The 67,446-nt window shown below is 44.3% G+C and overlaps 2 protein-coding genes and 1 long non-coding RNA gene across 3 annotated transcripts; 2 read left to right on the top strand and 1 right to left on the bottom strand.

The window, feature by feature from the left end:
- Positions 1-30,065: 30,065 nt before the first annotated feature.
- On the bottom strand, positions 30,066-37,720 carry PCK1 (phosphoenolpyruvate carboxykinase 1). Its single transcript, XM_019548176.1, has 10 exons — positions 37,596-37,720; positions 37,095-37,371; positions 35,465-35,646; positions 34,624-34,827; positions 34,258-34,445; positions 33,234-33,396; positions 32,824-33,048; positions 32,600-32,731; positions 31,837-31,932; positions 30,066-31,220 (listed from the first exon to the last, which is right to left on the bottom strand). Exons 2-10 carry the CDS (start codon positions 37,352-37,354, stop codon positions 30,766-30,768), a joined length of 1,905 nt encoding a protein of 634 aa, XP_019403721.1. The 5' UTR covers positions 37,355-37,371; positions 37,596-37,720; the 3' UTR covers positions 30,066-30,765.
- Positions 37,721-37,936: 216 nt separating this feature from the next.
- LOC109318785 lies at positions 37,937-48,687 on the top strand. Its single transcript, XR_002103321.1, has 3 exons — positions 37,937-38,155; positions 40,680-40,752; positions 45,565-48,687. It is a non-coding gene; the product is annotated as an uncharacterized LOC109318785 (long non-coding RNA).
- Positions 48,688-50,602: 1,915 nt separating this feature from the next.
- Positions 50,603-65,931, top strand: CTCFL (CCCTC-binding factor like). Its single transcript, XM_019548175.1, has 10 exons — positions 50,603-50,773; positions 51,350-51,596; positions 53,880-54,047; positions 55,285-55,418; positions 55,760-55,880; positions 56,695-56,844; positions 60,521-60,681; positions 63,106-63,288; positions 64,070-64,190; positions 65,561-65,931. Exons 1-10 carry the CDS (start codon positions 50,684-50,686, stop codon positions 65,716-65,718), a joined length of 1,533 nt encoding a protein of 510 aa, XP_019403720.1. The 5' UTR covers positions 50,603-50,683; the 3' UTR covers positions 65,719-65,931.
- The last annotated feature ends 1,515 nt before the right edge of the window (positions 65,932-67,446 follow it).

Raw genomic sequence — 67,446 nt, 5'->3', positions numbered from 1 at the left:
GTTTGATCCTTATCGAAATGCCACTCAAGCTCCTGAAACTCAACTGGAAAGAGAGACATTGGGATTTCATTCTGTTTAGTATAAGCATGTTCTCGTGTCCCCGGGGTGCGGCAGCCCCGTTTGGCCCTCTGATTGCAAGAACCAGAGAACCGGCTTATAGTTCATGGAGCTCAGCAGGCTGGCTTTTGCCAAGAGCTGGGATGGTCTTGTGTTTAAACTCAGTGATTGAGACTGGGACTCAGAAAACCTAGAGTCAGTCTCTGCCACAACTTTATTCTGTGATATTATTGTCTGTATTATTGTATTACCGTGACAGGGTAAGATAAATACATGAGCTGAGAAAATGAAGGGAATGCTGACCCTGTAATTGGTGCTGGATTACAGCCCCTGTGGGCTCACCCAGGTTAGCCTGGGTATCAATAGCAGTGAAATCAGAAGAGGCTTCACTAAGTGCTGTGGCTGGGCTTGTGCTGTCGCAGTCTGTGCTCTTGTGGCTTCACTGCTATTGGTGTCCGCGCGAGCTAGGTTAGGGATAGCTTGGGTACGTCCATGTGAGCCACTGACTGCAGCGGAGACACGGCCACTGCAACAGGATGGCTCCTATATGAGAAGATGATACTGGTGTGCCAGGCTCTAAATGGTGTCTTACTCTCTTTAGGTTCCCATTGCCAAGGATAGAGTAACACTCTTCCTCCTGCCTGCTAGCTTCTTGTGTCCATTTAAAAGGTAAGCTCTCAGGGCAGTTTTATCCTGACCATGCATTTGCACAGAGCACAGTGAAGCTGTTTTTTGGCTGCCACCTGCACATGCCCCTGGTATCCTGCACCTAATACATGATAATAAAGGACTCTTGGTGGGATCAGGCCCTTCAGGATGGTGAGACAAAGTTAGGGCTGGAGGCATCATTCCTTCAGTGCCTGTTCAGACCTACCCTAGCCCCCATTCCTAATTTAAACCGTGCACAGAAACTGTCCTTACATGGTTGTGGATCCTATTTTTAGTTTGCCAATTAATCCAGCTTGGACTAGAAATCACATATCCCCATAATTATAGGTGTGCAAATTCCAGACTGGCAGCTGGTTTGACATTCTCAGCTGGCAAATTTGCCCTAAACAGTCAGCACCCCAAGCTGATGGAGGATCACAGTCTCATGACTGCCTATGCCCATCTGTTGTGATGGCTTAGTGCCCTGGGACACAGGTGCCAGGCAGTCCTGAGCTGAGATGGGCAGTCCGCAAGGAACCTCTCTTTCGGCAGGGAAATCTCTCCTCTGCGCCCCTGCTCTTTCTTCTCTGCTGCTGGCATCTGCTAAGAGCAGGAGAGGAGTGAATGACAAAAGCTACGTAGAAAGGCTTTCTCCTGAAGCCCAATTGTCTAGCAGATGCCTGCATGGGGCTGTGCATGGACGGTGTTGCGGGCATCGCAGAAAGAGAGTGAAACGAATACAGAAGGGTGGACACAGGCCACCTCACATGTAGGGCTGGTTTTAACAGAGCTCAATATCTTCTGGCCCTGATCCTCATCATAGCTACACTGAAGCTGTAGTGTTTTACTTCGGTGGAGGTCTGGTCCATCTTTTGATCCTGGGCAGAAGCTAAAAGCTCCCTATACTGCCATGGGAGGCAAACTAAGAGGACAATTACTTAACATCCTTTTTCCTGCCTAAGAAACATCTCATCCAGCTGTTCAAAGTATGGGTGATGGGAAGAGCAGGTAAAATGAGTCATACAACATGCCTAAACCCACTCAGCCTGGGAAGCACATTAGAGCAACAGGTATTTCAACCTCTGCCGGCTGATTATTTTATTAATAAGCTCCCCCTCCAACCTGCTATTCTGTCTGTGGCAGCCCCCTTCTCCTACTTCTCATCTCAGTTAGAAGACCCAACACCTGACACACTTGGGGCTCTTGAAGCATTTTCTACCATTTAATGAATTAAGTATCACAACTGCCTTCTGTTTCGTTGTTGCTTCCCCTTTGTTGCCAAAGAGGAGTTCAGCTGGTACGTCCAGGCTGACACAGCAAGGCAGTGGCAGAACCCAGAACGCCTGACACAGCTTAACCACTAGGGCCGCAGACAGAAGTGGCCCATGGAAGTGCTCTGCACCCGTGACCAAACAGAAACTGCAAAGCATTTGAAAAGGGCCTGATCCCACAAAAATCTGAACCATCATTGCCTGAGGGTGCAGAGGAAGACGTTTCAAAACAAAATGTCTTCTGTAACTTCTGTCTGAGCTCCCCCCCACATCCCCCAGGCTCCAATCCACCCATCCCACCCTCCAGCCCTGGCTGGGGAACCCCTAAAACGAGCTCCCTCTGCTCCCTTTCTCCCTCCCATTCTGCAAACGGTGCAGGCAGGCAGGGAGGAGGGGCTGTTGCTAGGGGAAACCAGCTTCCCCCCAGGACCCAACAGTGAACCTCCGTTTGGTCCGGGGGATCGTTGTAACTCAGAACGCTTCCTGCAGAGCATTACGAGTTACAGCAGGGAGCTGCACTTCTGTACACACCCTTGATTTGCTTCTTTTCCCAGTCCGTGTTCTCAATTTGATAGCCAACATTTGCACGTTACCTTTGATTACTTCGTCCTAGCTAACTGGGAAGTTGGAATTACAATGATCACATTAAGGCTGATCATTTTTTTCCCCCCAATAAAAATGATTTTCTGAGGGGATCAAGATGTCCTCTTTGGGGTTGAAAAAACAAAGAAAAAACTGAATGAAAAAAGTGTTGATGTGAGTGTTTTCATCAAAACTTGTAACAACACAAGTGTTTATATTTTCCTGGATACTAGGTTTTCAGTGAAGAAAATATTGATTAAAATGGTGATATGAACACATTGTTAAATGGTTGAGAAAGTAAAAGTGAGTCCTTCTCAAAACTTGTCAAAGGGAAGTTGCTTTGAGAAACAAATGAAAAAATGCAAAAAAGAGATGCATTTGTCTGCAGCTATTGCCTTGGTATTTGCCTGCATTTGGACCTTGTGTAGTCTGACAATCTCTAAGTTCAGCATAACCTGATTCCTGTATGAAAGTCTGTCTGTTTTTCTGAGCAGTGTTCAATTCTCAGATATTTCAAAGTCCACTGCAATGTGTCTTTCAAGATGAACACATAACTGGGTCCATTCCTTTCCTTAGGAGTCTTGACAACAGAATGATAATGGTCACTGCTGATGGCACTTTCACTAAGCCATGGTGAGGCTGTATCTTTAACTTATTGGTGAAGCTTTGTTTTGCTATTACTTTGCGGTTTGGAGAAGGGTAATCGTGTATGCTAGAGTTGTCTTAATCCAGTACAACCTCCTTATAATGAACCCCCAAGGGAGTGGGAGAAAAGATCATTAAAAGAGGGTGTTCATTATAATAGGGTTAGTTCATTTGCTGGGACTAATTTCCATTGAAAAATGTGGTTCCAGCTGTTGGGATGGTTAAAAGCAGGGGTTATAAACAGAACTTGTTATCATGAGGTTATACTGTAAATCCTTTGATAGCTGTAAATGAGTATGACAAGAATCCAGGGCAGGGCATAGAGGGAAGTCCAAGAAAATTCTGCAATGCATTTGGGGCAGATACTTCTGTACCTTATGTGTACCACAGGTTTCATATCCCATGTAAATGAAGTCCTGTATATCTCCTTCGCTAGATATGAACCAAGTAGTCATCTTGTAGCTGCGTTACTGTTAATTATGACTTTTTGCAGGTCCTGTGCAGCTACAGAAAAATATGTATAAATCAGCATCAGAGCCGTGAGTTAATTCAGTTGCTGACAGTTGGTAGAAAAAGAATCATTAACTGGTTTCTGCATCTTTAGTTTGAGAAATCCTGCCAACGGGCTATAGCTAGGTGTCCGAATGGCTTCACTACCATGTGGTGGCAATTTCTTTTTAAGGAACAAGTGCTTTGAAAACAGGTGACTGATACCTGATAAGCAGATACTGAAATATTTTTTTTTGCAGTATGATTTAAAATGTGTGTGTAATGAGCAAAGTGCCTTGTTAATGTTGCTAATGTTAATGAAAGTTCACATCTGACTGTTCTTCTCTTATTTTATTGTCTTTCTCTGGTTTCTGTATGTGGCACTAAAGCCTTTTTTTTCCCTGAGAAGCTCACAACGCTGCCTTTCTTCCTTAATTCTGGGCTTCCTAAATCAGTTCTCCAGGCTACTCAGTGATCAGAAAAAATTACAGCTGAAAACAAGGGTTCATTATTTGAGATAAATCAAAGCTGTACATTAATTGGATGTGGCAAACTTTAAATTACCAATAAACCCATTGGGCCACATATAATTTATTCCTTGCATTCAGGAGGACACCTTTCATTAAAAAGGTGGTTAAAACTGCCAAGAGAGTGTGGTTTGGATTTGGCTTGCATTATTTATAAATAATTAAATACTTGATAAAGGGAACGTGTGCATGATTTGAGCAGGAATGTGTATACAGCACGATAGTAGAACTGAACTATACTATTAAATTCCAAACCTAAAACTTAGCCTGCCTGAGATCTAAGCAGAAGTTTCCAAAGCTGTGGAGAAGGTACAGCCACATGAAAAGGAACACAAGACCCATCTATAGGAGGGTTTTTACCCTATCACCTAAATTGTTGCAGAGCAATGTTCTCACCCCATTTCATTGCCAAGCAAGGAGTGAAGAGAAACAAATCTCCTCACACCCAAATTAAATTGGAGCCCAAACCCTGAACTGTCTACTACTGTGAGGGGATGAGAGAGACTTTCTGGCACAAAATGCTCATGTCAGGCTCAGACAAAAGGGACTGGGCAGGAGGATTGCCCTCCACACACATCCACACATGCTCTGGTTGACAAGTGGCTAGTGTATCCACTTGCTATGGAAAAATTAAACCCGTTTTGCAACCTGGTTGAGTCATTCAAAGTCCTCTTTATTTATATTAGTGTCTGGAATGTTTCATTTCATGGGATAGCGCACTTAGCAGACACAGATGTCTTAAGGAGTTTTCCAGTGGAACTATGGCCATATATATATTTACTTGTCATATTTTCCACTGCCCATTTGAAAAAAAAAAAAGGATTAGTGTCACAATTTCCAGTTCCACCCTTTGGCTGGGGGGGAAAAAGAGGGAGCTATTTAATGCTCGATAACTGCCCGGCAGTTGGATGTTAAGTCTTTTCCGAAGCACTCATTCTATGCAAGTGCCTGCAGGGATCTATTGATTGCTGAATTTTTGGGCTTGATTCTGCTTTTGCTAAATGCATGGCAAAACTCTTGCTGACCTCCCACTAGTGTCCTTAGAGCAGGGCTAATGTTTTAAAGATGCAGTGAGATGTGGCTAGATTGGGACAATAAAGGGAATGAATCTATTTCCTAAGACAGTTCTTTGCTGCCAGAGCACATGGTGACAGCAGTGTTTGGTCCACAGATCATGGGGCAGACTGAACAGTCGAATGGGTCTTCTCCAAGATGTGGCCACCTGCTGCAGTCATGTGCAATCGCAGTGTGGTAGGACTACTGTGGCTTCCAGGTGGGACCAAAGGCTGGGAAAGCTGGTGGGAAAGGTGATGGGGGAAGACCCCTTGAACAGGTTTGGCAAGGTTGTTTGGATAAATAACCAAAACTAACTGAATTAACTCCTATGACTGGAGTAACGCATTGGAAAATCAAGCTACATCATTAAATGGCTCCTTCTGACCTCAGCATTTATGCCTTTTTGGACTATGCCCGTCACAGGGGCTCAATATTTGCTTAGCTCTGCTTCTTCTAAAGTCCAGGGGAATTCTGCCATTGACTTCAATAAAAACAGAATGAAGACAATGCTGAACACTTGTGAAAATACTACCTCTAGGGGTTTCATCTGAGGGCTACAAAAGTAGGTCAGAAAACTCCTGAATGGAAATTGTTGAAAATGTTCTGGTCTCTTCTTCTTCCTGTCAGACTGGCAGCATTGTAACATTAGCCTCTTTGGCAGTGTATCACTCCCAACTAGCATCCAAAACAGCAGCTAAAAATAAAGCTGTGTTATTTTGGAGGACAAAGAGGGAAATGGGCTTTACTTGAGGGTTTTTTTGAACTTCAGAATCAGTTGGATGCAAATTTTGAACAAAGTGGGACTATCTTTGTCTAACCCAATAGTTTATTTCTCATTAGCACGGGCGAAGGGGCTGTATGGGAATGGGAACTGAGGTGTAACTGAGGTTCTGCGGCTGACTTGTAGCTGTTATTTTTAGTTGATGTTACGGTGCGACTGATGTTCAAAATGACAGACAGGAAGGTAGCTACTGGTGGCTGTAGACACTGACGTCGTGTGACTGCTGCAGAAAATCAGTCACCTTCCTGTCCCCCTGTGAGTCACATCTTCATCAGTAACTCCATTTTTTGGCTGGGCAAAGGCACAAGCAAAAATCCAAGCTGCAAAGTAACATATTTAAAAATTATTATCAAAAAGAGTGACTCACAAGGCAGCAATCCTGCCTTGTCATCGCCCAGCTGCTAAGGAAGCAAAGGAATACCACCAAGTGAATTCCAGAAGCTTTATGCATCCCCAAGAACGCCTTAATGGAAGTTATGCACCGGTATAAGACAGAAACCATTGTTCTCACATTGCTGTGTAATATCTGTGTGCACTGGGCATTAAGAGCACACTTAATAGTCATTTGGTTGCTATTCATAATTCACATCTAGTCACAATTTCAAGAATACTTCACTTCTAAGTCATTCTTCACCAAGAGCTCTGTCAGCCACGGCATGTTATGAGCAAAGTAGATGACCAGTTCCAAGGACAGTTTGGAAGAAGACTGCCTCCCGGTCCTTTTCCTCAAGAGCATGTGCAGTTTGTGTCTGGTTTCCATTGCTGCTGTGTGTGTTTGTGCGCCAGGTGCTGCAATTGAGCTCCTGGAAGCTTTGAGAGATGCTTCCCGGAGAATTTCCTTTGTTGGAGGAACCCATACCAATCAATAGGATCAGGTTCTGATATTTCAGTCCTCTTACTTCCTTTATACCCTGCTTTTCCAAAGAGCAACATTAAACTTTCAGTGAAACTGCGTTCCTTTAGAACTGAAAAACACAGCTAACACCCAGAAGAAAAAACTGAGATCTCCAAAAGAAAAGGCAGAGGATGAGGACCTTATTTTGCCAGGCAGGCATAACGCACAAGAAGATGAAACTCCCCACTCCAAAAAAATGGAGAGTCTAAGAAAGAGACAACAACTGAATACTAATAGCATGGGATAATATTTGCCCGGTGAACAGTAGCCTACTCATGCCAGTAGCTTAGCTGTTGAGTTTTGAGTAGATGTCTTGGCAAAAGAGAATTCAGTCTCCTAAGGGAGGGGAATGGGCTAATCATGTGGAAGTTTACATGGTCCTCCCGCGTCTGAGTGACAGCACTGGAGATGGCAAGAAGGTGTTTGTTTAATGCTTAGCCAATAGATGCTGAAGCTGCATTGCCAAGGCATTGGAGATGGGAGTCAATAATTTCTATAGCTACCTGTGGCAAATATTAGGAGAGATGAAAAATATTGGGGGGGTGGTGCTGAAGTGACAGGCGAGACCCTGTCTCATTTTGTTTTAGGACGCAAACTAACTGGAACATAGCGCATCTCTTTGGTGTGACCCATGTGTTGGGGCGAAATTAGCAGGATGGCTACGCGAATGATGGATAACAGGAGCATAAGCGCAAATTGCTGGCTGCGCCTCCGCTCCGAGCTGCCTCAAGCTGTGCCGTGTTGTTCAAAGTGTATCATCTGTGCAGCAGGCTTGGAGGCTGGTTCAGGCTGATTATGAGCTCACTGAACCGGAGCTGCCAACTGCCCGTACAATTACGGCAAGCCTGTCAAATGGAAGACAGAGCGAGAGGAAAAAAATGTTATTTTGAATTGCTGGCAAACTATATACCGTCCGTCCCCGTCCCCCCTCCTTTCTATGCCTGGTTGATCAGCAAACCCTGTTTGGGGCGTCCCTGCATTGGCTCTGGGAAGGACAGCTGTGAAGAGGGACTGCAGAGTTGGACTTTAGAGAATCCATTTCTCTCGTGGGAATTAACGTTCATTTTTGTGGTAGCATTTCCCAGGCCCAGTCACAGACTTGGCTTCCATTGGATGACACGCTGTACAAATCCAGAACAGAAATACCTTGCCTTGGAGCACTTCGGGTTTACCTGCGTGTTAATTATGTTCTCAGATGACACAAAAAACACGCTCTCATTTCATGGGCTGCCCCTGAGGGAGTTTGAGAATATGACTTCCTTTTCTGTCCTTCCAGCCTCCCAGGTAGAGTACAGAGAAGAGCGCCCGCACCACAGACCACAGAGGGCACAGGTGGTGTGGCTCAAGGTCCCAGCTGTCATGGTGGATTGACTCTTTCCATGTGGCAGGTGGGATCAGCTGTGAGAGAGAGGACCCGGGATGGCAGAATCCTCCACATACGTCTTCCTTTCCGGAAAAAAACCATCTCGCCGAGCAGTCCTGCTGCCCCCTTCTCAATACAGCACCGGGTGGGTTTCTGTTCTGTGGACCTAGAGCTGATGGGATCCTAGCCTAGAGACAGAAGAGCTTGGCCTAGACTGCTGTGACATACTCCTTCTTCCTGGGCCCGTTAGTGAAGGGTTCAGAAGGGCATTTAGATTTTGTGGCTCATTCAACCCTTGAGCCCTTGTGCCATGACTGCCAGAAAGGGGCAATGAGTGTCATGTTAATGGCTATAATGGCTCCAGGAATTGCTGGAGACCCAGCTCATTGCATTGGGCCATCAGACGTTGATCGCAATGAGTTTGTGCAGGATTTGACCCCGATGATCTGGAGGTGACTTGGGCTGCAAAGTTCAGAGCTGAGTACAACCAGTTTTCTGGCGCTCCTAATTTTGGAGGAAATTGAAACAAAACAAACTGGTTTCAAATCTCTAACAACAAAAGGGGATTTTCAAGATGCAGGCAGTCCTTGGACTTAGGACACAATTGGTTTGTGAAAACTGCGTTTTAAGTCAAAATGTTGTAACTCAGAACCAATTTTTTCATGAGAAACAGTGTTATAAATGGGGATTGGTTCCTGAATCAAGGCCTAATACCCTATTTTCACCAAAAATACCCCAGAATTTTGTACTCAGTCAATTATAGATGAGTAATATAGCTACATTAACATTTTTATATTGTAAATAGCAATCATATTGATTTGGAAGGACTTCTTTGAGGTGAGTTTGCTGGACTTTTTGAAGGGCTCTTGGCTGGAGTCTTCTCGAGAGTCTTGGCTGCAGGTTTTTCTGGAGTCTCGGCTGCTTTCTTAAAAAAAGTGTCCAAGGAAGTTTGGACAGATGTTCTTCAGGGAGGTGGGCGACACAGCAAACTTGATTACTGGTGTGGAGTCGCATTGGATCAAGCATTGTGAAGTCAAAACTGATGTTATAAAGTTGCAACAGAGTCAATTTATAAATGTTGTAAGTGCAAAACGTTGTAACTCAAACCGTTGTAAGTTGAGGACTGCCTGCATTATAGCTACTCCTCACTTAATGTCTTAGTTATGGTCTTGAAAAATGCGCCTTTAAGCGAAATGATGTTAAGCAAATCTAGTTGCATCACAGTAGTTATCTACTAGCAGGCAGCGGCCAAACAAAGTTATAACTGAACATAGCCTGACTTTAAATGAGTATGTTCTCTAGTAGATCAGTGATGCAATAACCAAGCAACGTTAACCAAGACGCCGTTAAGTGAGGAGTGCCTGTACTACTTTGGAAAGTTTTTGTGATGACATTTTAAAAATTTGCTTTCACATTTTAGTTCAGGTTATTTTGTGCCAGCAGCAGCAGTACACAAGACACAAACCTGCTCCTGATATGTCATCATTTAGTACTTGAAAGAATTTGTCTGCAAGCAGATGCGTTGCCCTACCAGGAAACATCCAGCTGCAGCACGTTTGGATCCAGAGCTTCAGCTGGGGCTAAGAAGCAGTGGGTACAAAACTGCCCTCTGTACCACCCTCATCTTGCAGCCCCCCCACGCTGGCTACAGAGCCAAGCTGCTGTAACTCCCATCATTGACCCAGGTGGGCCTCCCGCCCTGGGCAGAGATCATCTTGTCTCAGAGTTACTGTGGCTTTGATTTTTTTCTCTCTAGCCATGGCAGCTGCATGTGGGAAATTACATAGAAATGTTTATGCTGGCTTTGCGCCCCTTGATGATATCCTTGTGCCAGGCAGATCCTCTGGATCTTCTAAAGAGGACACAAGTGCTGGGTCGGATGACTTGCAAGGCCTCTCAATCACCCTATGTCCTTGGCATTGTTAATATACTCCAGTGCGCTTTCCAGGACTGAACTGAAAGTCCTGGGGGATATTCACAGAGCCATGCGTGTCAGCTCCATCCCACTGCTTTGCTAGCATGCCTTGCCCTGACCCAGGGAGGGAGCAAGGGGAAGGTCCTTTCTCGATCTTGTGTCCAAGCTTGTTCTCTCTGCTAGGACTGTCACTGAGGAAACCAGCTGTGGTTGGTGAATTTACATGAAGTAGATACCTGACCAGCGAGATTAAGAGTGAGGCCCACTGAAGTCATCTCAGGCCACTGGATAGCCTTCAGATGGGTCAGAAGAGATCTGGGGAAACACTGATAACACTAGAACTGGAAGTCCCCCTGTTACCAATGCCAGGGACCATCCAATGCCTCCCTTTCCCATCTTCGATGAAAACAAAGTGAAGAAACCCACTGCAAGCTCCCGCAGACATAACCAGGCTGCTCTGAGGCCTCCTGGTTCTTTCCAGTAGCCGGCAGGAACTGCAATTACCGTCTGCTGCAATTTCTTCATTATCATAATGACAGTGCTCAGCAAAATATACGAGAGACATTGATGGTGACGCCCAGATGCTGGAACCATACGATGCCACATGGAAAATCATGGCATGGTATAAAAACGAGGCTTTTATATGGTACAGCTGGCTCTGCATAATGCCCCTGTAATTTATCAGTCTACAGCATCTGGTCCTTTGCTGCCATTCTTCGGTTCTCAGACAACCATAATCTCAAGTGTCTTAATAATAACACAGACCTGCCAGGCAGGGAGGGGGTAGGGGAGAGACAGCTCCTTTTGTGTGATGCTCATCCCAAATTAGAGGTGGAAGGGGGCGAGAGAAGGAGAAGAATAGGGCAGATCTGGAGAGGAGCTCCGCGGAGCGTCATCTGAGCAGTGAGGTACAAAGGGAGGCTGGTGGCTGGACCACGTCGCTGCCAGGACGCTGCCCGTGGGAGCTCACGTCAGGATGGTGTTGCTTTACGATCCATTCTTGAATGAGCTTCCTCTCCTGGGTAAATTCCCGTCTGCAGGGCTAACGAAAAGCCTGTAGCTAATCCTGCGGCTTCAGCAGCAGTGGTAAGGCCTTGGCAGCCTGGCTTTCTCTGCGCAGCTTGCCGTGACTGCCCCAGAGCTTCTCTGCAACCGGTAGCAAGGCCCTGGGCAGGGGTTCGGAGATCTGGTCCATCCCTCCACGGTCAGAAGGGCCAAATGCTGAGCCTCTACTAGCTGAACCAGCTAAATGAATGCTAAAGGTTGAGAGGAGGACATTCACCTGGAAGCCATGCCAAAGACGGAGGACCCAGTGCCCCCGCCGCCATGCAGAGGTGCCCTAAAACCAACTCCCCCACCCCTTGGGGAACGGCCCTGTATAATGGCATCTCTGTATGGCAAGAACCACTTTGAGGATTCAGCCCGCTTGCTCCCCGTGCCTGGCACAATGCAGTGCTGATCCACAGCTACCTAGCAGCCCCTCGGGGCCATTCATTAACACAGCCTTCAGGCTGGCTCTGCTGCGGAAGGGGATGCTTGGGGTGTCCTGACTTGGGATTGGTGCTTAGCTCCCAAGCGCACTGACTTGGGAGATGCCTGAAGATGGATTTAAACCCTCTTCGCACCCTTCTCGTCTGCATTGGGTGCTCTATGGCTCCTGGCTGGAAAGCTAATTTCCCAGGTTCCCCCTTCTGTTGTGAGCTCAGGTTCAGTGCCCAGAGGCTGTAAGCACATTTTGCCTTCTCTTGGGCTGGACTTCCAAGCTCTCTTCCTCTCAAAGCCCCCGTCAGAAGACAAGTCGCCTCCTTCCCCTCCCGCCAGTGAAGCAAACGTGCCCAGAGCCTGCTTCGCTGGGCTTTTAAAGTCCCCCGGAGGATTCCAGAGCATGAAATCTCTGCATGGCTAGCACATCATCACCCGAACCATATTAATCTCCCAATCTTCCTTCCACTGAAGTCAGTGGAAATTTATGGGGGGAGGATTGAGCACTACATGTAAACTACTCCGCAGAGGAAAACTTCAGGCACGGGGCCAAATTCTTCTTTCCGTTCCACAGGTGTAAATCCACTGATGTCACTGGAGTTAGCTCATCCTTTTGCTCGTGTTTCCAGACAGGAATTTATACCCATTCTCTTCAGAGGAAATTCAGTCACACAATGATCTAGCATGAAGCGTAGACATCTGCCACCGCAGTCTCCCTGGTATGCTCTTTGTCCTGTTGGTTTCCCCCACACCCACATACTGGCCTGTATGCCTCCTCGCACCTGTCCTTGGGAATTCACGGTCATGGGGCTAACTGCTTTTAGTCGAGGATAATGTCCGTCATAAACGAGAGCCTCCTTGAAGGAGAATGCCTGGTGGCTCACGGAAAGCGGAACAATTTTAACGTTAGCTCATTTCATAAACTGTCAGGATTACTTTTTGTTCATCGTAAAGGCAAAACTTACATTTAAGACCTCAGGAAGTTCAAGTCCCCTTTTTAGCATGTCCAGAAAAAAGAAATTGCATTTCATCTGGTGGACTCCTCAGAAATGGAAAGGATTTGAAATCATTCATTTTAGGGCCACTAGATGGCAAACAAAGTTATCTCTTTGGTGCAAGGAATACACCCTCCCTATGATGTTACACTGAGCGTTTTTCCCCGGTAGAAAAAGCGTGTGGTTTCTCTCTCACGCTCTGCATGCTCCTCGCTGGGGAAAGAGGAAGGAGGAGAAAGGGAAATACGTATGAAAAGAACGGGGTCAGACTCAAAAAAACCTTGACCCATATATGCTAAAGCATTTTTTTAAAGGACAGAGAAATGATATGACATGGATTCCAGGGTGGGAGAGATGAGTACCATGCCCTGTGCCCCATCACAGCAAAACCATCATCACTTGCTGGTGGATGAGGCAACGGTGGCATCCATAGCTCGGGGTAGATGATGCCCGTCAGACTAAGTGAGAAAGCCGGCTGTGTGGCTATGCTGTTTGTCTCGTAGAGCGGTGTGATTACTTGAAATGCTCAGACTGGGGCGTTGGGTCAGGAGGACTCTCCGATGCTAAGTTAGTACGTTGTAATGCTCTGTGTTGGTTGGAGGAAGGAGGGTCCCATACCTTAATCTGTCATCATGGTCCCCATAAGTTTAACTTGTTTGGTGAGAAAGAATAGGTGAAGGCTTCAGAGGTCAAGTACCCCCTACAGTGGGCCAGATAGAGACTGCAGTAGATGAGACAGACCTTTAGGAAGCCCTATATGGGGGCAGAGTTTGAGATGGGCAGCTTGAATCCATCTCCAAAAGGGACTGAGGTGCTTCAAGGACTTTGGCACAATTTAGGTAACAAAGCCCAGAATTGTAATGATCAAAGCCCTGCTGAGCTACTTTCCAACCCGAAAGACCCCATACTCCCCACCTCCCACCGTTCTTGGTATTAAAGTTGCTCAGGCACCCCGAGGAAGTTCTGCTCCCGTGGGTGCCCAGACGTGCCCTGCTCTTGACAGGGCTGGGCAGCTAAATGCCCACTCACTGCTAAGTCCTATTTGAAGCCGCAAAAAACTGGCTGTTCCTCTTCCAGTCTCTTGTGAGGAACCTGATCTGGAAGGTGTCCCCAGAGCTGCCTAGTGCACATCGACGGGACTGGGCTCCCTGCAAAAAGCTGCAGTGGATGCCACTCTCTCTCACAAGTGGCGAATACTCTTACCCGGTATTCTGGTGGCTAAAGCATGCACCCGGGGATGGGAGAGTCAAGTTTAATTCACTCTGCTTGAAGGGGGTTCAAATCCAGATCTTCCGTCTCCCAAGAGGGTTCCCTGACCACCCAGCCATTGGCTACATGGCACGGGAGAGGTGTGGGGTTGGGGCGCGCAGCCTCTACTAGTCGCGCCGTTCCACCGTGCAGAAAAGAACCGAAGCCTCACTGGGACAAAGAGAGGAGAAGGGGTGAACTAGTGAGCAGAGCAGCTGCCTAGGAGCAGGGTTTGGGTTTCATCCCCTGCTCCAGAGGCTGTTGGTTCATTTGTTCTGATGACTTTTCTGTGCTAACTAGTGGGACACATGCCCAGGCCCCCCCCAGTGAAACAGTAGAAAGCAATTATAGAAAATATCTTTAAGAGCTTTAAGAATCCAGTGTAAGCGTACGGCAAGGATCAGGTAAGTGCATGCAAGTGGGATGTCCTGGTTTGTGTGACAGAGGCAATTAGGAGATTTGGCAGCTTTTCCATGCCTGGTATTTAAAGTTCCCCAAGTGACCTGCTGAAATGGATATAATAGGTGAATTAACTGTTATAACCATAATATATATTGCATGGAAGGCTTCGCCAGGTGGCACTGTTGTGTGCGGTCTTCCAAACTCTAACTTGTACGGTGTGAGAAAATGGTTGGTTTGGGGAAGACAAGTCTATGCTCCTCTGAGGTTTTTGTTGCACAGGACTCTTGGGAGGAGTCTGTATTTGGAGAAGGAGCTGTGTGAGGAGCATCATTGTCTTGGCTTTTGTTAGAGTCGGTGCCGGAGGTATAATTGTTCCCTGGGGATTAGACCTTTGAGTTACCTGAGAAGGGGTTGTCCTTCCTGCTGTTTGCCTGCATCTCTTCCTTGCCACGTGCATGCGCGCACGCACGCGTGTGTGTGTGTACAAATAAAGTTAGTTAGATTTAAACTATTTGCAACATCGGTTTCTCCTCTACTGGGAAGTCAACCCACAAAGCCTGGACATCTGCTGTCTCCTGGCTGCAATGTAACTGCTGTCAAACTGGGACAAAGATCACGGGAGCAAGATACAATAACATAATCTATCCTTTTATGTCTCTCTGACTTGCCAACGTTTTTGGATAGAAATGTTGGTGTAGCAGGGAACAGCTAGAGATTTTGGAGGGGAATGAAATGCTGTTGTGTGAGGCAGTTCCCCGAGGCACATCACAAATGTTATTTGCATACATAATAAAAAGGACTTTAAAAAAAAACAAACCCATCTCCTCTGGCATTGATTATCAGATGGTCTAAATTCTGCTCCAAGTCTGTCCTGGGAAGTCTGGTTGGCCTGAGTAGTGCGAGGTAGTTAGAACTGAAAGCAGGATTTGACTCCTCTTGTGAACTATGTAAGAAGTTGTTAAGCACCATAACTTACAGGGCTGAGTGCTGCCACCTGTATAGAGCTAATATACAGTAAAGACTCCTTATCTTTCCATATATGAGTAATTCCTTTACTACCCTATTGAGAAAAGTGATGGAGGTTTTGACAGTCATTTTGTAATGGACATTAATTACCTTCTACCCCAAACTCTCATACTTGTCAAACAGAGAGCGCTTCCAGACTCGCTGACGTGCTGGCAGGCACAATGTATAACCAGTCCAGAGCTCTAGTTTTCCAGTGCGCAGCAATGGCTGTCTGAGGGATGTTATTTTTTTAATCTTTGTTCAAGATTTCCTTAATTTGTACTTAGGTGCTAGGTGACAGCATGCATACCTTGTGATATTATGGGTCTGTACTTGGAGGGGGGAGGAAAAAGAGCGCGTGCGTGTGCATGCGTGTGTATGCACTTGCGTATGTGCATGTGTGCCTATAGTGAGCTGCTTGTCAAAACAAGTGACATTTGTTCAAGCTTGGCTGAACGACATGGGTATGTCGACACAGTGTCTCTGGCATGCTTGAGGGAAGGGTGCTCCCAACACCATGGAGCCCACCATTCCTGTTCGTGTGCCAAAACCAGAAATGTGTCAGTGTCTCCTGTGACCGATCTCAAGCCTGGAAAAGGGGTATCTGGTATGGGAAACCCTGCGTAGTGTGGCTTCGCCACAGTGTTTCTGGGTTTGGGGTAAGCCATCGGAAATGGGCGGCTAGTGTGTGCTTGGGAACATCTCTCCCAAGCATGCTGGTGATGGGGTATAGATGCACTCTGTGCCTTCAACTGCTCACTACCTGCTGTTCTCTTCTGAGTCCTCCTCAGTGATTGAGTGTCTTCATCTATATGTAAAATACCTTGTTATAAAGACAGTCTAAAAAAGATCGTATTAAGAAATCGGGTGTCAGTTCGAGCACCATAAAAATATGAGCCAAGGGGAATCTGGATGATACGAGGGATTCATCATCTTCACCTTTGGTCATTATACAGAGACCACACAGTGCATCACCCTCCGAGAGACGGTCAGCGGCTTGAGTGCTACTCTTTCCAGTCGCCACGGGACAGGATCCCATGCCCAGTTTACATAGCAACTGATCTCTCATATGGCACAGTAAGAGGTCCAGGACCACATGGGTCTTGGTAACTTAACTCCCTTAAGTCATAGGACAGTGAAGGAGGTGTGTGAGTAGCATAGCACAGAGAAGGTCACAGTGCTGTGGTAGAGTGTGAAACCTGTAGGTATGAAGCTTTTATTCTGGCATGCTTTATTGCACCAGCTACCCCAAAATTAAGGCACAAAAGCCAATAGGCTAGAATTTTTAAAGCAACTAAGGGAGCTGGATATCCAGCATGTCCTGTTGAAGTTGTCCCCTTTATTTCATATGGCCCCTTTGGAGATCCCAGCCATCCTAAATGCATCAGATACTTTTATATTCAAATAGCTGCTGCACAAAGAGGTCCCAGCCCAGATCTACTTTCTGCTGCAGTAGAGAGATGGGGGAGAAAGTACGGACAGCAACTGAAGCTATCCGTGCTAAGTAATCAGTAGGGTGTCTGCATTGCATGATGCGCCCAATAAAGCTGCTGTTGTACATGGAGGGAAAGGTGGACCAGCACAGAAGATTAACATCCTGTGCCATCTTCCACTCGCATGGCTTCCTTTGCTCTATGAGGAGCAATCCCATCCCAGCCAGGGACAGCGGACGGGATCGGGGAGCAGGAAGCGCTGAATGCAGGATAAGCCAGAGCACTACTGCCCCATCTTCATTCAGCTGGTATCCTTACTCCCAGTTCCCTCAGTGTCCTACCGCTGCTAGCAAGGTCATTACCAGTTCTGTGAAAGCGATGAGTTTTGCATGGTAATTCACCCCATAACGTACTACTTAGCTTGCTGAAAAAGCTGAATGCAAATAAATGTAATGCATTCTATTAGCTTATTTAACCAAGCTGCGTGTGTTCCTTTGCAGAAAATAAAATATTTACTCTGGTTGATAGGAGGAAAAGTTAATACCTTCCAATGAAGTGATCTCGGACCAAAGTACAGCCCTGTAATGAATACAGCCAGCTGCAAACAGGAATCTGACAAGCAGGCAAACAAACATGTTTCACCACCGTGAATGAGCTGGAACTGCATTCCCGCAGGTTTTTTTGCCAAGCTCAAATATCCCCAAGAGCAGGCAAGAGACAATGGGTCACAATACAGTAACGAATGTGGGACCAGTCCCTACAATTTCCATTCAATCATGAATAAGACTTCAATATATCTCTCCTCAGAGGAACTGTCATGCTGAATCAGGCCTGAGAGTTGCTTTAGTCCAGTTTGCTGGGGAAATGTGCAAAAATCTGGCAGCAGTAGTATGTTATTGTACCCTGCTCCGCGCAGAAATGTCTTCTGATGTCTCTGAAGCTGACTTTAGTGCCTCAAAGTGTGTGGTTTTCAATCCCTTTGAAAACACATTTTAAAATCTTAAGTGTAACTTAGCTACGGCTCTCCAGGAATCAATGTGCCAACACCTCTAAAACAAGGTGTCCTTGATTTTAATATGCTTTTCCCTCCTTTTATATGTCAAAAGCTGGCACAGCCTGAACTTCTTTGTGGTTTCCCTAGATAAAGTCCACTTATGAGGTTGTATAAATTGTTAATGATATAGTTACCTTGATCTCATGTTTCACTGGAAACCAACATTTTGGCCATCCAGGACCTTGAATCCCACGGTGACATGCTTAATCCAAATTAGACACTTAGTTAAGATCCTAGAGGAAGAAAGTAGAGTGAACAGGGCGAAAATTGGTAGAAGTAAAAGGCATATGAAGGAAGGCATCAGAGTAGTAAGGAGATGGGTATTACGGGCTGTTTTCTCTCAGAAGTGTTCATGAATCTTGGTGTACAGGGGCTGAGGGAGATTGTTTCAGAAAAAGCCATCTGCATGGCGGGCCCCTCAGTAAAATTCCTATTGACTAATGCTGTTGTATTGACTTGAGTCCTTTTTGAGTTTTCATTTTTCTGCTTGTATTTAGAATGCTAAATCCTGTAATATAGGTGCTCAGGTCTTTCCAGTTCATCTTCAGCCTTTCACAAGTAGCATATCCTCTGTGCTTGATCTATTGCTCTACTAGACGCTCCTTTGAGTATAGGCCTTTTGCATTTTGTATCTTAACAACATGCTCAGTATTGTACAAAATGGACCTAATGGGAAGCAGCAGTATTCAGAAAAGAGGCTGGCCGGAAGTCGGGAGAACTGGTCTCCACTTCCATCTTTGTCATCCACCCACTGGGCAACCTTAGACAAGCCTCTGGTGTCTCTGCTCATCCCAACCATTTTCAGACTTGTCCCTGAGGAGTGTGATCTCTTTAGGGAAGAGACATCCATTGGCGAGGACTAGAATGCTTACTGCTATGGGGTTTTCCTCTTGGTTGTCTCCGGAGGTATCACTACCTTGCAAATAAAATCAGTCAACAAACAACAAATACTTCTGCCGTCTTTGAACAGCCTTTGGCAGCAGTGAGTATTTTACATAACAGACTTTGTAGCGGAATTTCACTTGCCACATTATCAGCCTTATCTACTTGTTCTCAAGGGTCAATATGGTTGCAAATATTTTCTGCTTACTTATCTTTGGACCTGCCTCATCTATCAGCTGTAGGACAGGTTGCACACAGCAGATTGCTAAACAAATGACTTCCTTTTCAAGTATAGGACTTACTGTTAGAATCAAGTTTGCTGTGCTACATATCGGGCATTACAGGCCAATGAATCTCTGGTTGCAAACTTCAGACTGGAATCTAAACTGAAAAACTTGGAGACTAAGTATAGAGTCAAAAACCCCAAGACTGGATCGGTTCAATCTTCACAAGTTAGTCTAAGCTTCATAGATTGAGCTGATAAGCAAGTGAACAGACATTCATATTTGATTCCAGAAATGCAGCTACGTGTCCGCAGTGGCTCAGGCCAGGAGCCAGGAGCACTAGAGCATGCCACCCCATTCTCCTGGAGCTGAGCTGGGGCCAAGGTTAGGCTGCCCACCCTGCGAGGGGGTGGGGGTTTGCTGGGGAGGTGCAAAGCATCCTGGGATATTGGGGGACAATGAGTTAATTTGAATCTGGAGGGGATCTGGGACAAAAGTTTAATAAACAATTAAATCAGTTAAGCCTGATACTACATCCATCCAGGTTTGTCTTAAACTGGTTTTGGCCATTTTGAAAGTATTTTATGTGCGCTGAGCTTGTGTTGTGTTACAGATTGAACCAGTTTCCCATCACTTACATCAGTTTACGTGTCAGTTCTGGCCCTACCTGGAGTGTTTTTAACTAGGACTTTGTCTTGCAATGAAGATAGCTAGCTAGCTATACAAAATGTATTTCTTTGCATTAGAACCCCCTGGTGTTTAAGAGAAAGAAGAATGAATATGAGGACAGGCTAAAGCTTTTTGAAACTAATGTTGATTTTACCAATCTCAGCTAATTTACTTCTAAGAGGATAAAATGATCTAAGTCCCAATGTGATAAATGTGAATTTCACTGTGCAGAGTATCCTTATAGCTTTGCAACATTAACTAGCTTACTTGTCACCATTAGCTTTGTAAAGCTGAAGTTAACTTAAAAAAGTAATTACATGGAGAAGAGCAAAAGGAGGAAAGTAAGGTGACTTATTTTTTTTCCTTCCATGTATTTTGTTTTATTCTTAACAAAAGGGGAGGAATCCTCTCACTGAAAAATAATGTTGACTGTCCCTATATATGGGTGCTGTGCCTTTTAAGAATCATTTGCCTGAGTGAACTGATAACCTAGGGGTTGATTTCCTGTTTACCAGAAGCTGCGTGGATGCAGGGGGTGGAAATTGTGCTGGCCAGATGAGGGTCACTGGGCTGGTCTGTGAGCCGGATCAGCTTGGCCCCCTGTGCAGCACCCGTGGCACTGAGATCGGCCCACGTACCTTATGCAGCATATGTTAGCCCCAGATAGGGCCACGCGGAAGCCAGCATATAGGGCCCATCTGGTAGCGCCCTGCATGCAACCCATGCCCCAGACTGACCCCCGCGCTGCCTACAGTGCCGGATCCAGCCTGCATGCTGCAGACGCCTGGGGTCAGTCCAGAGACCCGCGGGCCAAAGCATACAGCTCCACGGGCCGTGCGCTTGACACCCCTGGGGTAGATAAGCAATACTTCAACAGAGCAGGAGGCTGAAAAGTCCGGGAAGAGCAAATAGACCAGTATTGCACTTAGACGTGGGGTGAGCACTGGTGCATTTCATGATGTGGCAAAGAAAACTTCAGGGGGTTGCAGGGTTTCGTAGCGGTTGGTTCTCAGAGAATTTGCCCACCCAGGAACTGTTGCAATATATTTGCCCATTTCTATTGTCTTACTCAGGCTCTGTCTCTACAATATTGCATCTAATTACAGGACACTTGAAAATGAGCAGTTCCTGATTCAAGGCATGACACTAGCTCACTGATGTCTTTGCGTCAGCTCAAGAAATGTAAGGTGTTTATTCTCTTTGCTACCTAGAAGTCCTAGAGCTCCTCATCTTCATGGAGCTTTCAGTGAACTTTGCAAGCCTATGCCGACGTAACCCCCTGCCAAGTGTAGGCTTAGCTGGATTATCTTTCAGGTTCCTGGTTCGTTGTTGGTCCAGCGTGTGCGCCTGTCGTGCTGACATCACCTATGTTTGCTGAGCAAACGACATACTTTTCAGCAGAGAGATAATTATAATCCCTCTTAAAAATAAACTTTTACCACCCTGTGGCATTGGTTTTACTACCCTGTTTTTTATCCTTAAACACACCCAAGCTGCGATGTGTTGTTAACACTTCAGCACAGGTCATACACGCTTTGTAGGGCTCCCACTTGCTGCGGTCTGGTGGCAGAGGGATTAAGGTGTTTTGCTGCAGCTCCAGAGACCTGTTGGAGTCCTGCTCTGGACTCTTGCTGAAATCTCCTCTCAGTAAAACTCGCTAGAAGTAGCTACCTAGTCATTCAGGCTGAGAAGTTAAAGGCCGCACTAGTTACATCACTCCCTTGTGTGCTGTCGCCTATAAAAGCGGAGCACTGCTGGCTTAATGGGTCATTCAACTTGGGCCCTTGTACCACTGAGGCTGGAGGCTCTTCACCTTATGGCCTGCTATGGCTCAGAGCAAGAGCTACCCTTTACAGGGTGGGAAGTTATTTGGGCCGGCAGGCCACTTGATAAGTTTTGGTGACCTGTTGAGGGCCACATCTCTCTCTCTCTCCCTGTTCCTCCCTCCCGGGACTGTGACCGATGTGGAAGCCTGAACTGCCCACTTTAGCATGCCCCTGTCCCCCCCCAGGAGGGGCCCAGCAACTGCCAGCTGTGTCCACAGCTGCCCAGACATGGACAGCAGCTTCTGAGATGGATATGCTACAGCTGTGGACTGCAACCAGAGCAGAAGCCCAAACATCCCCACATCTGTAGCATGCCCTGCCTCCCCTGGTGCCCAAAGCCCTGATCCAGAAGCTGCTGATTGCATTTGGGCAGCTGTGGACGTGGCTGGCAGCTCCCGGATCTGGACCCAAGGGATGGGGGTAGGGTGTGCTGCAGCGGCAGGTGGGTGCTTGCTTTTGCCCTAGCGGTAGCCCCAGCCCAGAGAGCAAGAGTGAGAGCACCTGGCATGCCACAGGCAGCCCCAGCCACCTGGCACCATGCGCCTACTGGAGCCACCACCCACCCGTGGGCCAGATCCTATCAGATGGCAGGCCAGATCTGGCCCACAGGCCATATTTTGCCTGCCCCTGCTTTACACCGTAACTTGGTAATGATATCATGATGCTGATCAAGGCCTCTCTATGCACCTGTGTATTTTAAATAGCACCAACATCCCTGTAGCTGATGCTGGTCACCCTTGCAAATTTTTATTGGCAAAACTAAGGCGACTGCCTGCAAGCATTTTAACATAATGACTTTATTTTGAGCAGAGGAGCTGCTTTCACCATCTGGTAGCAGGGTGACAGTCTCCAAATGCTCACAGTGTAACCCAGGGTTTGACACGAGGGATAGGAACAGTTTGCAACTGCAAAGCCAAGCCAGGCAGCTGCCCTCAAGTTGGCTGGCTGCAAAGAGTTAAACTGCGGTGCAAGCCACATGACAGCCAACAGCTGCCAGCCCCTTCATCTCTAGAGCCTCTTTCCATTATCTCATCAAAGCAACAGGAGTGGCTTTAATTTTCCATGGCTGACTTATGAAATATAACCCTGGTTGTAATAAAGAAATGATGTGGGTTTGTAATGGATACATAAGAAATCAATTTCCCATTTTCAAATTAGGTGAGATTAACAAAGAAGCAAAAAATAAATAAATAATAAGCCAAGCAAAGGAGAGGGAATCAAAGAAGGACCCAGCAGGCCAATGGCAGGAGTGATTGTACTTGGGCACACTATAATGCAATGGTTAATTGCTTCACAGCAATAAAGTTTCAGCTGTGCTGTTCCTTCAGAAGCACATTCCTCATCTTACTGAAAGGGATGCACTTGGGCAGACGGTTTTACAAATGCCCTGTAAGTATCTTTCTTCCTCATACTGATTTTTTTTTTTTTTTTAAATTCAGTAACTCACGTCTCCAAAAACGACCATCATCACCATCTCTAGGGACATGTGCTTCTCAGTCCTCCCCATGTCTTCAGCAGGCCTTTCATTTGAATAGAGATTGGGAGGCTGCTCCCCAGGGACTTGTGACGTGATGCTTAAGGAGGGTTTTTCTAATCTGCATCTCTTATCCCGCAGATCAGGAATTGCATCTCCCTATGTACTTGTACAGCGTCTAACGACTTTGTTGTGGAACTTCCAGATGCCTGGTCGGAGGGGTGGACATCTGAGTTCCATCAGAGAAGAAACATGAAATAATAATAAGGTGAACAACCTCGATTGTCCTCTTTTCCCATGTTATCCTACACTCTCACCACTGTAGACTTCCTCTTTCTATAGCTTTGGCGTCTACTAGATAGAGCAGAGCGATGACTATCAGGACCCCTTCCCTGCCTCCGTTGCTGAATCAGTTGGATGCATTTAATTGCCCGCCAGTGCCTCAGGAAAAAGGGGGTAATATTTATCTATGTCACAGGGCTAATGTGAGACTTAACTGGTGTAGTCCAAAGTCAACTGAGAGTAAGCCACTGGTTTTCATAGGCTCATAATAAAGTAGGGCTGGAAGGGACCTCATGAGGTCATTTCGTCCAGCCTCCTACTCAAGGCAGGCCAGTTAGGGGGAACTTGGACTCTGCAGGTGTTTGATGTAAGAAAGTACCCTGCTAAACTGCACTCTGTGCTGCTGCCAGTGGTTTCCGCATCACTAACAGATATGCTGCTCCTCGGTCTGCTCTCCCCTCTTTCTCCCCCCACTACCACACATGCAGCCCCCCAAGAGAAGTACTTCAAGCAGTTGTATTAGCATACTGGTGTTGTATTGTACCTAAAGGTGCCCCCTTTTGTGAGCATCATGGAACAGGCAGACACATTCACAAGGCGATCTGGTGGCACCCAAACTTGCAGCGTGTCGCAGCTATTTCCAGGTTTCCTTCTAAAGCCAATTATAGGATTCAGATCTGGAGTTGTCAGAAACATCCTCTCCATGCCAGCATCTGCTTTCTGGCTGAGCTCCACGCCTGTGCTAAGTGGCTTTGGAGCTGTCCCAGGGGTCTGTCACGGGCTGGAATTAGAGTTGCAGCCAGCTGGATGGGCTGCCTTTCCTTCCTGGATGCTGTTGCTTTTTTAGCTTATCTCTGCTCTGCATGTTTCTTTTAAGTTCCCGCCGAAGGCCCTAACGAGATTTGTATGTGACTCCTTTTTTCCTCTGAGCAGTCATTACTTTGCCAGAAATAATTTTCTGCAGAAATCTTCCTGCAACATCTCCTGTACTTAGATGTCTTCAGACTTCTGCATATAGAGTCTATAAAGAAAATGCCAGCGCTTATAAAAATGATTGGGGGAACTTCTAGAGTTAGGCACTGGGCCAAGCAGTTGCTTGTAATTGTCTCTAGGTGGGATATTTGATGCTGCTACTCCCTGACCTAGCAATACCATGGCTGGTCTTATTCCAGAGCACGAATGGTAACCAGGGTGAAATTAGGTGGGACTTTGTCGGGGGCCCACATGAAAGAACCAAATCTTTGTCCTGCTTCTGCGCTTCACTAGCGAGAGGCTGTTGCATTCATGCTTTGAACCGTTCAGTTAACCGCATTTCTCAAACATCCTCCTGCTCAGCTGACAGCATGTTCTAGTTTGAATTCACAGAGTCTTATTTCTATCGGCTGCAAGGGAGCCAGAAGCAAAGAACGGTAGATGCTCAGTTTGAGACCCAAGAGCAGAGACTGAACATATGAACCAAAATTCATCAAAGACTATATATTCTTTTCTCTTCTGGCCAAAATCTTTGTCCCATGGAAGCCAAAGAGAGATTTTACCATTAATTTCAGCATGATCAGGATTTATCCCTTAATGAATTCACCATTTATTACTAATACTGCATTTTCCAGAGATTAAGCTGGGCAGAAAATTCAGTCATAGCTGGCTCCGTTTCATAGTACTCAAAGAGCTGGAAGGAAAGGCATGCATTTTTCTCAACATTTACGATTATTTTGATTGCTAGAATACAGATGAAAGGAAGATGAAAAGAAATAGATCAATGACAACCCCAGTGAAATGCACTCTAAACGTGTAATGAATCACTTTAGAGTCAAAACATCCTTTGGCCTCTGTCCTGGTTTCAAATGACTTGAATGTTTGTTAGCAAACAGATTCGAGCCTTGGGTTGACTCTGGGATCAACAGTGGGGTCCAGCTGCAGCAGAATGGCGTGCGCAGGCACCTGTGGGAAATGGCATACGCATCCGATGATGCAGGCTGCACAAGAACTGCGCATGGGTATTTCCCTTCATTCCTCCTGGTGCCATTTTCATCATAGACTTGAAGTTGGTTCTTCACCTGGATGCCAAAGGGAGGTTATATGGATTAGGGCTGTGTGAAACGGCACTATTCGGTTTCGTCTTGAGTTTCGACGGTTTGACAGAACAGCGTTCCCTTTTGAATTTCGTTTTGAGCTGAAACACCCGTTCTGTTCCATCGAAACAGAAAGGCTGTTTCGACGCTGTTTTGACATTTCACTAGATCATGCTGGGGGTGGAAGGCAGCCCAGCTAGTGCAGGGGATGGGGAAGCTAGTGTGGGGGCTGCCTTCTGCCCCTGGCGTGACCTAGTGCCAGGGATGGGGATCTAGTGCAGGGGATGGGGAGTCAACCCAGCTGGGCTGATTTCCTGTCCTATGCTGGATCCTGCACTGGGGATGGCAAGTCAGCCCAGCTGGACTGACTTGCCATCCCCAGCCCATGGCCGAAATGTTTCTATTAACCTCATTTTGTTTCAAGGTTATTTCGATGGCCTTTGTTTTGTTCCTATTTTGCTGTTTTGACCTTGAAATTTGTCGAAACGGTGTCGAAATGAAACGGCTGGTGAAATTTCGCACAGCCCTAACAGGGATGTGGCCACGAACTGAACTGCCTCCATTCAGTCACTCTGTTAAGTACAATCTAATTTCCAAGTGTGTTTAAATACAGCTGAGTTTTAACGGCTGCTCAGTTCTACCCTAGTGAATCATGCAGGTATAAAAGAAGGTGGACAGGTTCTCCGCTATTCAGGGAGGCCCAGGAAAACCTGGTGTTTGTTTCACATAGACAAAAATACCTTTTGCCCACCTGATTGTATTTGCATACTTGGTTTTAACTAACATGCGTTCTCCGAGCCAACTGAATCGTGGTTACAAATTCTCCTTTTGGCTTTACTGAGAGGGAAGGAAGGAAATTCAAGTGGTTCCTTAGGCATAAAGCCATTTTCCAGAATTAGTTATATGAAACAAAACCAGGAGTAATATCTGTTATCTTTGGGAACCTAGAAGTTCTCCGTGGAAATAGAGCCAGGGCTGGTGTTTGCTAGAGCTGGTTTCAGGTATAACCTATAGGGAAGAGCTACATAACTGCCCCCAACACCGTTCTTTTGGTTTGTAGCCCGTGGGGTGGTACTGAGTTGCTTTCAAAGGAAAAAAAAAAAGGTTAGTGCAAAGTGAGCAGTGGCTCAGAAGAAAAACTGCAGTATTTTTGAAGGTTTGTTTCACCAGACAGAGGGCCTCAAAGATGGCCTCAGAAATAACTCCGTATGAAGTGCTGATAAATCTGTGAGGGAGGATTGAAGCAGGTAGGCATTTCACAAGGGCTGTCTTCAGAGACAAGGGTCCTCAGGAATAAAAGTGGTGTGGAGGAAAGGAGCATGAGAGCTGATGAGACAGATGCTAATCACTCCACCTAATGGAGGAGGCTCCTGGAAAGTGCTCAGATATGTAATGAGGAGGACAACGTAAGAACAGATACTGAATTCTGCAGAGTAGGATTTACAGGCTCGTAAAGCTGCACAGAATAAAAACCAGAAGTCCTCTGCACAAGTTTTCACTGCAAAAACCCCACATCATTGTGCCTTGGGAAAGTGGTTATCTTTGGGATGTTCATTTGGGGCTTGAAATTTACATATTAATGCATGTGTATTTTGGTAATTAAGTATGCCAAGAGAGGCTTCCTCTATTAATGCTAATGTATTTACCAAGTTTTGTGGCAGTAAGTCTGTGACAGCTGTGGGATTCTGCATAAGACGAGCGGTAACAGGTTTTTGTACCTAACTGTTTTGCATTCATATTCACACGAGTGACTGGATATCATTTGAAACGCTGTTGACTAAAGTTTGCCGGCATGAATTTAAAAACAGTGCCCTGTGTATTTGGGGGGTTAATCCAGGGCCAGAAACGTAGCTCAGGATCTACAGCGATGACTGGTAATTTGGAAACTAAACTATACCATTTTGCAGTAGTCTCCCAGCCAGGTATGCCTTTGGTTTTGGTCTTTCAGGTGGGAAGCACATTGACTATACTGCGGCAAGTGTTGGAATAAATAATGTTACTGTGGTAGCCAAGATTTTGGAACATAAGATCTTTGTGTTTGTAAATACCATTTCTCTGAAGTGTCTGTCTTCTTGGAAAAATGTCTTTATTGTGCTTTAGGCATAACAGGATTGTAATTCTTCCTAGAACGAAAATAGTGAAAGTTCTGCCCTGAGCGGGCATTGATTTTTGCGAGGGTTGTCTGGTTTTCTATGTTTACCCTCTATTCAGTCAAGCAGTGCTTACAAACCAGCTCCGTTGAAGTCAGGTGTGTACATTTGAGTTAATAATGAATGGGACTGGCGTTTGACAAAGGCTTTGCAAGATCAAGCCCCTCTGCAGCAAGGACTGAAAAAATTCTCCTGAAATTGTTAAAATGACCAAAATACTAGCCTCCAAGACGCCTCGACTTTCAGGAAGATCAGATCAATCTGGTGATGAATGTAGTAGCTTGGTAGCTGCTTGTTGCATCCATCGCAATACCGATATTTAGACCTCAGACAGCATCTTTTGCCTGTCTCCAAGTAGTTCCCTTTCACTGCACTTGCATGAATTAAAGTCAAACTCATGTTCTAAAATATGAAAGGCTTGATGCTCAGCCAGCATGCGGGGCAAGAAGTCCATTGACTTCCATATTACATCTCATGATGGTCCCTGATAGTTCTCTGGGTGTTTAACAAAATGCTCGCCTTCTGATTGTCCAGAATAGGAACCTCACTTCCACATCTCAGCGGTGGTGGTTCTGGACACTTCACACGCGAGTCTCTCCAGCGCTTCACTCCCTCAAAGCCCATTTAACAGGCAGCATTTTAGCACTCGTTACTAATTTGTCAAGATTTACTGCACTTGCTGTTTCCCCCGTTTCTATTCAAAATCAATGGGAATCTTCCAAATTTCAATTTAAAAAACATTTTGTTCTAATTCACTTTGCTTTTATGGAGCACGATGTTTGTTGGATGGCGAGACGTTGAGCTCATCATTTGGCACGGCTGACTAAGTTTCTAGATTTCAGCCCACCGCCTTCTCTCTCCTGAAACATTTTCTCTGCTGATATTAAACATTTTGATCATTCCAAATGCAAATTGCACTCTCCATAGATGCTGACGGGTTCTGGTATATTTACATACAAAGGAGCTGCTGAATGATTCATGTACAAAGTTATTTTCTTTGTGCACAGTATATTTTCCCCTTTTTCTCTAATCTCTTTATGCTTAAATATCTTGCATGCTTGTCAGCCTGGCAGCAATGTTTAAAAACTTGTGTTTGGGTGAGGACAGGGAAAGGAGGGGACCACAAGTGATCTAAACACTACTGTTAAACTGGACTGGAATGGTATTTTTTTGGTGCCTGATGCTCCATAATATCAACAGAGTAGATTTATTGGAGAACCCTGGCTTTGACTTCAAGGAATGGAGGATGAGAGATTCATTCTTATCCAACAGGAATGGGCCAAACCCAGAAAGCCTTGCTCCAGTGATGCTCCCATTGAAGAAAGCAAGGATTTTGCCAAAGTAAGGAATTCAGGACTTGGTCTGGTGATAACTAGAAGTCACTTTAGTATGTGGGACAGTTGACCCTGTACTTGTATTGGCTTAGTGTTTTTGATAGCTAGCCAGCACTGGTGGTTGGTGTCATCTTTTGGAGCATAACCAAACTAGAGTGTCGCTTGGAAAACATCTTGCTCCAGACTCGTCCTTCCCTTTAGTCCTGTTGGGCCTCAGTACGAATCTGTCCAGTGTGAGGTGTTGTTCTTCTCCTTTAGCATCTCGTCCGATTCTGTGTTGGGTACCAAATGCACCTTGATGCTACTCCAGTATTGTGCCAAGCTAGGTAGGCATCATGGGCAATTTGTCAGAATGCCTTTGGTGTGTGGCCTCAGTCTTCAGGTCGTGGCAGGAGTGGCATTTGGTCACTGGAAGCCAGACACTTGCAGGGGTCCTGAGCTGGTCAGAAACCCCCATTGCATTACAGTTATATTTTCAGAATGGGCGTCTAGGGAAAAAATAGTAGCAGTACAAACCCTATGCATGGGACCCTCAAATGATAAACCCCAGTGTGGAGTCCAGAGGCACCTCATTCTAGTTTCAAAGTGTCCTGATATCCTCCTGGGTCTTTCAGGGCCCTAAGGAATTTCTGGTGTCCACATTTCTCCTGGCTTTTTTTGTGCTTCCCCTGCTGACTTATTTACGCGATATCATTTTGACTTTTTATTTCCAGTGGATAGATGGACTGAAGAACACTGTAGTGCAAAGTTGTGTTGGGCCCTATCCTTGCCAGGCAGCTTTTAAGCAGCTTTTAAGCAGCACTGGAAGCAAGAGAGCAAAAAAATGCATGCTCTTTGCTACTCCTTGCCCCTTTTATTGAGTCTCAGTGCTTCAGGTCTTTTAATTCAACCCTTGCCCCTGGTGTTCAGCACCTCCAGTGAAAACCCATGTGCTGTGGAATAGATAAGCGCTTATAGTTCCTGAAATGAGCCCCTCTCTAATTTATGAGGATTAGGAACAAACTTTCCCTGGGAGAGAATAATCCATAACTGCTTATTGCAACCTACTTGCAATTTCTAATGAAGCAGCTGGTAACAACCAGTTTTACAGACTGGATGCTGGACTAAATGGGCCACCAGTTTCATTCAGTATAGTGATTCCCATGTTAAATGAGGATAGTTGAAAATGTCTGTGACTTTGAATCTATTTTGATGATACGGGATATTTGTGTGACTCAATGTCTCGTTCAGCCTGTGAAGACGTATTCATTGGAGGCCCAGCTCATATGCATGCAGTTTTCTGGACAGCATGGATACTGGAACTGAAAGAATATTTTGACAAATATTTATTTCGGTGGTTTCAAGAACAGTCTGTGCAAAACGTCTGGGTATTGCAGGACCATGAGACATACAAAACAAAAATACTTTAAATATACATTCATAATATAAAGGAATCTTTCACACTAGTAAATTTAGGAAAGAATCTCTTTTTTCTCCAAGCAATTTTAAAGCCAGGAAGTATATTTAGATAGCAATATATACACCTTATGACTTTCTTTCTTTACTGCAACTGGCATTGGTAAGATGTAAACATATGTTCTTCTTTAAAACATTGAGGTCTGTGTTTGTAGAACCGAGTGTGCAAAAATGCCTGCAAAATATTTGCATATAGTGGGATCATATCTGTATGCAGAATTATATAATTGTGGATGGAGATAATCATTCAGATGTCTTAAAAGTCATTTGCATGTACATTATATCATTTTGGGGGGAATGCATGTGCAATTGTGGTAAATAATGTGAATTATTTCGCATATGTAATTGTCAATCCCTGGGCTGGGAATTCCTCCTGGAGTGGCCCTTTATTCTAGGTAAGCTACCCAGATTCTTCATTTCAGAATGAGATTTAATTCCTATTTTTCCATTGAGTATCCCCCCTATTCATGCATTGTTTTGCTATCACTAATGATTCAGCAAATTGCTTGTTATCATCCTTTGGTGTGGATTGATCAAATGCATCTCAGTGAGTTACAGCTGTTTTAACCTCTGCTCCAGTGCAAGAACTTCTCTTTCTATTTCATAGGGGAGGTCAGCATTCACTTGATCTTTGAAATATTTCTTGATTTCTCCCACTTCTTTTTCCCAGAACTCTTTGGAGATCTCGAACAGTTCTGCCGTGTTGACGTTTTCTAACCCCTTTAGGTTCAAGGCGCCTTCAGCAGGGATGTAGCCTATGGGAGTTAGTTTGGTGCAGTCTCTTCCTTGGATTCGGCTGAACATCCATTCTAGCACCCGGGAGTTCTCCCCGTAGCCAGGCCACAGGAATTGCCCGTCCTTGTCTTTCCGGAACCAGTTAACATGGAAGATCTTTGGCAGCTTCGCAGCTGGGCGGTGTGCCATGCTGAGCCAGTGGGCCAGATATTTACCAAAGTTGTAGCCAAAGAAGGGTCTCATGGCAAAGGGGTCATGCATGAGGATTTTACCTGTTTAGAGGATGTACAAGGAAATATAAGAACAGTGTCACAGAGCCAGTGATACAATCCTTAGCCCTCAGGTAGCACTTCCACCTGTAGGCACAGATGCACAAAGGGATTTAGGCACCTATCTCCTGAGGATCTGGGCCAAAGGGCTCTGAGAAGGTGGGGAGCCTTCTACCACGGGGAGAAGCTGCAGCACAACATGTGAGCTTACACTGTAGAAATGCTGAGCCCCCACAACTTTAGCAGAAGCAGCTCTGAAAACAGAGCCCGAAGGCTTTCACAACCAGCCTGCATTGCCACGGGCTCATGGCAAATCCGGACGTTTCAGCGTCTTGTCCGAGGTCAGGCGTGAGCCGTAGCATCAAGGCTTTCGGCTCAGACTTCAGCACCTAATGGGCCACGCAGCTTTGTTACTGCGCACGACCCACATGCGGTTAATTTGCTGCATCTTAGTTGAGGATATTTTTTTTAACATCAAGAATAATATTTTGGATTGTGAAAAATGCTCAGTTTACAGAATGATGTCCCAAGAACCAGACTTTAGCATATGCTCATTTCGTAGTGAACAACAGTCAGGGACTACTTTTGATATGGGAAAGCAAATTAGATCTTGATTTACCTTTGTGTTCAGCAGCTGCTGTTGCTTCAGATCTCATCGCTGCACCTATAAATACTCCATGCTGCCAGTTAAGGGCCTCGTATACCAGAGGCACACCTGTAGAGAGCAAAATAGCTTCTGTAATTAAAGGGCGAGAAAGGTTTGCAATAGCAGATTTTGCTACCTGAGTTACCGCAGTGGGCACCGAGCCATATACTTCAGTTCCTCTTTCTCTAGCTTTTTATTCAGTTCATTCCCTCCCTCTTTTACTAAAAAAGAACTTAGGCCAAAATGTTCAGAAGTGGCCTGATTTGGAGTGCCTTTATCTTTAGGCAGCTGATTTACAACACCGTGGGCCTGTTTTTTGGAGTTCTACAGTTCCCAGCTGATCGCATTAAGAAGAAGGATGGCCTTGTGGTTAAGGTCATCTGTATTATGTTGCTACCTGTGTTAAGGTAGCACTGTCGGACAAGGCTCCTTGGGTAGATGTGATATCTTTTATTAGACCAGCTAAACAGTTCTTTGCAAGCTTTCTGGCACAAACACCCTTCTTCAGGCATAGGGAGAGTCTGGTGGCGTGCTGTGTTCTGAGTTGAACACTGAAACTTCAGTGGCCACATCTGAACACGTGGTGGTTAAAGGCTAATCTAGTTATTCCTCTGCCCTCAATAACCAAGGCACCTGTGGTAATAAAAGCCATGTTTATACCCAGTTTCTGCCAGGACTATTACATCCATAAAGTGATCGGGACTGTAGCTTTCATATAACTGAGTGCAGCTCTTACCGGTAGGTCTACGGCCTCCAAATATTATACCCTCAATCGGCACTCCTTCAGGGGATTCCCATGCCGAGTCGATGATTGGGCACTGGCTGGCTGGAGTGCAGAATCGAGAATTGGGATGAGCACAGGTTTCTCCTGTAGAAATGAGAAATATTTTGTGATTGCAAAATTCACTTGAAAGGAGGTGAAAATGCAAAGGTGAAAATGCAAAGGGCATGCCACATTACCATTCTCTGGGAGCCACTCCTTGTTTCTCCATGATATCAACTTCACTCCGGGTGCGAGCTGCTCATCAATGCCTTCCCAGTATATGCCTCCGTCACTGGTTTCTGCTACGTTGGTAAAGATGGTGTTCTTGTAAATTGTCTTCATAGCATTGGGGTTTGTTTTTACTGATGTTCCGGGAGCGACTCCAAAAAAGCCGTTTTCTGGATTGATTGCCCTTAAATTACCTGGAATTTAAGGGACAGTGAATAAGGAAACAAAACCCAGTTCACCAGTGGAGCTCTCTTCCCCATCCTCCCCCCAGACTTGGTTCCAGATCTTGTTGATAAAGCATAGGAAATGCAGGTACGACTTCAATGCAAGCAGGACTGGTCCCTGCAACAATTCAACCATAAGTTCCAGAAAAGATTACCTTGCTCATCAAATTTCATCCAGGCAATATCATCCCCAACGCACTCAATTTTCCACCCTGGCAGAGTTGGGTTCATCATAGCCAAGTTAGTTTTCCCACATGCACTAGGGAACGCTGCTGCAAAATACTTCTTGTCACCCTCTGGATTTGTAACGCCAACAATCTAGTGGAAAACAAACACACCTGATGAATATGTCTATTTTTCCCCCTGCATTTTTGCAAGTGTAAAGAATGCAAATGGTAAAGACAAGCATTTAATCAAGCATGCTTTTTTCCCTAGAAAAAGGATGTAATGATAGAGCCAATCTTCTTAATTCACAAATTGTATTTTATGTGACAAGTAGTTCCTCTCTGAGAGGATCCCTTATTTTTTCAAATGCATATTATAATTCAAACATTTGCAGATGAAAAATATTCAGACTTGGAGCTGAGTTTCTCAGCTGTGATTGATCAGACAAGCCATGTGCTATTTGTGGCAGGAAAACATGTACGCATGTATTTATTGCTGTGAGTATCCTATCACGCAACTTGGAAATTCACTTTCCAGGAGCATTTTATGTCAGTAAAATGCAAATGTTTCAAGTGGACAGAGAACAGAGGATTGCTCATAAAAGTAACAGCCAACTGCAAGTCCTTACAAAAATGCAGGTGTTTGTGCAGGTCTGCTTTATTATTTAGAAAACAATTTTCCAACCTGTAGCACCAGTCCTGCCAACTGTGCCATGCATATTGACTTTCATGGATCCCTGCTCAAAGTTGCTGGACCCCTGCCCAGGCATGAAGGTACGGAGCAGCTTTCAGGATCAGGCTCTAAATAATTAGGTAAAAAACTTGCTTGGTTCCCTATTTTTGAAGATGCCTCTTTAAAATGCTCACTTATTAGCAGGTCTCTGTTTCTAGATAAAAGTGTTGTATGATTTGTGCATCTCAGAACCCTATAGTATTAGGCCATGGGGAGCTCATGTTGAGCTGTTCTGCAGTTTAATTGCTTTTTGAAATGGACTTATGATTTAACGGGTCTTACCAGCATGTGCTCTGCCAGCCAGCCTTCTTCCTTGGCAATTCTGCTGGCAATTCGGAGAGCAAAGCACTTTTTTCCCAGTAAAGAGTTTCCTCCGTAACCACTGCCAAAGGAAATGATCTCTTTGCGATCAGGGACGTGAGCAATCAGAGTCAAATCTGGGTTGCAAGGCCAGTTGTTCACCAGTGGTTCTGTAAAACACAATGTGCTAGCCATGAACACAGCAATTGCCACAGGGGAGCGGGCAGCTCTCCATCCAGTGAGACAGTGGTCGCTAGTAGTTGCAGTGGGCAGCTATGGGATAATTCGCTGCCTCTAACAGGTCTGCCTGAGTATTAGCCAAAGTGAATGGCGGCTATTATTACTAACCTTTTAGTGGAAGAGGGCACCCAACTGAATGAAGGCACTTTACAAACTCCCCGTTTCCTAGGGCTTTCAAGACAGCCGTTCCCATCCGGGTCATTATCCTCATGCTGGCCACAACATACGGTGAATCTGTCAGCTGAATCCCAATCTTGGACAGAGGAGACCCAATAGGTCCCATGCTGAAGGGGATGACATACATGGTACGGCCTGTGAAACAGGAACAGTGCCAAGTGAGTGAGACAGGACAGGGATGGGGAGGAAACTACGAACTATTGGAGCAATCCTCATTATAAAGCCTCCTGTTCCCCACATTTAAAAAACATCTGGTTTCTGATGATATCTAAAAATAATATCAGAGCCTTTCCATTTGTCAGCCTGTATAGCAAAAGGTTTTGTCTTTGACGGATACCAGCTTTCTCTGCTATGTAGGCAGCAGTGGCTATCAGAGCAGGGGACTAGGGACCAAATTTCATGCTGGTGTAAATACACAGCTCTCTGCTGAACAGGATTTGACCCTCAGAGTCAGGACTTCTGGGCTCCTTCCTCAATTTTAAGTCACCCACTAATCCAAGCTTCATTTTGCCATTCTGTAAAAGAAGCCAAAGGAATAGTTTACCTGGGAGGCACTGATAAGTGTGTGAGTGTGTGCGCGCGCGCGCATGCATGTGCGTGTGTGCTGAGCTTTGAGACTGGATGTTGGGTCCTGGTGCAATGGGACAGTGGCCTCCCCTGTGATGCTCCAGTGTGAACCTTGGAGCCATGTGTATATTTGTGCTACGATATTATTACTGCTGGTGCCTGTGGTATTATAAAAAACATCTATTATTTTTCTTTTTGAACCCACCTTTCATGCACGCTGGGAATCTGACACTGAAGGCTTTCTCAAAGTCTTCTTCTGACATCCAGCGGCCCAGCTTGCTAATTCCAGTCTTGGGGATTGGGACTGTATCTCTCTGCTCCTGAGTGATGATGACAGTCCTGCTTTCAATTCTTGCCACGTCCCTTGGGTCAGTGAGAGCCAACCAACTACATTTTAACAGAAATTAGGAAACTGCTTCAGTTATTAAGTCATAAGTATGTGCTTAATCCTTTCAGAGCGCACTTCAGGTGCAGCAAGTTATAGTGTTTTTAGGAGTAAAACAAAGGTGACAGAGTCAACAGCTTCAAGGCAACCACAGATTATATGGATAAAGGACTGGTCATGGATAATACCTTAAAACTTTGTAGAATGGACTGGTACCTCACTGGACTTCTTAACATGTAGTTGCATGTATAACCTTCCCTTTACCTCAATTTTACCACCTGTAAAAGGGGGTTAGAAGCTTGCAGGGGGATTAAAAGATTTGACCCTATTCTCACACATTACATCAACATAAACCAAGATTACACCACTTTTACGTAAGAAACAGCAGAATGATGCCTGCAGAAAAAGGAGATCCTGAAAACGCTTTTAATACCTATGTAGGTGCTTCCAGTATTAGAGCAAACGGGAGATTCAGATCTAGCCCACCACTTCAGGAAAGCACCTTGGAGTGGAGATGCGGCACCATGCAACTACTAAGCATTAACATGGCTCAGTAAAGAGTTATTTTGTTTAGACTATTTATAGTTGAGCGCATTGTCCTATGTTTTCAACTGTGCAGGGAAATCTTCAATTAGAGAAAAAGTGTTCTAGTCAGACTGTCATAATCATCATCGCTGCAGCGCTCAGCATATAATTAACGGTGAATAATTTATCTGTTGAATTTTGCCCTTTTCCCCCACAAATACCCTGCAAACAGATTGCAAAATTCTTGTGTTTCTTAGTTATTCAAAATTCCTTGCAGATTTCTTCAGTGAATAAATCTTGATCTATAAGTCATTCCCAAATGCTTAATTGTCGTTAACATTCTCATTTCACGTGGGTAATTTGGGAAGAGGCAGTGGAATAGTTGAGCAAAATATTTGCCAAATAAGTTACAGTCAAACTCATCAGCATGATGTGAATAATGTGTTTTTTATGAATAATATTTGAACAACTACAGGGCATTTTGAATGCCATCAAAATAGTATTTAAATAAACTCTTTTGACTAGAACAGTGGCATTCTTCAAAATCTGTGTTTACTCTGTTTGCTACACATTGCTAATGACTCCTTCCATGAGTCACGCAACAGAGATGTAACGTGGAGGTTTTGCATCCCAGGAGGCAGTAGCTAAACAGGTGGCAGGGACCTGGCAGCTGCTATTCTTGCACCTTTCTTATATTGATGCCTGGGTATGGTCACGTAATATTGTCTCTGTTCATGGGACTGGGTGATTTCTGTAACTAACCAAGAGAGTGATGGTAACGTATGGATATTCCAGTTGAAAAATTGTAAGTAGCTTGGGAAGAAAAATGTGGAAACACGTTTACATTTCCTGAGCATCATTCCTATGTATGCAAATGGTCATGGGCAGCAAACACTAATGAATTTTGAATATGTCTATCACTTACCAGTTCTCATACTTGCTCAGCTTCTTGATCATGCCTTGTTCTTCCATGAGGGCCAGGATTTTTTTGTTCTCTCCCTCTGAGCCATCACAGATATGGATGCTATCAGGCTGGCAAAGCTTGGCATTGCTTTCAATGAAGCCTCTCACATCCTGATTCAGACTTTCCAAATCCCCCTTGATGACCTTTGAAGTGATATTCATCTGAGTCTTCAGCTGAGGAGGCATTATTTGTTGATTGTGGTAGTTCTTGCTGATCGGCATGACATGCAGGTTGCAACCTAGGATCAAACAGTTACGCTGTCACACGATTCCTAAGAAAATGAACGTGCTTTCCAAAACATAATTCAGCTGTAAAAAGAAAAATATATGCCATATTCAATTTTGTCATGTGTTAGATTTGATTACGTGCCAACGGTTATGATCTGAGAGAGAATCTCACCACCTACGGATAAATATACACCCGTGGGAAAAGGCATGTTTCATTTATAGATGGTCTACTTACTTTCCTTGAATTTGAGCCCCTTGAAAGTTCTTGAATTTGGGTTCGGAGAAGATTGTGTTGTCTCTTCCAACTACTTGCAACGGGATCGCTTTGGAGTATTCTTGTACTCTTTCCTTTCCCAGGAGTCATTCTGCTGTCTTAAATACCCCTTGTGCACTGGAGACCTTCCCACTTAGATGGGGTGAGGGAGGCCTGTCCCCTACGTCACTACAAGATGTTTCTTATGACACTGCCGCAGACAGCTATTATCACAAACACTGGTTGACAAGAAGCCTGGACAGGTAATCATTTAACAGACCTGATTAATGAGTGTCGGAGGCAGTGATTCTCAGCCTCTGGATTTGTTGTTTTAAGCAGTTACGAAAGGTGCTCATTTGGCTAAACTTTGACCTAATTTTGCCTCAGTGCAAAAAGCGTCATAACTTCTGAATATGTGAGAAAGGTTGAGCATGATGAGTGGCTGGAACCGGGAACGTTCCTGGTAGTGACAAGCAACAGAGTCCAGCACACCAGGTCCGATCGCACCTATCAGTTGGCTGTGAACTGGAGGCTTGTCCAAGGTATGTTTACTCACCTTGAAAGTATAGCCTGATAGTGGGATAAAGTTCAAGCTTTATCCCAATAAAGCAGCAATTGGTGGGGAATATACACACCCCGGGGGACTGCATCTAATTTTCAGCATGCAGTTCTGAAGAGCTGTACCAAAATTACTTTGGCTCATGAATGTCTTTGAGTGTTGGAAAGACAGAAATTTGATTATGTATAAGCCTACGCAAGACCCTTCCGCATGTGCCAGACAGAGATTCTCCAGGACTGTAAATCCTCACGATGCTGTGTAGTAGGATATCAGCAACTACCTGAACGACTGATCTACCAGGGTGTCGGGGCAAATGTAAGCTTGTTTGCGGGGCGGGGAAAGGAGGAAAAGAAAAGGAAAAACACAAAACTTCCTCTTGTTCATCAGAGGTGCAGCAGGGCAGGTCTACCCCCCAGGCAGTGCCAGTACATGGGGCAGTTCTGGCTGCTGTGATGCCAACGGTGGTGGTGTGTCCCGCCACTGGTATGGTACAGCTATTTTGGTATCTCCCCTACCAAAGGTGGTCCCTGAGCTGCTGCCCTGTTTTAACCTCTCAATTTTGCTGCTGGAATTCAGGACCCAGATGTGCAAACTTCCCTGTATTGCAATCCTAACCTCCCCCAGTCCTGCTATATAATTGGGCTTCTTCTGGGCAGATGCTAATTATCAAGTGTGTAGCACAGGGACATGACTGTATGTCCACTAGATATTATATTAAGGCTTTCAAACTTGTTACATGTGAAGCCAACAGGGTTTGAACACCAGTATCCATCCCAGAAAGTTTAGAACCACAACTATCAAAGTATTTCTATTTGAAGAAACACTCGCTTCTCTGCAAACCTCAAAGCATATGACAGGCACACAGTATCATAACCCTTCTGTGACGCATGCCATTATTATTCCCATGTTACAGAGGAATAATGATGAAGAGCACAGAAATATTAGGGCCAAGATTTTCTAAAGAAACTCCTGAGTTTGGAGGCTTCAGTTTCTGCAGCCCAACCTCAGACATTACAGAGGTCTGATTTTTTCAGTGCACCTATATTCCTAGTGATGTCCATGGAAGTTATGGCAATCGCTGGGAATCAAACCTATGTCTCATTTTGGGCCAATATTAACTTGGGCTTGTCCTGACCAGGATCTTGGCTAACCAGAAGACTCCTCTCTCCAGGAATCCACCAGGCTGGCAAACTTCACTAGCAGTGAATTCAATGGGGAAAAAGCCCTTTTTGTAAAGCATCTTAAATGTATATGTTATTTTCCATTTAAACGGAAAAGCTTTTTTTAGTAGTAACTGAACTATAATACATCTCTTCTAATGGCTGAATACAAATCCTTTGGATTGAACTTTTTTTTTTTTGGCAGTTCTTCTCTGTACTTTTTTGACACCTAAATGTGATGCTCATCAGGTATCTTCTTGGAAGCTGTCAAATTATTTAAATGAGTGTGAATCTGACATTTCCAGATGATAGTGTTCAATAAGTGCCTTGAAAGGAGTGTTTTCAAGATGTCTACTTTGATGGACACCATTCACACTGTTCAAAATAAAGGTTTTGAGTGCTTCAATTTAGGAGTGACTTAGTAGAGCTTAGTACAATACATTTAAAGGCTCTTAGCTACTCAGGAAAAGTGTATGACAAAAGTTTTAGGCTTCATCATTGCAAACAGACACAGGTGCAACAAAGCAATCTCGCTGAGAGTTGAAAATCACTAATAGCACATAATACTACTTAGAAATTCTGCATTCTTCACAAAGCTCATTGTTTCAGGTATTGTCACATAAAAAAGTTCTGGGGTGATGCGTCTTTTATCTTGACAATTGAGGTTTTTTGGAATGGCTTAATCTGGACTCGTGCAGCTGACTTGTGAGGGTTGTTTCAGGGCTACGTTTTCTTTGCATTACGGCAGTGCCCAGTTGAGATCAAGCTCAGTTGTAACTGCTGTATGAGCACAGAGTCAGAGATGGTTTCCAGCCCTCTGAGCTTCTAATATATATATATGGACAAAATGGGAAAGGGACTGGGGGAAGTAAGTGTTAGTATTCTCATTTTCTAAAAGCGGGGTTTGGCCACTGAGACGTGAAGCGTGTGTCCTAAATTGCATGCAAAATGGGCCCTTGCTACCATATGGCAGGGAAGCCAGTAATAGCTTGTTGCACTTAGCAAATGGCTGCACTTTCGGAGGCTGCAGACACGACACTGGCACTTGTGCGTCTTACACTGCTGTCGTTTTCTCCCTTGTTCTTTCAGCAGTGATTCTGTGCGGCACCAGACACTTACCCCAGTTGTCCATCCGTTCCTTGTTTAAAACTGGTGGACACATACACCGGTATCCGCATGCAGTTGTGCTGCTCGTAAGAACTACATCTCTGCTGCAGATCCATCTGTGGCTAAGGAAATAGGCCTCTGGGAAGAGAGAGGAAAGGTAGTGCAGCTGGCATGACAATCCTTCCCTCCTCTCCCCCTTCCTTTCACCCTAAATGTGATTGTATTGTCCATCTTATTCAGGTTGCTGGATCATTTTAATATGCTAGAAGACCCCGTAAGGCAAAGTGAGTTTGGCACCTAGTACAGATGCAAGGTGAGTTTTTCAGACATCTGCAAATATCTGGTGTAGCTTTACAGTGGTGCTGGGAAATCAAGTGGGCTGGTCATTTCATCTGCATTTGCCTCCCTGGTTTCTTCACCTCTCCGCTGGCCGCCATGCTGAAGTTTTTCAAATGTGAGGTAAGCAAATCATGCCAAAAAGGAAAATACAGCCATAGCAACCCCATGGTTCTGGCTGGTGGAAGGAGGAAGACTCTTGGGCCTCTTTCCCTCTCAAAAGACTCAATCATGAGCCATGTTATAGGACAGGGGCGGGCAATTATTTTGGGTGGAGGGTTTTGGCAAGCCATCGAGGGCTGCATGACAGGCAACCGGGGCAGATAAATATTAATTTTCTAAATTTTTTTAGGGGTCCCACAGGCTGGATAGAATGGCTTGGCGGGCCGCATCCGGCCCCCAGGCTGCATTTTGCCCACCCCTGTTATAGGAGCAGTTGCTGTGGTGTTGCCCTGCAGGAGACCATGAGAGGTTGTATCTCAGGGAATTAAACCTCAGTTTGGAGCAAGAACGTGCCACTTGTTGCATGGGGAAAAGTCCCAGTGCCTTTAGTTCCCTCCTGGATTGCTACATGAGATGTGGGCAGCCAACACAGGCTGCAAATCAGCCCTGAAATGGGGATAGCTACCAACACCCCAAGAGAAGGCAACAGCCTGCAGTGTAGTCAGCACAACCACTCGACACCTAAGTGTTCATACATTAACACTTTTTGTGGTAGCTCACTACCAGGCATCCTGGTTTTCTCCGATTTTTTAAAAAAACCCAATTTTTCGTTAAAAAAAAAAAAGTAACCCCAAATCCACATTTTTCCATGATCAGAGAAAACCAGGATCCCTGCTCGTCACAAGAAAAGTGTCTGCATGGGAGCTGATCTTTCCAGTTAGGTGTCACCCTGCAGGAGAGTCGCACTCTACCACGGCTGGGCCTGTTGGCTCATTCAGCAGCTGTCAGCATGGCTGCGTACTCCTCCCAGCCTGGGAGACCTACAGACGGGGCTGGCTCAGGATTGTCCTGCTTGTTCTTCCCAGGCAGGTGCCCTTGGGACTTCCTGGGGAGTCTTTTACAGATCAGTCCTATCTTTTACTTGATTTGACATCTGTGTGAGGGCACTGGCATCAATATAAGGATAATGGCCTCTGTAGGAATCAATATCTGGACAGCTGTCAACTATATTTAACCTCTTCATCAGGTGTGAGGGCTGGAATTCTCCTAATGCTACCCTGGGGATTTAGATAAAGAGTTACTGTCTCAGACCTACTGCACGTAAGACAGAGGGAAGGCTGGATGGCACGTGGAAGCTTTTTGAGAGCCGGCTGGTAATGCGGCTCTACAGATTATCTGGCTTTTTGCTATGCAAAGTGTTACTGGGGAGGCTCTTTGCATGGCTAATGCATTCTTTTGGCTGGATGCGTGGCATAGCTGCAGTCGGCAGAGAAGGGCCAAGCTGCACCAGGCAGAGTAGAAAGCAGTCAGCCTAAGGCTACATGTTTCCCTATGTAGCAGCTGCTCAGTTCAGTTGTACACAGCCCAGATGGCATCGCGGCTCACGTTTACAAGGGAAGGTCAGTGCTGCTGAAGTCACCCGGGAGGGGAATCCGTGTTCACCGCATAGCTGAAGTGTTTGCAGCTGGCAACCCCGTCTGGACCTCCCCACTCCTGCCTGTGGACAGGGCAGACAATAACTCTCTCCACACTAACTTTTGCAGTTGTTAAGCTGCGGCTAAAAATACTGGATAAATTCTTCCTCTGAAAAGGACTTCTGGCTTCCGGGAAGGCCAAGTGACAGGGCTCCTCCGGCTTTGTGCTGGGAGCAAGATTTCACATTGCCTGGTTTTCTTTAGCGAATGAAAATTCCCTGGCTCCTTCCCTGGGTTCGTTTTTTCTTCCAGGATGAAATGGCAGCCTCCAGCGCCCCTGCAGTCACTCGGATTTTAACTCCCCACCAATCCTTTACCTGTATTTCTCACTGTGCCCACAGCTCCCCATTGCCAGCTGTTACTTTAGTATTGCGCAGCATTGTCCAACTCGCTGGCAACATACGATTAGTCATTCATTTTAATATCTGCTTCATTCCCTTACTTCTCCTGATCCATCTTCAGCTCTTCTTACCTCTGATTTGACCCACTGGCTGCCTGTTTCTTTCCCCTCCTTGTCAGCTTGCTGAGGGTACAGAGCTGAATTGGAGATGAATTCACCTTGCACCTCTGCCACAGGTAAGGGCAGGCTTTATCTCTTCGGACCCCAGGCCAGGTTGGAATCGTAAACTTACCCTGCCTGTAGCGGCAACCACTAACACACTCCTAAATTGGAAACTGGACCCAGTATGCACAGGCTAATTTGCATTGCTGAGTGGCTACGCTGCCTCTGGTTTAGGAGTCCAGGCAGAGCAGCATGCTTGAGGACACCGCAGCCAGCCTGGTAAGGTCAGTGTTTAGACAGGGGCTAAGCTCTCTGTCCTGCAAAACAGAGTAAATTCTGCTTCCTTTTTATGCTCTCACTCCGTTCATGCATGGTGCTTGGGACAATAGACTTTGGGGGGTCTTGAGGAGCCATTGTAATGATCCTGCAGCCTTGCAAAATGTTTTCCCCCTTCACCCCTAAACTATTTTCTCCTTTACGACCAACACAAACTAGACTGAAACTAGACTACTTCTGTTTTAAGTAGGATTCATCTCACATTCTCCACAGGAAAATTGCTGCGGTGAAGATTTTGAGCACCTTGTACTACTGGCAACAACAGCAGCAGAGTAAATAAGCTGACCAGGCAAAAATAAAAGCCTGGCTACATCTAAAGGTCAGAAGGCAAATGTTATATCTGTGTCAGGCACTAGATCCCCCTGGGTTCCTATGCCTGACATCCTCAGGAAAATCAACAGTAGAAAAAGCCATTGACCTGATAGCATTTTATCTGCGTACTGATAAGCTCTGATTAAGTGTTAATTGGCCAGTTGAATATCTAGATACCGTGCAATAACTATCAAACATGTTTCAAATAGAAATAAACCAACAAGAATACATTCAAAATCTGTGGGGATTTTGTTGCTGGTCTTTTAAATTAAAGGAGGCATTTCTGACTGGTAAGAGAGTGATAGTGAGCTCGGGCTCATGAAAGCTCAAGCATCTCTGATTTAGTTAGTCTATAAGATGCAAATCGACACTGCCTTCATTTCTGTCTGGTGACCAGGACAGGTTATTCCCATCCAAGAGGTGTCCCCATCACAAAGACAAGCCACTTACTAGCAATGACATCTCAGCAGAGGAACCATGGAGACACTTTCTCATTTCTCATCATGGCACACTGGTTCTCTTGAACCTATTGCTTTTGATCATACACCAGTATCCAGATCTAGAAGCCTGACATCATTCAGAAGCAAATTAATGCAATTTGAAGAGAAACTTTTTATCACATTGGCTTACAAGTGCAAATTAATCTTGACTGATTTGCATAATGCAAACACTGGAAAACAGTGTAACCCATTTAGTAACCTTTACCACTTAATTATTTAGTCATTTGTACCACAATGGCACCTGGAAGATAAAGCCCCATTGTACCAGACATCAATATGTAATAGAGGCAATCTCTGCCCAGGAGATTTTACAAGATGAGACAAATGGATATGAATGGCAGCACAAGGAAGCCTAACAGTGAGACCGCTATGAGCAGAGCGATAGAAGTAATTGCAGCACGCCGTTACTTAGCCATTAAGTGTTCCGGATACATCTATGGACTTACAAAAAGTGTAAAGGAGAAATCAGTGTTGGCTTTGTGGATCATGAAAGAGGCTTCTTTTATTCAGAGAAGGTGTCATGGCAAACATGTACGCAACAAACATCTACATCTATATTAGCTGTTTATCAGTGAAAGAGTTTGCTACGTATTTGGTCATGGTCTTTATAAATTGTAGTTTGCCACAGAAGAAGGGGAAATGATCATAAAACCACGTAGCTGTTGGCATAAATTAGGAGTGTTGGTGAAGTTATACCAAAGTAAGTGAGATCAGAAGCAGACCTGCAGAAGGTTTGCACACTGTTCTGGAGTCCTCTGTGTTAACAGAGACCTGTCCCCGCAACTCCTTGGTGACTTCAAGACAAGCTACTACGTTAGTAGCTAGAGGGGGAAGGAACCCTTGTCATCCAGGACACAGGGACACATTAATGCTGACTTTGCAAGCTCAATACCCACCTGCTCTGGGTTCATTTCAACGTGGAGGCAGAATTTGAACTCCTTTGGGCTGTGCCCGTAATTCATTGGTATATTTTGAACAAGGCTGAGATAGTCTCATCTGCTGGCACTCTCATTAACTTCCAAGAGCTGATGGTCACCCAGCCAGGCACTTCTCAGAACTGTGTTCCTGATTAAAGATTAACAATGTGATAAAAAGCACGGAAACATGGGCATCCTTGAAACCTGCTTCTTTCATCAGCCGAGTTAAACCTTTACTATCTCTTTCTACTTGTACATCCTCCCTCTGTGTTTGTGGCAATCCACCTTTGCCTGTCCCTAGCGTGTTTTCTCTCATTAAATCAAAGTTAGTGGGAAACCCTCTGCTTTCTCAACTTGGTCACTCTGGGACTTCTGCACAAATAAACAGAGAAAGCATTGACCCACGTGTATACCATCTGTAGGAAAAAAAATGTTTCTTAGCTATTTAGACGTATTGCCATTGAGGGGCAAGTAAGGACTATAGTTGTGATACGCTCTTCCTGCAGAACGATGGAAATCAGGTGTCTCCCGAAGAAACGTCTATTGCAAAAGATGAATTAAACAACTTAATCTGGTATCTTCCAGACAAGATGCTAAAAGATATGCGTCACTGCATGGATGCTTTGGATTCAAGGCTTCTAAAGGGGCACCTGATGAAAAGGTTGGTAGGCAAGTTTCAATTTATGGTTAATATTTAAAAAAAACAAATTTCCTGTTCAATCTGTGTGCAATAATCCCTCCCCCTCAGGGCTTTCAGCTATATAGAGCTTATATTAAGTCCTTGCTCTTGTATACATTTCACATCAATCTAATATTATACCATATCTATGTTCTGTGAGGGGCCATATAGGTTCATAGTGCTATATAATTATAATCATTAATAGCACTGGGTGGGATTCTCAAAAGCACAAATGTGATTTCAGAGCAGAACTCCTATTGCCTTTTAATAAAACTCTCTTCAGTGTTTTTAAAAAGCCCACCCATAGTGCTTAAAAAGGGATGTTTCCCATTCCCCAACCCAATTTAGACATTAGGATAAAGGCAAGAAGGAGAGCAACCTGTGAAATTAGGGCTCGACTATGCCTTTAGCACAGACTTGAACAACGTATGGTGCACACATTGCCTGGTGCAAGGAAGTATTATGCCTGAGACATACACCTCTGAATCCTAGCTTCTCCTTGCTTCATCTTTGTTGTGGCGGGAGGGTTGTAATATTATTGCTAGCCTCCTCTTCTATCCATCACTTGCTTTGGGGAGGGAGCAACAGAACAAGTAGACCCACTTAAATGCTTAGCTCCGAGGACCTACTGGTGCTTATGTAACTGCAAGGGGAGATGATCATGCTTATAAGTGTATTGTTCAGGTAGGTAATCCAAGTCACAATCAAGTCCTATACATCTGTACAAACCAGGTGATGGTGAGGAAGGAAATGTTTGCCATTGAGCTTAGTGCCAAAAGCACAGAGATGAATGCTATTCCAACCAGTGCTGGGGCACTCAGATACCAAAACAAAAGGTACGCTATAAATATGGCAGAGATCGGGCATGGACAAAAGTGGCACTCTCAAGGAAGATGACTATGAAAATCTTTCCAGATGCCACTGTGCTGAAACTGCTAGCAAAGATGAATCCCCCACAGAATAAGTCACAGCAGGTGAGCAGATTAGCTGAGGTTTTTGTACAGGTTAAACAGAAGGCATGACTTGGATTAGGATGGACTTTGGTTTGCCAAGAAAGAATTTCATAAACTGCACTAGTCTGAGCAGCTGAACAGGTTTGGAGTGGTTCTGCTCAGTGCTCGAGGTCCAGTGGGGATGACCTGTTTGCTTATCTTTCCCTTAACTGACTCAGTCCGTTGCTATTATCATCCTAATTTGTCCTGAACTCTGACGGGTCATGGATTCTTCATTAAATCACGTCTTATTGCTTCACAGTTACGTGAGCCCTGGGCCCAGACCAAAACCATTGAAGTCATTGGGAAACTTTCTGTTGATGCCACTGGAGGCTGGATGAGAGCCCATCCAGGATGTGCAGGGAAGGTACGCGGTGCACCAGGCGCTGACTGGATTGCACAGGCTCTCCGTTCCCCAGAGCCTACTGCCAAAAAGCAGAGGACATCGGGAACCAAACTGAAGGCATTCATAACTTTGAAGATCAAGGATATTTATGATGGATCATAATTGTGATATTCTCATTACAAGTAATCTATAGCGAATGAATATGAGGGATCTCTAGTCCACAAAGGACGGTGTATTCAGAATTAAGGTGGACAATCTGGACTGGTGCTCTGATCTTAACTTATGCCAAAGTGCAAAAAGTAGATTGCAAAATCCAATCAAGCTGTTTATCCTCAGTAACAGCCCTCCTTCGACCAACGTGTGCTGCCTCGTCTTGGTCAAGCTGGCAGCCAGAATTTGGTTCATTTACTTCAAATCTTAACTGCATATGTTTCCTATTGTGCATTGCTAGATTCTCAGCAACAATTTCTCAGTGTTTGTAGCTGAATTTTCTTTGTCTTTACATAATGATAGTTTGACAAAAAGTTGTGAACTATTGAAATTCCATAAACTTCTTAATTAGCAATGGACCATGCAGAATACGTTTACCTTTCCCTTAAAAAGATGTTTAAAAAACACACTTTGTTCATGACATTAATGCATGTTCTTGGTCAGCTAGTGTGAAATGGAGTATTAAGAGTAGTGGGTAAGAAGCTGTCTGGTTATACTTAGATGTAGATAATACAGTAGACAGTATTGGTAATTGCAGAGATGGTTTAATCAATAGACCGTAATGAGCATTGCAGCCTCTATAGTGTCAAAACTTAGTTATTCAGTTTGTGGATCACTGATCCAAGTGATTCCCTTGAATTCACTGAAGCTAAACTGAAGTGATATTCTAAACTGTAGTTACTAAGCCTTGAAAATATCCATTTGAAATGATAATAATGGCAGGCCCTTAATAAACAGCATGGATTAATAACGCAAAAGTACAAAGCAAGACAGACTTGATGCTGATGACTGTTGGAAGTGCAAAGAAACTCATTAAGAAGACCTAAAGTAAGCTTTATTATTTTTAAAATGTCTTTTTTCCTCACTGCCCCTCAAATCCCTATTGTAATGACATACACCACAGCAATCTGAAGAGATTTTAATACATGCAAGAAGAAGCCTGCAGCTGCCATTGACTGTACACAATGTAATATCCAATTGAAATGTTATTCCCCTAAATCACAAAGGTATATAAGCAGTAAATAATTGCATTGCCTTTGAGCTGTCCACTTAACAAAAAAAACTTAATGGCTTAAAATTATTTGCATTTATAAATGGTAAAATACAGTGAGATAAATTTTATTCCTCTTTGGTGTTGTATTTTGGTTTTTGCCTTTTGGCTTGTGCCTAAGGGGTAACTTGATTTTGGCGAAACATGAATGAATGGGCATTGTCAGATTTCAGTCTCTGAGGATAGAGCCCTGTACATTTAATCTCCTAAAATCAATATGGTCATGAGATTCATTTTTTTTGTGTATGCAATATTATCTTCCTCTCTTATAGCTTGTGCCAGGTACTGGACCCCTGAACCCACATGGATCTCCGGTGGTGATGACACCGTGTGGGTGTCCCCTTGCAACATGATCGTTAGAGTTTTGGCGCTTTCATTTATGTTATATTGCACCTACCGTTATTAATAGGAATAAATAAAATTAAATAATGGCTTTGCAGAATATGAAATGCTTGTTTCCTGGATGCCCAGTAGCTAAATGTATTCCGTAACACAGTGACCTGTTTAAGTGCATTTGCTGGAACTGAACTAATGCTAAGCATTTATTCAAGAGTAAGAACTTTCAGGAACTTAACTTAAACCAGTGGGGCTACAAGTTAAGGCTGCACCTTCCCTAAGTGCTACTCTGATCCCCTTCCTCTGCCTGATCTGCTGCTCTGCCTTCTGCTCTCTACTCCACGCTCCTTGTTGGATCTACTGCTCTGGCCTCTGCTTCCCACCTGTGCCCACTGCATCTCCTGCTCTGCTTTCTGCTTCTTCCCATATCTGCTTGTCCCTTCCCTGTCCTGCCACGTGCCACACAAAGAAGCTGCTCTTGGCACAGGTCGGCCACCCTGGATTTAAACCATGTTTTGGAGTACTCATCCCTGTTCCTGTTGTAGCAGGAACCTGACGAGCCTCTGTCCTTGGCCAGGCTTCTAATGGTTGCAGGGTGCTTACGAAGGGAGATCGTCAGTTTTAGAGCCGCTGTGAGAGTCCTGGGAAGTGATGGGAGATAGCAGCCCTAAAACTTGACTCCCTCCTGTGATTTCCAAAGCCTCTAATCCCAGCCCATGGCCGGCTGCTTCCCCATCACCCTTCCTGCTGCTAATCATGATGTAGCTAAACAGAGCTCAGCTGCCTTACAAAGCCGGTGGAGCAGAAAGATGCTGTGCCCTCAAGCAGTGCACACCCTTAACGGACAGGCAGATCGCGAAGGTTGCCAAAATATAGAACGCTTGGTTCCAAAATACTATCTTTTATTATCAGACCAACTGAGAAATTGCAGTTTTAGACCACTTGCAATTTTAGACTCAGTTGGTCTAATTGCAATTTTAAGACTCATTGCAGTTTTCGACTCAGTTGGTCTACTACCAGTCGGTCGAATTGGCCCAATTGCAATTTTAGACTCTGCACCGAACCAAGGCTGTGACTCAGTCCAATACCCTTGCAACTGTATCAGACCAGCTCGGCTGGTCTAATAAAAGCTATCATCTCCGAACCAAAGACTTCTTGACTTTTGCATTTCTTTGTCTCAGAACAACACGGTGGCCACAAACCTCCCTGATCATGGGTGTTTGCACCTAAGTAATTAAAAAAAAAAAAAGATACTGGTACTGCCTGACGCAATTAAAAAAAATAATATTGGTACTGCCTGATGCAATAAAAAAAATGATATGGTACTGCCTGGTGCAATTAAAAAAACTGATACTGGTACTGCCTGGTGCAATGAAGTGTCGGATATGCAAAAAAAAACAAAAACCCCCGAACCCGTCTCATCCGAGCGAGGTACGCGCATCGCAGGCCGGCTCACGAGGATCCCGTGTGCCGTCGCGCTTCGGCAGCCCCGCACCGAGCCGAGGCCGCGACTGCGGCCCGGGCACCGTCCTCAAGCGCGGGGACTCTGAACTCTCCCCCGCCCGGCGGGGGGCGGCACGAGCAGCACGTGCGCGCGACACGCAGCATCCGGCCCGGCGCCGCGCGCTTCCGCCACGTGCTCGCCCCGCCCACACGGCGGGCCCCGGCCACGTGCGCCGCCCGCAGGTGCGGGCCCCCTAGCGGGGAGGGGAGGGAGTGGGTGCGGGGTTGCACGGGGGGGCCCACGTGCGCTCCTCTGCTGGGTGCCGCCCGCGATGGAAGCGCCCCCCGAGCCCTTCACCCAAATCAAAGGGCCGGCCGCGTGCCCCGAGGGCGCGATGTCCCGAGTGGGCCCGGCCGGCCGGGGCGCCTCCCCGGCCCCGGCGCTGCCGCAAGGCGGGGAGGGCCCGGCGTGGGCCCCCCCTGCGGGGGAGCCTGGGGAGCAGCTGCTCACGCTGCGGCCCGTGCAGCTGCAGGCCGCGGAGGAGGCCGAGGCCGAGGCCGAGGCGGTCGGCGCGCCGCAGGACGGCCCCGCGGCGGTGGCCATCAGCCTCCAGGACGGCGTTTACACGTTTCATGACCTGGAGCTGATGCAGATCAGCGTCCTGCACGACGTGGCGCCCGGGAAGAGCAAAGACAGCAGAGCCACGGGGAAGGTCGCCGACGTGCTGCTGATTAAGGTGGAGACTCACGGCTAAGCCACGGCCCTCGCTTGCGTTCAGGGCAGGGTGATCCTGGCTGGCCCTCCGGTTGTGCTGCGAATGACTAGAAGTTGAAATAAAATGCAATAAACCCTTTCGAAAATTCCCAGTTAAGTCACAGCTACTGTTAATGGGAACTGGGCATCTAAAACCTCCCGGCAGGTTTTTAAAATCTCAGTCTATATTTTTATAGCAACCTTTCTTTTTTGTAACTTGGGTGGTTAAGGCTGATTTCACGTGCTAATCTGCCTGTCTCAGTCAGGGTGGCAGAGAGCACGTGGAAAAATCTGACCCCGACTCTAGGATCTGAACAGTACAAAAGTGTTGGCTCTCCCATCTGATCTGATTCCTGCTGAAGTTTATGTCAGAAGTTATATTGATTCAGTAGGCCCAGACTCAAAACCCAGAGGCATCATATAACAAATAACTACTGGAAATCAGATTTAATTAGTGGGTAGTGTATTGCTCTGTAGTCAGTGCAGAAAGCCTGTGCTGTTTTGAGACTGCTTTTGCTTGATTGAATTGTTAAGGCTCTCTCCTTTGTGTTTAAACCAGATTGATAGAAGTAAAGAGGTGCTTGCAGTTGAAGGGAAGGTTCACCAGGCACCCACAGCTGAGGAGGTGAGAGGAAGCAAATTTCCTGCTGTCGAGGGGGAAAAAATCCAGAGCTGTAAAACCGACGACGGTGTATCAGCATCACACCAGGAATATAAAGAGGAAGATGTGACTCCATCAGAAGAAGCAGATATAAAGTATACAGAGACTTTCAGAGCTCAAACAAATGAACTTCAGCAGAAGAAAGGTAAAAAACTGACTATACAATACTTGTCATTTATAGTTAGAAAACAGGTGGGAATTTTATAAGAAACTTTCACGCTGTACTTGGATTTAGTTTAAGGTAAGAGCTAATGTTTTGCTGAATAATGGCAGGAGGAGTAAGTCTTTTGGACTAGCTAATAAAGGTGTTTTAATTAATCTAATGTCACTATGCAGGATTTTAGGAGATGCATTTTGCAGGTTAGTGTACCAGTCATCTGCACTTCAAGTAGCTGGCGGTTAAAAACAAAGCAAACAGGAACAAAAACCTGGCTCCATAGTTAAGGTTATCCTGAGTTTCCAGCTTCAGTGGTGGGGAGCAAATGCCCCTAAGCAGGACGATTTACAGGTGTCGGAGCCACTCTTCCAAACGCACGGTGTCAGGGCCGGGACAATTGGAAATGGCTCCTTTCTTACCACATTTTTCAACTCCCTGATTCAAAGGTCACAAACTTCCAATTATAGTTACGGCTTTAGAAAAGTACAGCCCAAGAGTAGGGTCATTTTTCTTTTGGGGAGAGGTGGAAAATACAAAAAACCCATTCCTTAGGAGCGATCTAGAAACTCTCGATCTCCCCAGAGAACTGCAGTCCCTGAGGCTCCTTTCTCAGCCCTCCTGTTCACCCAGCTGTGACCTATCTCTTCCCCTGCTCTAGCACACCACCCCCCTTACCCTGTTTTGCTTTTATCTGCGTGTTTCTCGCAACCCAGCTTTACTGGGTCGTGATAAACCTGTACTGCAAAGTCCAGCGTTTGATAGAAATGTGAACCCTAAGAGAAGCAGTGTCTCTAAAAGTGACAAATCGCATGTATTAAGTCTGTGTCTCAGGCCTTAATGGGAGCCAAAAGAAGATGCAGCAATGTTATTAATGTTAGAGACAATATGGGGTCTAGAAGAGGAGAGGAAAAAGTTGAGTGACAAAGCTCGTTGCTGGGCTAGTGAGGCTTTTTCTCTTTGTTGTGCTCATCCAGTGACTTTCCAGCTGTGCCACAGTTGACCAGATTTTAGCAGGAAATTGCAGAGGATGTTGAGAGCGAGCCCAAATATCAGGGGTTGGTAGAGGTGAGAAAGCACCGTGGTAATAGGCATTTGGAGGGGAAGCTGAGCAGAAGAAATAAAAAATAAACAACAGGTATGAGGGCTGCAAAAATATGTTGCAGGAGAGAGAGGCGGACAGGGCAAGTGGCCTGGTACAAGTTGAAGGAGAGTCTGGAAAAACTGGGTGTGCACAACTGAGTAGCGAGAGAGCGTGTTAGTAGAGGTGAGGCGTCGGAGTGCATCTGTGTTTTGTGATGCCTGGGAATTAAAGCAGAAGTTTGTAAAATTGCTAATGCTTCTTTAACTGCGAACCTCCACGCTCGGCAGCTGCATGGACCTGAGATGTGCTTGAGCAGCCCCTGCTGCAAGAGCTGTCACTTCTCCCTGGGAAGCGTAACGTCTCTGTAGGAGCACATGAATTCTGTTCTCTTTTGTGGAATATGGAAATACTTGTCCCGGTCAACATGGCAAGACCGTTAGAAAGCATCTGCACCTGGGGCCTGAGATGAGGGCTCTTTAGATAGCTTATTGTTTCCTATTTGACAGCTCTGAAGTTGCTTGAAATCTGAAAATGCTCCATGTTTTCTCTAAATTTATCTCCGACAGAAATAACTACTTTCTGTTTTGTGAATCTGCACGTTGTATAATCTGGAGAGGAGTATGGTATTTGATTGTTTAAAAGATCAACAGTGCACAGCACTTGCATTACTGGAATTCAAACAATAGATTCAAAGAGGCTTTAGACTGTAATCGTTTTTTATGTATACTGTTTGCTTTCTGACCCACGAAAAGGCAGAGAATTTGCAATTAATCTGTCATTTTTCGGCCTTCAAACAAGCATTGTTAATATTGGCTAATAAAGCTGATGTCAAGGGGAATACTTCACAGGAGGCACGCATCTAGATGAGCATATGAGCAAAGAGAAGGGAGCATTTCCATTGAAAGATAGAGTAGAAATCAGGCCTACTGGGATTTTGTTCCTAACTGTACCACAGACTCACCCTACTACAAATTGGTTGATATTTTGCAACGGGCCTAACAGTTCCTGTCCAACTGCCTTAATTTGTGCGGAGTACTTAGAAGTTGTCTTATAAAAAGCCCTGTAAAACTGCAGAGTATTTTTATTTCATTTGGGACTCGGGGGCTGTGATGAAACTGAAGAACCAAAAATGAAAATCATTGTTTTAGAGCTCGTCTAACCTGATGTGTGTGTGTGTGTTGTTACAGAAGAAAAGGAGACTTTCAGCTGTGTTCTTTGCACGTTCACCTCTCTCCGAATGTCGAGCCTTAACCGCCACATGAAAATCCATTCTGATGAAAAACCCCACCTGTGCCATCTCTGCCTAAGGGCTTTCCGTACCGTTACTCTCCTGCGTAACCACATGAACACACATACAGGTAGATGCTGTGTGCAAACTATCTTCCTTTTGCTTGGTGTCTGTTGTATCCGGCTGGCCTTCCAAAACAGTGGTTCTCAAATTTTTCTTTCGTGCAGCACTTGAAAATTGCTGAGGGTTTTTGGTGGACCATTTAGCAGACCACTTAATAAACTTTTTTTTTATTCTACAAATCAAAGTGCACAACTCAGATTTGAATATCAGTAGTCTTACCTTACAAGTACAGATATTCTTGATTGTTCCACAACCTTTCTGCGGGCCACCTAATGGAGCTGGCGGACCAGTGGTGGTCTGCAGACCACTGCGTGAGACCCTCCCTTCCAAATGATTGCAAGAGCCATATTCTGGCATCAGTCTGCACTCACAACTCCCACTAGTTTCCTTGGAAGCTATGTGTATGTGGGATGTTGAAAGAGCACGGCCTATTGACGTATATCCCATTTGTGTGGGAAAAAATGGATTTTAAGCAAGGAACCATTTTCAAACTAAAATCTCTCATTCCTGTATGTGTGACCTGGTCTGTCTTCTTGAATGTTTGTTGACCTGTCTCTTCCTTTCTTCATATTTAAAATGGGTAAGTCGCAGTTCACAGGATCGTAGAAAGTTAGGGTTGGAAGAGACCTCAGGAGGTCATCTAGTTCGGATTAAATGATTCGAAGCAGGACCATCCCTGACTAGATCATCCCAGCAAGGTGTTGTCTATCCGGGTCTTAAAAACCTCCAAGGATGGAGCTGCCACCCCCTCTCTGGGTGACCTGTTCCAGTGTTTTACTACCCTCCTAGTGAGAAAATTCTTCCTAATATCCAACCGAAACTTCTCTTGGTGCAATTTGAGCCCGTTGCTCCTTGTTCTGTCATCTGGCCCCACTGAGAACAGACCAGCTCCATCCTCTTTCAAACCCCCCTTCAAGTAGGTGAAGGCTGCTATTAAATCCCCCCTCAGTCTCCTCTTCTCTAGACTAAATAAGCCCAGTTCCCTCTGTCTTTCCTCATAAGTCACGTTCCCCAGCCCCCAAACCATTTTTGACACCCTCCACCAGACTCTCCAATTTGTCCACATTCTTTCTGTAGTTTTAATAAAAGAAGTATTTTGAGACTTACGAGCTTATCTTCTGTATAAGTTAAAATATCAACGTTACAGTACTGACTTTAATACTGTATCAATGTGTAAGTGCTGATTTACTGTAGACAAATGATTTGCCTTTCAGTATAGTTCTAAAAATGGTATATTCTTGCAGGGACCAGGCCATATAAATGCAGTGACTGTGACATGGCATTTGTGACCAGCGGTGAGCTTGCACGACACAGGCGTTATAAGCATACTCTAGAAAAGCCCTTTAAGTGCACACTGTGTAAATACTGTAGTGTAGAAGTAAGTGCAGTCCTCCTGTGTCTTTGAGCAGTATGTGTATGTTTCCAAGAGAAAGGCCCTAATCTGCTGGGAGCTCAGTGGGTTTTTACACAAATAGGTAAAAGTGGTTAACCACTGAAAAAAAGGTTTCCCTTTTTTTCCTGTTGCTTGTGTGGATCTTCCACAAAGCAGCAGGAGGGAGAAAGGGAAGGAGAACTGTGGCCACTAAAATTGGGAGGGTGACTCGGGGACGAGTGTTAATATTTGAAATCACCGCTAATTTGTTTGGTGAAGTGGAGCAGGGTTTCAGTTGAGCATCGCTATGGTAAAAGGGGCATTTCACTAATGATTTTTATTTTCAGGCAAGCAAATTGAAGCGGCACATCCGCTCACACACAGGAGAGCGTCCTTACCACTGTTCTCTCTGTAGTTATGCTAGTAAGGATACCTATAAGCTGAAAAGACACATGATAACTCATTCAGGTAAGTCTTTGTCATGTCACAATGAATCCTATCTATTTTATGCTAGGATAGCTTTTTAATAGGACTCATTCCAGCCTCTCAAACTTGTTGCAACTTTGCGTGGCCATTTTTTCTCTTCCATAGAGATTTGTTATCGTACTAAAAATATGAAAAAAGTGCTGTTTTAAAACTGTTGGGATTTTTTTCAGAGCTGTTTTTAAGAATTTGGGCAATAAATGATTGTAATAGTTTGTTTGTCTGGTTTTTTTAAGCCGAGATGTTTTCGTATGGGGAGTATGTTTAGCATCTGCTTGGGTGTCCTTGGCTCCGTGGACCAAGTTTTCAGTTGTGTACTACATTTAGTGACTTTTACACAGCGCATCTGACAGCCCGGAGGATTAAAAAAAGAAGGTCATTCCAAAACATAGGCCTTATTGTGGCTTCCCTGTAAAGACCTGAAGATTAGAAAATATGCTAGAGGGCAGGACTGAGTTCTGATCAGTGTTGGTGTTATTGCATTTTCCTTTATTCATCATAGTAAACAGCATGAGAGAGGAATGAATTCAAAATTAATACATTACTAAAACAGCTATGCCAATGGCCCTGCACCACTATTAGTTCTTCCTGCAGCTTCTCTTGGCCAAGATTGTTTGCCAGAATCACCTGGGAGCTAGTTTTGACTTCAGGTGTGATGTTAGTAAGATTCTGCAGAGGCACAGGGGTTCATGTTGCTGGATCATGGCTGTTGGCACCTGTAGGATGCTGAATACATATATATGCACACACGTAACTGCTAAATATATATTAATTTGCAACCCTTCTTGCTCTCCTGTAGGTGAAAAACCCTATCAGTGTTATGTTTGTCAGGCAAGATTCACCCAAAGTGGCACCATGAAAATCCACATATTGCAGAAGCATAGTGAAAATGTGCCGAGACATCAGTGTCCGCGTTGTGAGACAGTTATTGCAAGGAAAAGTGACTTACGTGAGTTTGGACTTAAGAAAGAAACAATCAGTGTGAAATCCATAGGGAATTAGCGGTAACGTTAATGTCACGTTCTTACAGTTCGTTCTGCTATCAGAACTGTAATACTTTGACTGAGTGTCTATCATTAACTGAAGTATTTCCCAGAAAAAGAATTCACTTATTTCATTAGGTAACTCTCTCTTGCTTAAGAGGTGTGGTGCCATCTAGCGGGTGAAGTATATTGGTACGTTTATGAAGCTGAACTGTAGAGATGATGTTAATTTGTAACACTTAACCTGCAACATTACCCATCATGTTTTAAGAATCAGTTCTCTACAAGGGTAGAGGTAGGTAACGTAGTCATTAAGGGTGTTCATAGACATGCTGTGGGGACGGGGGCACTTGAGTTAGCGCAGCTCTGAGAGCCATGCTGATTTAAAGCGCCAGAGCATCACATGTATGCTGAAAAGTGGCAGTGGGGTGCTTTGAACTAAAGCTCCTCGAATGAGCAAAACAAGAACGAAATCATGCATGTTTTGCAAGACTCTGCCAGGATCAATAGTATAGGAAAGCATATTTCTCTTGCTAGATAAACTTGTAACCGCTGTTTCATTCCTGGATGCTCGGATTAAAGCGTTATGTGCAGTCTAGACAGATCCATCATATTTCAACCCAGAGAAAGTTTTATTGCTAGATACTTTGATTACAGAATTGCACGCAGTTCAACCATATATAAAACTGACAACTTTTTGTTCTGTTTGAGTAATGCTGGAGTCCGCTCAAGTGCGGTAATTTCCACGCTCCAGCAGACTTGATTCCAGCACGTCGGAGCAGCCTCCCTACACGTGTAGAGAAGCCCTAAGTACTGTTCAGCACTCAGTTTCCCCGTACCGCTTCTACAGCCCCTGAGTCTGTGCTTCTCCCAGTCTGGGGTGTAAAATAAAAAAGGATGCGTTAGTCTGGGTTCGAGCTGGAGATGTAAAGATCAGCTTTTACTCTGGCACTTGTGTCTGTCCTTGACCATTTTTGTCTAATTTTACTTGAGAATTTCTGAGTGCATTGCCATGGATCTTGAAATGGCACATAGAGTCAGTCACATTCATAATCAATCATTAAGATGCCCGTTAAGTGTTAAACTTGTGTTTGTATCTCTTTAAGAGACAGTAAAGCTGCTTACAGATGTAAAAAAACCAAATTAAACGGTGCTTTACTTTAAACTCGGTGTACCCCCGCGCCAAGCCCACTGCATGCCCAGAAGAGGCATCACATTAGTTTGACTCAGCTTGCCCAATGTCTGTATAGATTGGGCGTTTCAGCGGGGCTTTTTTGGCACTTTTATCTAATAGCTGCTGTTAGATAAAAGTGCCAAAAAGCCCTGCTGAAGCACATGATCTATACAGGTGCTGTGGAGCCAGGTCCAACTAATGTGTTGCCTCTTCTGGTAAAGCATGTTGTTTTATTTTTTCACATCTTCAGCAACCTAAGTGTACTGTACTGCATTTCCCCCCAGACTTTAACTACTACTAAATTCCTTTAAGTCAGGGGTTTCAAACTTACACAGCCACCCTGGCTGGTTCTGAACTGTGGGGCCCTGTGTGGGTCAGATCCAGACCCACCTGGGGTGGTGGGGAACCAGTGGCAGCTGCGGGAGAAGAAGCAGTATGGAGCTGCAGGGAGTTACTGCAGACTTGCTCGTTCTTCGCTGCCACCAGGTACCTGTAATGGGCCTCTGTGCCCTAGATTTTGGCAAACAGCCCCATCCTCCTGAATTCCAGCCCATGGGCCAGATCCAACCAGTGGTCCATATGCATGACAGCCGTGCTTTAAACTGATGAATTATTTTCCGGTTTTCTAATATGTGTGTGACAAGTCAGATGATAGTACACAATGAATAGAAATGACCTCTAACTTCTTAGCTCTTTTTTCCAAGAAGCAGAAAGTGAGCCATTATATTTCAAACATAAATCATTCTGGTTTAGATGCATAAATTCTGTATGCTGCTCATGGATTTTCTCCTTCATCTCTTAGTAATATGGTTATGGTAATGGTGTATGTACAGGTTTATACTTAATATAAGGGAAAATTGTCTGTCATGCAGACCAAAATTGTTCCAATTTATACAAACCAACATGATTTTGTGAGAATTATGATTATACTAACTCTGTAAATTACTCTGCATCTGAAAAAGTACTTCATTCACATACCAATAAAGGTATCAGAATTCATATTTTTCACCTCTAATTTGATGTGGTTTTCCTAGAAATATGAACATCTCAGCAAAATAAGGTTTCATTAGCAAATCACTATACTATAAATAAAATTTATTTGTGATGAATAAGTTGGTATAATTGGTAATTACCAGCAGAAGCTCTACAGAAAGGCCAAGATTTTCAAAGCTGGGAGTCTAATGTTGGGGTGGTAACTGCATATTTAGGTACCAGGTAGTGTCTCTCTGCTCAGGTGGTTAATACCCCACAGCTCTTTTTAAGGTTAGTACTGTTTGGGTCTTTTTGCAAAATGCCATAGACTCATCATCAAAATGTTGTGTACATAGACATAATTTGACAGGTTCCCAGTGTTTGTGCATGTTGAATTGAGTAGTAGGGGGACAAGTTTTAACAGGTAGTTAGGTACCCAAACATCCAGCCATAGACCTAGTGATCTGCTCAAATACACTTAAGCAGCGAATACACTCCCAGTGAAATCAATTAAATACCCATGTATTAAACTAGAAACAGAATAGATATTCAGTGTGGAATGACTTGATTTTATCTTTTTTCAAAGAATGTCCCCTAGCAAATGCCAGTTGATCAGCAAAAGACCCCATATGTCTGCAGGTACCAAGTTACAATAAACATCACTTGGTGCTAGATTTACAAAGGAGCTTAGGTGTGCAACAACGGGCATGGACACAAGTGACATTCTGTCATGCGGTCGGCCCCCTGAAGTGCTCTACAGGCGTGCACAGCTGCAGAGCACTTTAAAAGGGCCGGATGCCACAACAGTCTGAACCTCATTACGTGAGGGTTCAGATGAAGGTCCCCTAAAGCAGAGTGCTTTCATTGACTTGTGTCAGCACACACCAGGAGTAGGGCAGCCCAGCCCTGCTCCCAGCTCTGCCTTCAGAATGGGTGGAGGGGAAGGCAGCAAAGGGAGCTCCATCTGGGGCTTGCCAAAACTTCCCTGGAGAGTGAGGCAGAGGGACTGGAGGCCTCCCTCCACCCTCTGTTGGGTCCAGGGTATCAGTGTAACTCGTGGCACTCCATGAGTTGCAACGGGGAGCTGCATGTCTGTCAGCACCCAGTGAAAACAGATGCCTGTTAGAATTTTTAAAAACACATGGGCAGCCTAAATGCTTATTTTTGGTTCAAATCAGTAGGACTTAGGCATGCAGTCTGTTTAAACACTTTGTTGAACCCCACTAGGTGCCTTTCAGCATCTTTAGGTGCTTTTGTTTTTGTGGAAAATTTGGCCTTTGTGCCTCTTCTCCCATCTCTTGTTACGTGGTTTTTGACACATAAGTTGGTGCCAATAGTTGTGGTTTCAGCTCCTCTAAAGGAAGCATGAGAGATTCTTTTTGTATTTTCTTCTGGGCCTGTGCATAGTGCAGCACTTTCCCCGACACAGAATTAAAAAAAAAATGTATGTTCACTTATCCAAGTCCTGAACATAAAGGTCTCCAAAACTGTTTTAGGTGTCCACTTACGAAACCTGCATTCCCATCTGGCTGTGGCCTTGAAGTGCAGTTACTGTGAAGCAGTCTTCCACGAGCGCTACGCTCTCATTCAGCACAAGAAAACGCACAGAAACGAGAAGAAATTCAAATGTGATCAGTGCAGCTATGCGTGCAAGCAGGTATTCAAATTAATTGGGATGGGATTGTTTATTCATTTGATGCTTTCCTGAGGTTGGTTGGCTTTGAGGATGTATTTCCTTTGATCATCATAAAATTATTTATAATGACAATATAAGTAAAGTACTTTCAGTTAGCTATGTGCAAGATAAACAGTTTGTAAATGAATGATAAAATAGTAATACAAGTCTTGTTGCTTATGATAAATCTCTCATACATTATCTATTTGGAACTACGAAGTATAACCTATCAATATTCGCTCACAGTGTAACAAAAATAAAATACTTATTCTCGTCTTGTTCATAGCATTCAGCAAGTACATACAAAATAATTTCAAACTAGACTGAAACATCTAAAAAAGAAATGTGTGCTATTTAGCATTGCATGATTTAGACACTATGAGGAAAGATTGGGAATTAGGGTATAGAAGGAATTGGGTATAGAATATTGTATTCTTTGCCCAGTTCATTTTCAGTATTAGTGTTTGACCCCTAATCTCATCATTCACAACAAATTTCAATCTATATCTTCCTGATAAGGCCTGGAGCTTTAGAGACATATTCTGTAGCTTTGGTTATACTCTCAGCAAGACTAGGCCTCATTGGGCATCGGCCAAAACAAACCTGACTCAGTATCATTGGGAAGTGTTCTTGTATCTTTCTCTTCCATGAAATAATTTTTCTTGCATCTAAAAAAGCAAGGACTAAATCATTATGCATATTTTGCAAGACTTCCTGGATCAATAGTGTATAGGAAAGCATATTTTTCTTGCTAGATAAACTTGTAACCTTTTTTTCATTCCTGGATGCTCTCATTAAAGAGTTATGTACAGCCTAGACAGATCCATCATATTTCAACCCAGAGATATAGTTTTACTGCTAGATACTCCGATTACAGAATTGCATGCTGTTCAACTATATATAAAAATGACACATTTTTGTTCTATTGGCTTGAATTTAGGAATCTGTCATGGTTAAAGATGAAATATGCAGGCTCTGTTCTATAGAATATTATTTGTTCATCAGTGTATTAACCCAATTAATGCCTTTACTTTAGTGGTATATGAAGTGGCATTTATATAACTAATACACGTGAACACTGTTAAAATCTTCACAGCCAAAATGAGAACCGCTTCCCCAGTGAAGATAGGTTCCAGAGCGATTTCCTGCCTAGAGTTGGTTGCAGAGACACTTTTCACTGTTCTTCTAGCTCCAGCCCTTCATAGTCCTACCCAGATCCTGATGAAGCTTTGAAGCATCCAAATAGCAGCACCCAGTTGCAGACGCTACACTTCTCTAGTGCCTGAGCTATTACAGATTCCTTAGCTTCCCCCACCACCAACTGCTCATCATGGATCTGATGCTTCAGTACCTGCACAAGCTGCTATGCCAAGACCTGGCGCACCCGTTACCACATCCTGTCCACCGGTATCAAAATCTTGCTTTCCCGGCCTCTGTCAGTGCGGATCCCAAATCTGCCGGTCCTACAAACGCCGGCTCTGAGCAGGAATGCAGCTTTGTTTCTAGGTCTGCCGCCCCCCTGGGAGCAGTCTTCTCAGGAGACTTTCTGTAATTCTGAGAGTGACCGATATTCTAGCGGGGGCCTTAACTCGCCACATCTCCGACGATAAAAATAACACTTTTCAAAAGAAGGCCAAAATAATTCACTCTTTTGTCTTTTTTTTATGGAAAGGCTTTTTTTTTTTGATCCACCTGTTCTTTAAATCACTATGAGAAAAATAACTTGAGATAACTGACACATTTGAGAGACCTGCAATTTTTTAATATTTAAGGTAAATTGAAAAATTGAAGGAAATATAAATTAAGCATTGGTGAGGGGCCCCCCCTTCACCTTTGCTTTGGGCTCTGATTATTTTAGGTATCCCTGATCTCCGAGATCATGCGGTAACATCCTGGTCCTAGTCAAGTCGTTGGAGAAGAAGAATCCTGCTGTTACGATTGCTCGCTACTTGTGCATAGTGGAGCAGATTAAGGACCATCTTTGGTGTTTTGCAACATCTTGACACTCTAAGGGTGCCTGTACACAAGCATGGAGGCTGCTCCAAAACTGTGATTACAGCGCTTCGGAGCAGGCTTGATTAATTGAGCCTGCTGGAGCGTGGTAATCACCGTGCTCCAGCAGCCTCCCGCGACTCGTGCTTCAGTGTCCCCACGCTTCAGTGAAGCCTGTTTGACGAGCTTTAGTTCAAGTGCCCTCACTGCCATTTTAAAGCGCGGGGACACAGATACACGAGAGCGCTGTGGCACGTTAATTAGACTGGCTCTCAGAGGTGCTCTAATTAAAGCACCCGCCACACACACACCTCAGGAGCATGTGTAAAAGTGTCCTAACTCTTGCCTTTGCCAGTGTATGTCACAAAGCTACCTGGAGTTCTGTTTTAAATGCACTTCTTCTCTTTGTTTTAGGAACGACATTTGGTTGTGCATAAGCGCATCCACACTGGCGAGAAGCCCTTCATTTGTCTGTGTTGCAGTAAATGTTTCCGACAGAAGCAGCTTCTGACTGTTCATTTCAGGAAATACCATGATTCTGATTTTAAACCAACAGTTTTTGAGTGTCCGAAGTGTGGCAAGAGCTACTCACGCTGGGTAAGAGTCGTCTTTTAAGGGACCCCGATGCAGATAATTTTAGTTGAGTGCTGTGTATCACGCTGCCGTAAGGGATGGAGAGTAAGAAACAGTCTCCTGGCTGAACTGTTAACAGTTAACTCCTTGCTGCCAAGTCCACAGTAATTTCTCTCCAGACCTTGAATGAAAGAGTTAAAACAGATCCAGTAATTTATGTTAAATGGGCAAGGTGTTTCATAAATTGGTACAGCACAAGTTGTGTAATGCATGTAATCTACTGGGAATAATTAAAAAAGAGAATAAGAAACAAATCCCTGATGGTAAAAAAAGGATAGACAGAAGAAATTAAGAAAATACGTGAAGTAGAAAATGTAAGGAATAGTTTTACAATATGAGTAGGAAAATAATAATCCTGTTCCTATCAGTAAAGCTTGTATCTCTGCCAGTGCAATTACCGCAGAGAATGTTGTACAAGACCTATCACTGCTGTGGGACTTGGGAATATAATTATTTCTCAAGCCTTCAGAGCAGGCTTTCCAAAATTGATATTCTGTAGGTAAAACCGTATGGTTCATGTGTGAATCCAACAAAAAAGTAATTGTTGCCCATCTTCAATATAATGATTTAAATGTAAGAGTTCATAGTAAAAAAATCTACAGAAGTTTGATAAGTTGCCGATATGATTTAACAATGTTTCTAGTTTTCCAAAGCTTATTCTTTAAAACGTTGACATGTTTGTCTTTTTGCATTTGAAAGTGCATTAATACCAGAATCATATGTATCTGCTTTATTATCCTGACAGAGTAACATGCATAAGCATGCTGAAACCTGTGGATTTATGAGAGCAAACACTATTAGATCCAGCAAAGGAAGCAAGGGTAAAAAGAAGAGATGTAGGAGCCTAGAACATGCTAAGCAAGCAGGTAATCAGTTAAGAAGTCAGAATGTAGTTGTGTAAATTAGAATTGATGATAAAAGGCAAAAGCAATGAATTTCCTCCTGCGGTTTAATTAATGTTTCACAATGAAGCTAATTTAAGTGATAATAATGGAAGAATGTTTCAGAAACGTGTGTGTGTGTGTGGAGTCCCAGTCATCTGGGTGGGGGGCATTGCTCAGTTGTTTATATTGGAGCCTATGGTTCACCTATTCCCAGTCTCCCTGCCCAGATGTCACAAATGCTTTTTCTCTTTCTGTTAGGGAGGGTAGAGAGCATTACCACTAGATAAGCCACTGCAGGTTCTCCCTTGCAGAGTGTTGCGTGCGCAATTTGACAGAGTCCAGACTAAAACCCCGGAGCTGGTGAAGCCAAATATCTCCCATTTGTGACACTTGCACTGAAGTATGGCTGGAAAGCTAATGTATCTGGGTTGGTGATAAAGTTACCATTTTAAGAGAGCTGTGATTCTGCAGGCCAAGATGGTAGCCATCACAAGAAAGCTCTGGTTCATCACATTACTGCCTTCTTCATTAGACCTTTCATTAAGCACATGTAGATGACACCTTGCTTGCTCTGTTGGCAGGCAGCTGGCTCTGATGTAGGAATAATGCCCTTGGGATACCATTTCACAACATGAAGGTTGTTAGACTGGAGCTTTTCCAGGTTTGATGAATGTGTATCTGTGTGAGTTGTCAACAGGTGGGTTTACCACTAGCAACCCACTCACTGGCAAAGCAGCAACGGTTATAGCTGAAGATTTGAGAAGTGCCTTAGTCTTAGAAATAAATGGTTGTAGTTATGTATCTGCAGTACTTAGACTTTTCTGCTGGTGTTGTCCACATGCTATATGAAAACTTCTCTGGATCTTGAGGAACTCTTGGGACTGCACTCTTCCTCTTTCCTTGCATCACTGGCCTTCCAGATATTGCATATGATCATCAGTTACCTAAAAGAATTTTAATTTGTTTGCTCTGGTTAAAAGTTGGTGTGGGGTATGTGTGTGGTTGATCGTTTGCTGCTGTTGAAAATCAATGAAGACATTAAAAACAAATCCCGTATGCCATGGATATGAGAAGTATGGTGGTATCCGGTTAAATAGGACCATAGGAAAGTGTGGCTGGAAGGGCCCTCATGAGGTCACCTAGTCCATCACCCTGCCTTTAAGACTGTCTAAAATAAAAGACATTGTGATACACTACATAAACCACCATTCCATTCTTAAATCCCGTACAATTAAAATCTTAAAATGTACAGACTTACTGCCCCTTACAAAGCACAGAATTTTTGCATAAATTCTTCTAGTATTTAATTCTTGCTGTACTGAATAATTGTGATACTTTTCTTTCCTGCCAAGCTGTTGATCAGGGATCATTCCAAGATGTTTCCATTATGAACGTGGAGGATTGTGGCACTAAGATTGTTCCTGTCACATATGACATAGAAATGACTACCCCAAGGGAGCAGAAAACAGAAATGACATGTGAAATGCTCTTCAACACGATGGACAAATAAAGCACATTCTGGTTTCTCATTGTTGCTATTGCACAGAATAGCAGTCTGCAGCCTAGGACAAAGTTTGTAAGCATGTTTAGGGAACCAAGTTGCACCAGGTACTAGTTTCAAGGTCCTCCTATCTTTTTTTCTACCATGATATACTACACATCTTTGATAGAAGTTGCTAGAAAATGGTCCACTAGAGTTGCTATATAGTCCAACATATTTGCATGAGTCTTGAGGAAAAGGCACAAATTTTCCAATTAACTGGAATTGGTTTCTGTTTCCATGTCATTGATCTTCCAGATTTATTTGCAGAATTGCCTACAGATTTTTATTCCTCAGTAGTTCTGTTCTTGTCCAGTTCAGCACTTCATCTTATTTACACGTGCCTTGGTTGAACACTTCGAGAAAGGCAATATAACTCTGATGCAAGAATCACTCTGAGGATCTGAACAGAGTCTCTGACTGATGTTGTGCAGTTGGCTAAAAGCATAAATTTTTTCAAAACCTTTGAGCTGTGCTAGCCATCTGAGAACCTTGTCAAAAATGTGTTGTAGTATCGTTCTTTTTACAGTACACTTTTAATATGCTAACTTTAAAGATGCTTCCGGTAAAGTGTAAGAGAGCCCATACAGCCAAGCCTTGGAAAGCCAAGGGCCAGCTTCCTCTTTCATGTATTTTACACAGGCGTAACTCCACTGATTTTTATTACGCTTGAGATCATATGGCAGTATGAAAGGAAGCTCATACCCCTGTGGTTTTTGATTGGTTGTTGGTACCTTACAGCTGCTTTGAGATTTAGTGCAAGAAGCTGTAGTAGAGGTAAAATAGCAAATAGTTGATGTTTTATATTGTTTTGTTACCTTTTTATCGCTTGTTCTTTTTTATTGTTTGTGTGATTACAAAAATGATTTTGTACACCTGATCCAAGGCTCACTGATGTCAGTGGAGAAGCTCCCATTAAATTTTAAGTGCTGTGGATGGGGCTTCCCTAGTAAGGTATGCTTGTGTTCAGAAATGGTGGGGAGTACTTTTTAGAAAAAAAGAAAGCATTGAACACATCACTTCAATCTGTTTGTAAGAATTGCTGTTTGTATACCAGTTATACTACTTAGCCTTCACAATTGATAAATATGTTAAAATAATTAGTGATGGTACTATTGATTGTTACTGTTACTTGACTGAATACAGTTACCATTGCTGCAGTAATTAATTTTTGCTGTCATTTAAAATTACTCTTTGAAAGCATGCTCATAAAATTTTAAATTTCTACTTTCAAAATATTAAAACCATTTCAAAATATTTTTCAGTGCTAATATTTTTGTTTTACTGTTCATTATAGCCAAGTAATGGTAGTGCCATACAAGACGGGTTATATAATGAACAGATAATTTAATCTGAATTTAAAGAGTGCTGCATGGTTGGATTTAATGAGTATTTCAAATCTTACTGGCTTTACTTATTCAAAATGCCATTGCCAGAGCTCCATTGGTTTTGTCTGAGGAGAAATGCAAAATTTGGCTCATGTTAGTTGTTTCTTGATGTATTTCTAATAATTAAATTAAAGGCAAACATTAACACAGAGTGACATATACCATGCACAAACTGATACCCCACTTATTTTCTGCATGTAGCCAAAGACAATAAGGTTCCTCTATGAATTGTGTATTCTGTACAATACTGTACGGTAAACTGTATTTTAAGCATTCACATCTTAAGGGACTCTTAGGTGTTTTTGGTACT

The sequence above is a fragment of the Crocodylus porosus genome, unplaced genomic scaffold (assembly GCF_001723895.1).
Source record: "Crocodylus porosus isolate Cpor-Errol unplaced genomic scaffold, CroPor_comp1, whole genome shotgun sequence".
Lineage (NCBI taxonomy): Eukaryota > Metazoa > Chordata > Crocodylia > Crocodylidae > Crocodylus > Crocodylus porosus.
Note: the sequence above shows the minus strand (reverse complement) of the source record. Positions and strands in the feature narration are given on the sequence as shown.

Excerpts from the sequence above, each read along its gene's own strand:
- PCK1 (XM_019548176.1), bottom strand. The coding sequence starts at position 37,354 with ATGCCGATCAGCAAGAACTACCACAATCAACAAATAATGCCTCCTCAG. Across the intron at positions 33,397-34,257 it reads GGCTGGCAGAGCACATGCTG|ATTGTTGGCGTTACAAATCC; the intron begins GTAAGACCCGTT and ends GTTTTCCACTAG. Across the intron at positions 32,732-32,823 it reads GGAGTGGCTCCCAGAGAATG|GAGAAACCTGTGCTCATCCC; the intron begins GTAATGTGGCAT and ends TCATTTCTACAG.
- CTCFL (XM_019548175.1), top strand. The coding sequence starts at position 50,684 with ATGCAGATCAGCGTCCTGCACGACGTGGCGCCCGGGAAGAGCAAAGAC. Across the intron at positions 55,419-55,759 it reads GTAAATACTGTAGTGTAGAA|GCAAGCAAATTGAAGCGGCA; the intron begins GTAAGTGCAGTC and ends TTTTATTTTCAG. Across the intron at positions 63,289-64,069 it reads GCAAGAGCTACTCACGCTGG|AGTAACATGCATAAGCATGC; the intron begins GTAAGAGTCGTC and ends TTATCCTGACAG.